This window comes from Zea mays, chromosome 5 (genome assembly GCF_902167145.1).
Source record: "Zea mays cultivar B73 chromosome 5, Zm-B73-REFERENCE-NAM-5.0, whole genome shotgun sequence".
Taxonomy (NCBI): Eukaryota; Viridiplantae; Streptophyta; class Magnoliopsida; order Poales; family Poaceae; genus Zea; species Zea mays.
This window is the reverse complement of record NC_050100.1, coordinates 72036985-72107060: the sequence shown is the minus strand read 5'-3', so window position 1 is coordinate 72107060 and position 70076 is coordinate 72036985. Positions and strand designations below refer to the sequence as shown.

General features: G+C 44.0%; 7 protein-coding genes and 2 pseudogenes across 10 annotated transcripts; 4 read left to right on the top strand and 5 right to left on the bottom strand.

Moving 5' to 3' along the window:
- Positions 1-11463: 11463 nt before the first annotated feature.
- Positions 11464-15576, bottom strand: LOC100281330 (serine/threonine-protein kinase Cx32). 2 transcript variants are annotated; one of them, NM_001154248.3, is made up of 6 exons: positions 15376-15576; positions 14533-14915; positions 13556-13691; positions 12634-12770; positions 12426-12549; positions 11464-12268 (listed from the first exon to the last, which is right to left on the bottom strand). In NM_001154248.3, exons 1-6 carry the CDS (start codon positions 15440-15442, stop codon positions 11799-11801), a joined length of 1317 nt encoding a protein of 438 aa, NP_001147720.1. In that variant the 5' UTR covers positions 15443-15576; the 3' UTR covers positions 11464-11798. The 2 variants fall into 2 exon arrangements, with proteins under 2 accessions (NP_001147720.1, NP_001398511.1); NM_001411582.1 differs by having other exon boundaries at positions 12440-12549.
- A 1903-nt stretch (positions 15577-17479) lies between these two features.
- Positions 17480-29127, bottom strand: LOC100278523 (uncharacterized). The gene is given in 7 exon segments (NM_001151769.1): positions 17480-17607; positions 17610-17665; positions 17957-18015; positions 18366-18466; positions 28245-28522; positions 28594-28820; positions 28943-29127. Coding segments are annotated over 6 exon segments (711 nt in total). The 5' UTR covers positions 28740-28820; positions 28943-29127; the 3' UTR covers positions 17480-17536.
- On the bottom strand, positions 17583-19078 carry LOC115772136 (uncharacterized; annotated as a pseudogene). Its single transcript, NR_164174.1, has 3 exons — positions 18366-19078; positions 17957-18015; positions 17583-17665 (listed from the first exon to the last, which is right to left on the bottom strand). The product of NR_164174.1 is annotated as an uncharacterized protein (transcript).
- On the bottom strand, positions 27929-28765 carry LOC115772135 (uncharacterized; annotated as a pseudogene). The gene is made up of 2 exons (NR_164173.1): positions 28594-28765; positions 27929-28522 (listed from the first exon to the last, which is right to left on the bottom strand). The product of NR_164173.1 is annotated as an uncharacterized protein (transcript).
- A 5976-nt stretch (positions 29128-35103) lies between the features above and the next one.
- On the top strand, positions 35104-48196 carry LOC103626529 (protein trichome birefringence-like 12). Its single transcript, XM_008646950.4, has 4 exons — positions 35104-36329; positions 36455-36595; positions 36695-36944; positions 47831-48196. The coding sequence occupies exons 1-4, from the start codon at positions 35749-35751 to the stop codon at positions 48125-48127; spliced, it is 1269 nt and encodes a 422-aa protein (XP_008645172.3). The 5' UTR covers positions 35104-35748; the 3' UTR covers positions 48128-48196.
- On the top strand, positions 45812-46287 carry LOC100276233 (uncharacterized). Its single transcript, NM_001150071.2, has one exon. It carries the CDS (start codon positions 45875-45877, stop codon positions 46199-46201), a length of 327 nt encoding a protein of 108 aa, NP_001143543.1. The 5' UTR covers positions 45812-45874; the 3' UTR covers positions 46202-46287.
- A 1808-nt stretch (positions 48197-50004) lies between the features above and the next one.
- LOC732728 (autophagy protein 5) lies at positions 50005-53412 on the top strand. Its single transcript, NM_001112357.1, is given in 8 exon segments — positions 50005-50238; positions 51000-51124; positions 51247-51313; positions 51954-52043; positions 52118-52205; positions 52316-52459; positions 52666-52797; positions 52883-53412. Coding segments are annotated over 8 exon segments (1125 nt in total). The 5' UTR covers positions 50005-50103; the 3' UTR covers positions 53227-53412.
- A 500-nt stretch (positions 53413-53912) lies between these two features.
- LOC100382295 (uncharacterized) lies at positions 53913-58163 on the top strand. Its single transcript, NM_001361652.1, has 21 exons — positions 53913-54067; positions 54234-54281; positions 54387-54478; positions 54569-54659; positions 54795-54855; positions 54975-55052; positions 55140-55190; positions 55316-55389; positions 55488-55560; positions 55667-55724; positions 55821-55867; positions 55950-56015; positions 56201-56233; positions 56336-56388; positions 56466-56541; positions 56656-56712; positions 56796-56879; positions 56963-57061; positions 57165-57269; positions 57488-57559; positions 57953-58163. Exons 1-21 carry the CDS (start codon positions 54009-54011, stop codon positions 57977-57979), a joined length of 1404 nt encoding a protein of 467 aa, NP_001348581.1. The 5' UTR covers positions 53913-54008; the 3' UTR covers positions 57980-58163.
- An 846-nt stretch (positions 58164-59009) lies between these two features.
- LOC103626528 (glutamate receptor 3.1) lies at positions 59010-66905 on the bottom strand. The gene is given in 8 exon segments (XM_008646949.4): positions 59010-59495; positions 59498-59846; positions 60149-60555; positions 60652-60683; positions 61378-61655; positions 61732-63080; positions 63183-63520; positions 66725-66905. Coding segments are annotated over 7 exon segments (2778 nt in total). The 5' UTR covers positions 63448-63520; positions 66725-66905; the 3' UTR covers positions 59010-59397.
- Positions 66906-70076: the final 3171 nt, after the last annotated feature.

Sequence of the window (70076 nt, the reverse complement as noted above, 5' to 3'; positions counted from 1 at the left end):
TAATATGTTTGCTAGTGTTTATAATTATAGTTCACAGGATGCGAAGAGAATTGGACCAAGGCAATGAGGATGCAACACCTCAAAAGAAGACATAAAAAGATGCATAGGAGTCCAATACTCAAGAACAAAAGAAGCCCGAAGAAATCAGCGAAGAAATCCAAGAAGTGGGCTGTCAGCCAGCGCCTGGTGGCGCACCGGACTGTCCGGTGAGACACCGGACAGTCTGTGCAGAGAGGCCGCAGGCAGGCGCTCTCTGGCTGTAGCACCGGACTGTCCGGTGTGCACCGGACTGTCCGGTGTGCCAACGGGCAGACGGCAATGGTCGGATCCAACGGTCGACTGCTACAGGCGCCAACGGTCGGCTGACGTGGCGTGCACCGGACACTGCACAGTAGATGTCCGGTGGTGCACCGGACTGTCCGGTGCACCCGACGACAGAAAGCTGCTGCTTTCTGTCCAACGGCTAGTTTGGGGTGTGGAGGCTATAAATACCACCCCAACCGGCCATTCTCAAGTGTGAGAGCCCAAGCAACATACCAAGACACATAGTGCATATTTCCAAGAGCTCAAACACCCAAGTGCTTAATAGAATCACTCGGTGATTAGTGTAGGTGCTTTGCGAAGTGCTTAGGTTAGTTAGACCGCTTTAGCGCTTGCTCTAGGTAAACCCTAGTTAGTTGAGTGAGTTTTGTAAAACCACACAACCCCTCGGCTCTTGCGTGAGTCGTTGTAATTGTACCGAGTGGGGCGAGAGTCTTGCGAGACCGTGACAACCGCGTTTGTGTCACGGCCGCCACCGTGTACCGGAGGGAACAAGGCCCGCGGCGTTTCGACCGAAAGCTCGATAGTGGAGACGGCGGGGAGCGTCCGAGAGGAGCCGGAAGCGGAGCACCACTTGCGTGTGGAGAAGGCCCGCGGCTCTCTACGGAGTTACTCGACCAAGGTGCTTGGCCCTCGCGTGGGCTTCCCTTCGCGTAGGGGCACCAACGAGGATTAGTCGGGACCTTGCACGGTTCCGGATACCTCGGTAAAAATACCGGCGTCATCCACGAGAGTTTGCTTCTCTACTTTGCTCTTTAAGTTTCCGCATATATATTAAGCATTTAAGTTTCAATCTTGTATTCATACATATCTAGTGTAGATTGAAACTTAGCCTTTGCGGTAGAGATAGCAACACTTAGACAAAACCTAGTTTGCACATTCTAGTTTGACTATTTGCATAGGTTTTGCTCTAGGGATTTAATTGTGGCCTAGTTTAGCGAAAGTTTTAGAAGTCCTAATTCACCCCCCCTCTTAGGCGTCACCCGTTTCCTACAAGTGGTATCAGAGCCTAGTTTGGCTCATTTGAAACGTTTTAGCTTCACCGCTAAAAGAGCCGACGCTTTTTAGAGGAAGGGATGGATACCCATAGGCCACCACACTTCGACGGCACCAACTTCCCATATTATAGTGCTAGAATGGCTTGCTACCTAGAGGCCGTTGATCTAGGTGTTTGGAGAGTCACTCGTGACGGGATGAAACCTCTCAAGAATCCCGAGAAACCAACCACGAGTGAGGAAAAAGAAATTCACTTAAATGCTAGAGCCAAAAATTGCTTGTATGAATCTCTTAGCATGGATATTTTTAATCAAGTATTTACCTTGAAAACTGCTAATGAGATTTGGCTAAAATTGCATGAGCTCCATGACGGCACATCCAATGTCCGTGAGCAAAAACATTGCCTAGTCTTAAATGAGTATAATTCTTTTGCTATGAAAGATGATGAGCTTGTTAGAGACATGTATTCTCGTTTAAATCTAATTATCAATGAGCTCAATTCTATTGGCATTAATAAGCTAGGTGATGCGGACATTGTGAGGAAGATTATCTCCCTACTACCACAACGAAGATATGGGAGCATCATCACTATCCTTCACAACATGGAGGACTTGGGTAACATGACCCCAACCATTGTAATTGGAAAAATCGCGGCTTTTGAGATGTCGCGAAAAATGTGTCGGGGAGAGGAGCCAACTTCCTCAAGGCCATATGCTTTTGCATGTGATGAAAGGAAGGGCAAAAGGAAGGCTCCCACTCCAAGTTCCTCAAGTGAAGAAGAGGAAGAAGAAGAAAGTGATGATGATGAAGATAATCAACCATGCACATCATCCTCCGAGGACGAAGAAACAATCCGACGCGTCGGAAAGGTAATGAGGATGATCCGCAAGATTAATCTAATGGGTGTGCCCCTGCAGGTCGAGGATCTTCTCTTTAACATTGACAGGAAAAAGCAAAGAAAGAGAGGATGCTTCGCATGTGGGGAGAAGGGCCACTTCAGGGACAGCTGTCCAACTTTGGCCGAACCCAAAAAGGAGAGGAGCAAAGGCAAGGCGCTAACAAGTGTTAGAACTTGGGATGATTCTTCAAGTGAAGATGAACCTCCAAGGACGCGCATCCACCGATCCTCATCACGCTCATCACGGTCATCACACAAATGCCTTATGGCAAGAGGTAACAAAAGCATTCCATCCTCTAGTGATGAAAGTAGTAGCGATGATGAAGGTGAGGGAAAGCCCTCTGTAGATGAGCTTGCGGAAGCCGTAGAATTTTTCCAGGATGTTTGCACTAAGCAAAAAGCTCAACTTAAAACTTTGAAAAATAAGTTGGTTAGCTCTCAAAATGATTACAAAGGTTTGCTAGAAAAAATTGAATCTTTTGCAAACTTAAATAGTGAGCTATCAACTAAAATTGAGCTATTAGAATCTAGTGCTCCATCCACTGCTACCGATGATAGCCTTATTAAAAAGAATGAAAAACTGAAAGCTAAGTTAGCTAGCTCCCAAGAAGCTATTGAAAATTTGCTAGAGAAAATGGAAATTCTCAGCATTCACAATAATGAGCTAACTACTAAGCTAGAAAACATTGGTAGCACCCCAGCAGCATCTTTAGTTGAAATACCAGAAATAATTAAGAAAGATGCTTCTACTTCCTGCTTTGATTTAATTGATGATTCTAACCCCTGCAACCAAGTCGTTGTTAAGAATATTGTTGTAGAGACATGTTCGGATGAGGTTGCAAAGGAAAATGAACAATTAAAGCAAGAAGTGGCTCGCCTTGGCAAGGCTTTGTATGACAAGAAAGGCAAAGCCAAACAAATCCAACCTCCACAGGATAACACCACTACGGGAGTGAACAAGCCTATGGAGGGAGAAACTGTGATTTGTAGGCTATGCCACAAGGAAGGCCACAAGTCTTTCCAATGCAAGGCGATGACCGGGGATAAACAAAGGCAAAAGCTCAAGCAAAAGCCATCAAGCAAAATCTCCAACACCTACATCAAAAAGGTGGATAAAAAGACTGCTACACCATACTTAATCAAAAAGAAGAATAATGGAAAGGTGATAGCAATCAAGGCAAACAAGCAATCCAACAAAGGAAAGGGGGCCAAACGCATCTGGGTGCCAAAGGAAATAATTTCAACCATGAAGAGCACCAAGAAGGTTTGGATTCCGAAAGGGAAGTGAGTGGACCGAAGGTCGACGGGAAATTTGGAGACTTGGCTAAATTAAGGATGTATATCATGGGATACATCATACTGGATCAAGTTTATTGCCAAGTGAGTTAGTGAAAATTTTGGACCCAAATTTCCCACCCATGATTAAGGTAACTAGTTTTATTGTATTTCTCGTTTTTAGATATGCGTATCTATTTATCTTTTATCTAGTTTACCTTTCTTGCCTAGTATTACATTTGTTATGCACTTTTGTTTAAAATCATGCATACTAGGTAAATCATATGGTAGGATTGCTAGTTTTTAATTCATATACTTAAGCAAACCTACATGGCTTAAAATGTTTATTTAAGCACGGCACATAGCTTCTATATCACTCCATAGTAAATGATGCATAAATTGAAAATTTTGATTTCTACAAGTTGTATCATTTAACTTATATGTGCCAAAGTTAGGATTATAGATAAATTGCCCCTCTTGATATCAAATCAAAGTGCATGTCTCCTACAAGTATTCAAAACTTGTATGCACACCTTTAGGGGGAGGTTACTCTCTAATCTAACACTTTGAGACTAACACCTTTTCAAGTCTATTTCATGTGATAGTCTCATTGTAAGGAAAATGAAGTCCCCGGAGAAAGACAACAATCTTCCACTGCAAAATCTCCAAGAACTCTCATGTCTCTCAAGCTCACCATTGATCTTCAATTGGTATCTTTTGAGACTACATTCAGTATCATTTACATGTCTTCTCCAATATTTGATTAGACTATATTTCATATCATATGCTTCCATGTTGCTAAAAATGCATAAGTAGTTAACTCATATTCTGTTACCTGCATAAGGGAAGTCAGTCTTTTCAAATCATGTCTTGCACCTCTAATTTTTCACATGCTCTTTTCCTAAGTAGAGGATCTCTGTCAGGGGGAGTATTTCTTCATCTCTAAAGGGGGAGAAAAACTCTTTCTAAAGGAGAATACTTATTTAGGGGGAGTAATCTTTTAAAGGACTCCTACAAATGGTATCATTCACATGGCTTAATTTAATATCCTTCTAGTGATATCCCTTGTACAATCCTTGTTGAGGGCAAGCTTTTATTTACTTCCTACATGCTTTTAATGTCTTCCTTTTCGGTGGTTGATGCCAAAGGGGGAGAAGTTTAGGGACCAAAGCAATGAAAACTATATCAAACACCAAACACCACACTATATCAAACACCAAACACCACCAATTTAAAATTTTATATCTACAAATGGTTTATCAAGTGGTTTTGGTTATTTGGTCCAAAAATAGGAAGTAAGTGAATTATGGAGTTAGGGGGAGGCTTAAGTCCATAATATCACATTGTGGGGACAATCATGCATCTTAGCAAGTAGATTGCATATTTTAATTCAAAAACTTGTATTATTTGCTTGCTTTGGTTGTGTTGTCATCAATCACCAAAAAGGGGGAGATTGTAAGGAAAATGGACCCCGGGCCTTTTGGCTAATTGAGTTTTGGTGTTTGATGATTAACACAACTTGTGGACTAATATGTTTGCTAGTGTTTATAATTATAGTTCACAGGATGCGAAGAGAATTGGACCAAGGCAATGAGGATGCAACACCTCAAAAGAAGACATAAAAAGATGCATAGGAGTCCAATACTCAAGAACAAAAGAAGCCCGAAGAAATCAGCGAAGAAATCCAAGAAGTGGGATGTCAGCCAGCGCCTGGTGGCGCACCGGACATTGATGTCCGGTGTGCACCGGACTGTCCGGTGAGACACCGGACTGTCCGGTGAGACACCGGACAGTCTGCGCAGAGAGGCCGCAGGCAGGCGCTCTCTGGCTGTAGCACCGGACTGTCCGGTGTGCACCGGACTGTCCGGTGTGCACCGGACTGTCCGGTGTGCCAACGGGCAGACGGCAACGGTCGGATCCAACGGTCGACTGCTACAGGCGCCAACGGTCGGCTGACGTGGCGTGCACCGGACACTGCACAGTAGATGTCCGGTGGTGCACCGGACTGTCCGGTGCACCCGACGACAGAAAGCTGCTGCTTTCTGTCCAACGGCTAGTTTGGGGTGTGGAGGCTATAAATACCACCCCAACCGGCCATTCTCAAGTGTGAGAGCCCAAGCAACATACCAAGACACATAGTGCATATTTCCAAGAGCTCAAACACCCAAGTGCTTAATAGAATCACTCGGTGATTAGCGTAGGTGCTTTGCGAAGTGCTTAGGTTAGTTAGACCGCTTTAGCGCTTGCTCTAGGTAAACCCTAGTTAGTTGAGTGAGTTTCGTAAAACCACACAACCCCTCGGCTCTTGCGTGAGTCGTTGTAATTGTATCGAGTGGGGCGAGAGTCTTGCGAGACCGTGACAACCGCGTTTGTGTCACGGCCGCCACCGTGTACCGGAGGGAACGAGGCCCGCGGCGTTTCGGCCGGAAGCTCGATAGTGGAGACGGCGGGGAGCGTCCGAGAGGAGCCGGAAGCGGAGCACCACTTGCGTGTGGAGAAGGCCCGCGGCTCTCTATGGAGTTACTCGACCGAGGTGCTTGGCCCTCGCGTGGGCTTCCCTTCGCGTAGGGGCACCAACGAGGATTAGTCAGGACCTTGCACGGTTCCGGATACCTCGGTAAAAATACCGGCGTCATCCACGAGAGTTTGCTTCTCTACTTTGCTCTTTAATTTTCCGCATTTATATTAAGCATTTAAGTTTCAATCTTGTATTCATACATATCTAGTGTAGATTGAAACTTAGCCTTTGCGGTAGAGATAGCAACACTTAGACAAAACCTAGTTTGCACATTCTAGTTTGACTATTTGCATAGGTTTTGCTCTAGGGATTTAATTGTGGCCTAGTTTAGCGAAAGTTTTAGAAGTCCTAATTCACCCCCCCCCCCCTCTTAGGCGTCACCCGTTTCCTACAGGCGGGAGCCTGACAAACGAGGCCGCGGGGAGGTCGGGCCTGCTAGTCAGCGGTGGAGGGCACTTGCAGGCGCGATATCACGGGCGCGTGCTGACAGACGGGGCCCTCCAGGCAGTGACCAAGAGTGGGGAAAGAAAAGGGGAGGATGACGGGCGGGTCCTCCTTGTCAGGACCGCCGTCTACCTCGGCAGTACGCACAACGCGAGCACCATGGCCGGAGCCGGCGACTCCGCGCGGGCGAGCAGGGCACGGGGCGACTGCGGTTGGTCGGGCAGACTCGGTTCGACGGCGCGGGACCGGAACCAGCGATCACCGGTGACTAATTGACGGAATAGAGGAAATGGGGGAGAGAGAAGAGAAAGTCCGGCGAGGAAATTCACCTCGGGTGGAATAAGGATGAGGACGAGGCTGGGCGTAACGGTGGCGGAGCACGATCGCAGACGGCGGCCGAGCTCTACCGGCGATGAATTTGGGCGCAGGGGGCCTGGCGACGAGGAAGCTCCGGTGGGCTTGAAGAACCGGCGCGCGCAGCTCGGGTGGGTGGGCAGAGGTGAAATGAGCGAGGCAGGGGGAAGTGGGGTGTGCGGGGACTTGTAGAGGGGGTCAGGGTGCTGGTTTGGAGCTGGGTGGCGACGTGGGCGCGGCGATCTCGACGTGCATGCGCGTGGTCCGCGCAGGCGATCGGTTGAAGGAGGAGGGGGAGGGACTGGCGAGCGGGGCCTGCGGGACAGTGGCACAGACGCGCGAGCGCATAATAGGTCGAAGCGCTGATAGGGCGACCCCACCGAACATCGAGAGGGAGAAAGGGAAGAGGGGCACGGGTCGGCACCGATAGGCGGGGCCCACCTGTCAGAGACCGAAGGCGCGCGGGCGAAGCTGGGCTTAGTGGGCCGACTGGGCCGCTTTTTTTTCTTTTTCTCTGAATTTTCTAATTCCTTTTCTCTAGGGTTTTCAAATCCAAATTCAAACTAGGTTTCAATTTCAAATAAATTCAAACTTGTGAAACACTTCAAAGAATATTTTAAGCTCAGCATGATGCAACATGTCATGACTCATAATGTTTTGGCAAAAATAAATAATTAAATCCTCCTAACTTTAAGCTATTTCTACTCAAAAAGGGAAAAAGGGAGAGAGATTCTAGAGAGATAAAACCTAGAGTGAGAGATAGAAGAGTAACATATGAATTTGGGTGATAATTAGAAAGAAATTTTATACCCCAAATTCAGGGTGTTACAGAAGACGACCTCACATTCCTCTTCAAGGTCCTATCGGTGGCCAAGACGCACCCGGACAAGAAACTCGCCGAGGTGCTGCACGCGTTGCGGCCTTCCACCTACAAGGACAATAATCACAAGTTGAGGACGACCATCGCCATCACGGTGTTCCCAACGCTTTGCATCTTTGCCAGTATTAAGGAGCTCAAGGATGTCCTGAGGACATGTACTAAAATTGAAGGATTAGCTGGGCATGAAGATACTGGCAAGGTGATGAATATGAAGGAAGATGATGGGATTAGTGAAGTAAAATTTAGTTTGCAATCAGCTGTTGCTAAGCCAATGACAACAAGTAAAGACATGGTTTCTGAAGCGATTGCAAAACTAATTAGTCGCCTGAATACTAAGAGCAAGATTAGGACCTTAACAGACAAAGAGCAGCTGGTTTTGTCCCTGGAGCGACAATATCAAGATGATGCTGGTGTTATAGCAGCAAATGACATGTTGAAGAGCAAGGGTCACGCCATTCTAAACCAAGCGATGGGGTTGGTTAATCAGGAATCTTCGAAGTCTATTGTTCTTGCAGTTGATTATGTCTTAGAGGTAGCTGAGAAGGTTGTTGCACGCGAGTTAACTTCTGCTTTTGCTCTAATCAGACCTACAGGCCACCATGCAGAATATGATGAGCCAATGGAATTTTGCCTCTTCAACACTGTGGCAGTTGCAGCTAATTATCTCTTAAATGAGAGGCCTGATTTAGTTCACAGGTTTGATTATGGAAGTTTCTATCCTACTGAAGTGGATGATTCTCATTGTTTCATTAGGGAAGAAGCTAGTAAAGGGTATAACATCAATGTTTCCTAGGAGCATGGCAAGTGTGGTGATGCTGATTATATTGTTGCAGGGGACCATGTTGGTGTATACACTGAGATCTGCCATGAGGTTATAGAGAAGGCAGAGAGGTGGTTGAGCCACTCGCCAGACACATTTTTCACCATCTATGCAAACAAAGAGGATGGGTGTAGAGATTCAGTTGAATGGGTGTTCGTGGATCATCCCTAGTATCACAGACCTGGAAATTTATGCGGAGATAACATCAAAATTCCAGTCCTTCTTGCTGCAAAATATAGACCATATAGTGTTGTAGTTGAGTGGAAGCAACTAACGAATTGGACCAATGATTGTTCTGCTTTGTTTTGTTGGATCTGGAAGCCACCCGGGCCACTAGTAAATTTACCGGATCCAGATGATATTACACTGATATTCAAGCATATCCAGAAGTCTATTCTATTCATACACAAGAATTGGTCATCCCACGTGTTGTTTGAGAGAATGAAGAACCTTTCAAAAAGACGGAAGCTCAAAGATTTGACTAGTTGCCTTACTGCCACTATAGAAACTATGGAACTTGATCACTGCTTGTTTCATTTCATTTGGCTACTGCTCAAGTTTCTAGCAGACCAAGGTGCAGAACATTTATGTGTCATGGTTTGGGATCCCGGTGGAATTATGCCAGGTATCGGCTTGAGGGCAAGCCGAATTTTATGAAGGGAGGAGTTAGTAAATGTGAGCCCAAACGGCCCATGCCGGCCTAGGTGGCTTAAGGGAAACAATACAAAGAAGCAGGGAGGTGACGAGGAAGGCATCGAGGAATCATTTTGAAATCCTAAACTCTCTATCTTCCAACTACCGCTTATCTTCTTCCTCCCTTCTCTCATGTACCTAGATTCTCTTCCATTCTATTCACTTGCTGCTACTGGTTTGAGTTTGAGAGATTAGTGTTGCTAACAGTGAGCAGCCGAAAGGTCCTGAGCGTCTTGCAAGGATAGGGTAGCGAGGTCATCCTCGCCTCCTTGCGGCTTTAGACCTCGTAGGCATGGCAGATGGTGAACGTTGTGACAGGTGCTTGTACCGGTGCCCCTATCCTTCTCAATCAAATAACTACAATCTCGAATTGAACCTAACTAGTTCTAAATTTGCCAAATCAAAACGTATGTACCTCAATCGATGACCTGACATCTCTACTGTGCTGACACCTTGTAGGTTCCATGTATGCATGGCCCATTGTCTTGCTTGCACATTACCTGTCTATGTGGGTGCATCATTGGTGTATACACATCCAAATAGACCAAACATGTTAGGCGACTCATGACATGCATGGTCTAGCCTAGCTTGAGCACGGTATGGCCCGTTATCCACTGGACACATATGTTAGCCCAGCTCGATCACCATGTCATGCTTGGGCCTTGGTGCAGCACGGGGGCTAGGCACGTCATGGTTCGCTTTTATTTTTCTCTGTTTTCATGAAAATATCTATAATATGCTTGAGTATATAGTATATAACACAAAAAACATTAATTAGGTGAATGTAAATGTGTGTTTAGAGTTCAATAACCATGGTTCAAACCTCCACTTGTTTTACCATTCAAAGTATATGTTGTAATTAGTGCACGGGAGGGGTAAGAGAAACTCAGGCATACAATCTCAAACTAAATCTAACTAATTCTAAATTTATCAAATTGAAAACTCATGTATCTAAGTCGATGACCTGGTAACTCTGCTGCGCTAACACCTCGTAACCCCCTTTGCACAAGCATCATATTGCTTGCACCGACGTCTGCTTGTGTGGACGCATCACTGGTATACGGATATACATGTGTAAATGGGTTGGCCCTACTAGGAAGCCTATGTACTGACATGGTTTGGCTCGGCCCGAGCATGGCCGCGTCCATTGTCTACTAGAACTGTGCTAGCCAGACCCAATCACTCTGATATGCATGGGCATTTGGTGCATCATGGCAAGCTAGACTTGGCATGGCCCGGTTGTATTTTTCCCTTGTTTTTCATAAAAATATCTATATTATGATTGAATATAGAGCATAAAACACAAAAAACATGTGTGTTTTATTGGCTAAGTGGGTGTGTGGCAATAACCATGATTCAAACCCTCACTCGTACCATGTTACCATCTAATAAAGCACATCTTAGCTAAAAGAAAAATTATTTTTCGGCTACCATTTGCTTAACTATGTGATCATATGATTTGTTATATTTAAAGGTGAACGTTGTTTTTATATATTTGAGTGATTGCATTGGCATATTAGATGCATTGCCATATTAGATTTCGAGACTTTTTGTAGTGGATATGGGTTGGATAAAATTACTTGTGTTGTATGGATATGGTACCCACGAGTAGATATGGGTAATCTGGTAAGTAAAATCTTTTTAGATAAATATAGGTATATACATGTTGCTATCTCTACAGTGGGAGGCTCGTTATTCAATAAGTTTTTGTATGTTAGCCATTTTTTCTACATGTTCATTGTGTGTAGATGGCACGCGTACTTTTCTCACCAAACCATTTTTTTTGATTAAACAGTTTCTGAAAATGGCTAAGGTCTTGTTCGTTTCTGCTGGATTGGTGGATCGGAACGGTTCCTAACCGGATTGCTTCTCTAATTTATATAAACTTTGATTAGGTGGAACGATTCCGGGTACAATCCGACACAAACGAACAAGGCCTAAATGTTCCTTATATATGGTCTTGTTCGTGACAAATAAAGGTCCAGGAATCTAAAAAGATGAAAAGAATAACGGTTTACGCGTTGGAAACGTGACAAATCGAATCAGCACGCGTCTTGCTGCCGGCCGCGGCCAAGTCTTGGTTGGTTGGTTGTTCGGAGACAGGACCGCGGATTGTATGGGTTTGGACTGTTGGACCATTGCTTGGACGTCAAAATGGGCGGCCAGCTGGCCCAGTAAAGGTCCACACAGCCTGTCCCATTCCACTGTTTTTTTTTTCGTTCTTTGCTTGGTCAACCCAAGGACGTTCACGGGATCACAGGACCTTGGCTGGCGTATTGACCTTTTCTCATGTTCTTGTTTATCTCTGATAACTACTCCCTCTATTCCAAAATACAATTTGATTTAGAATAATTACAGATTCTGGATGATTGATCCTTTCTTCTACTATTGCATTGCACTACTGGCTACAACTTGCAACAACACCCATCCCTTCTCAAATTCACTGCTAATTAATCTTATAATAATAATACATCTCATCAATGATTGGGCAAGAACAACCTCGTGAGCCATGACAAACACCACAAGCAGAAGGAGAGGCACACAGATTAGGCAAAAAAAAAACGCCATTTACATGAAGAATCGTCATCGTCTGGACGCGTCACCGCGCGGCGGCCCTGGCGGCGTGGCCGTTGGCGGCGGCCCGGGACCCACCGCGGCCGCGCGGCTCGCCACCGGCGCGCGGCGACCGCTGGTGCGTCGCGCCGGCGCGGCCGTGGTGCCGGTCCCGCGACGAGCCGCCGCGCGCCTCCCGCGCCCTGCTCTTCACCGACTCGATCTGCTCCAGCGTCTCCACCACCTCCTTCATCGACGGCCGGCTGCGGGGCTCGCCGGCCAGGCAGTTGAGCGTCAGCTGCGCCGCCTGGAACGCCTGCTTCGAGTTGTACTGCCCCTCGAACCGCGGGTCCATGAGCCGGGCCAGCCTCCGGCGGTCGGCCAGGAACGGCTTCGCCCAGTCGGCCAGGCTCAGCTGCCCGTTCGGCCGGTTCGGGTCCAGCGCGCGCTGCCCGGACAGCATCTCCAGCATCACCACGCCGAAGCCGTACACGTCGCTCTTCACGTACAAATGGCCTGCACAGTGGACATGGCGGATTGGTTCACAGTCAGGCATCGTTTGTCAACATCACCACGCAGCTCAAGCGACCGAAATTAAGTGTCGGATTCTGTTTCTACATCCATTTACAAGGGAAGCAGACAGAGTATCAGAGGCAGGCAAGAGGACACACACCGGTTGCTACGTACTCTGGAGCTGCATAGCCATACGTTCCCATCACCCTGGTTGTGATATGTGACTTGCTACCAGTCGGCCCAAGTTTAGCAAGGCCAAAATCAGAGAGCTTAGCGTTATAGTTCTGCCAAAGAAGAAGAAAAAAAAGGCACTGTCAGCATCTGACCTTAACAGCGAATTGAGGTGCATTGCATAACATTGAGCTTACCGCATCTAAAAGTATGTTGGACGCCTTGAAGTCACGGTAGATCACTTGCTTTTCTGATGCATGCAAGAATGCGAGTCCTCGAGCTGCGCCGATGGCTATCTTCAGCCTCAGTTCCCAAGACAACGGGGCGCATCCTCCTGAAGGGAAATGCGATTGATTGGCTCCAATATCAGTATTTTTCAATCAGGTAGATGCCTCAAGAGATCCTAGTATAATGAGATGCATTTGTGTGTAGTATGCAGTTTCACATTTCAACCTCTACAAAGATATGCCACTACATGTATCCTGCATTCCTACTGCTACAAAACTATTGCATAGGTGAAAAATAAGTAGAGTGCATAAGCAATGCAGTTGGTGGAACCAGCAATTTTGATTAAGGTGGGCAGGCAAACGTGATGACACCTCTAAGCGTGATAAATACATACTTAGATCATGTTTGTTTCTCTCTTAGATTATATAAGCTGGATTATGGTAGAAGGGTAAAATATCACTTTGGAATTACAAATAAGCTGAAATAAGTCATTCAATACTACCTTATTTCAGCTTATTTATGGTCCTAAAGTGATATTTTACTTTTCTATCCTTCCATCATAACCCAACTTATATAATCTAGTAGCTAAACAAACATGCCCTTAAGTGCATGTCTCAATATCTTTTTAAATGTTTGTTTCTATGTAGTTAATATTAATAAAGAAAAAATCACAATACTATGATAAAAAACAGGTGAATTGATGCATTTGTTTGCTATGAATTGAAATATTTATAGGGTTATTATACATTTCCCACTGTGTGTGTGTTGGGGAGGGGGCAACGGGCCCTGCTAGCCCTCATTGTGAGCAAGGAAGGTGATTTCCAATACTTGTTTAGTGAGATGTGCATGGAACTTCATCGACAGCATTTTTAAAGAGCAATAAGAACTCACTCCTGAATAGATGGTTTTCCAAGCTCCCTTTGGCCATGAATTCATACACGAGAAGCAGTTCTCTGTCCTCCCAGCAGTAGCCCAAGAGCTTCACTAGGTTCGGATGGGAGAGCCTTCCTAGAAAATTTATCTCCGACTGCAGGTAGATTGAGCAGTGTAAATTAGCTATGCTAGTTAACATCTAGCAAAACAAAACAATGACATTTATTACACTAAACTAACAATTTGCACATGTGGCACGCTGATGAAATTGTTGGGTTTTCTTAAAATGGCATAGTTCGCCAAACAAACAAAAGATCTTCTCAAACAAACGTGAGGCACCAAACAAAAAGTAACTGCATTGTGATAAACATGTGGCTAGTTGTAATATTGTATAACACTTCCAACAATATGTTTGTGGTCAGCAGTGGACCATTGACACTACCGAGATAAGGCAGCTGGATTAAACAATCAACCATCACACACGAACAAAACTGGTCATCAACAGTAAAACAAAGCATAAAGAACCATAAAGCATCGGAGAATCTTCAAAATCGTTGTGCTTAAGTTTAAGCTCCATTAGTGCTGTATCACCAGACTCTGAACTGCATCTGTAGCTAACAAGGCAATTGTTTTGCTTGTACTGGTACCATGAACCATCATCAGATCAGGGCAAACAATACCAAGTCAAAGCCCAATTGTCACTATCTAGTACTAATGTTCATCAGTCTGGCATCCTCTACGAGTCTATTCCAATATTATTATTATCATTGTTGCTATTTAATAAGGTTATGTTTGGAATCAAACCAGTTTTTAAGAAACCAGTTTTTATTTTTTAGTTAGAAGAGGCTAGCTTCTTGGTTTTTAAGAAACTGTGAATCCAATTTCTATAAACTAAGGTATAAACTGGTATGTTTGGAATTAAAAACTAGGTGGTTCTAAATATGCCCTAAGTAAAATATATAGTAGCAAAAAAGGAGGGGCAAGATTTCGGTTACCTGCCATTCCTCGTACCCCTGCATGCTCTCCGAGTTGAGCTTCTTGACGGCAACAACCATGCCGGTGCCGTTCCTGGTCGGGGTCATGGTCTTCTCGTCCACCCACCCTTTGTAGACTGTCCCGAACCCGCCTTCGCCGAGGACGCTGTCGAGCCTGAAGTTCTTGGTGGCCGTCTTGAGCTCCATGAATGTGAAGGTACGGAGGTTGGGCGCCTCCAGGATCTGGCCTCCGTCGGGGTACTTGGCCCCCTCGTCGAATCCGCCGCTGGTGCTGCGGCTGCCGGCGGACGCCATGAAGCTGCTGCCCACGGAGGAGAGCTTCCCCGTGGTGCTCTGACTGGTGGTGGTTATGCTGCCGCTCGTCTTGGAGGTCATTGTCGTCCCTGCATCGCACGATTCGCAAGTGTGGTTACTGGTCACTGATTAGGGGGGATTCGTGAAGGACATGGAGAATTCGGAAAAAAAAGAAAAAGCTTAGCCTTTTCCCACCCTTCCAGAATAAAAACTGCGAATTTCTGATAAATAAGAGTGCCGTTTTATCACAAATCCCGTCTCTACTACCATGATTGACACAGGAACAAGAAATCTTAATCTAGGATCCTAAACAAAGCTTGTATCTTCACTTCAGCCAGGGGAGCTGCAGCTGCAGGATGAAGCTTCTAAGGAACAAATTGAGCAGAAGCCAGGATTTTTTTTCCCCGAACAGGATAGGCCGCCCCAGCCTCAGGATCCATGAATTGGATGGATCACATGAAAAACAGCTACAGGGGAAAGGAGAAGACGACGACGAACGGGAAAACAAAGCAAAGCAAAGCGGGTTCTTGATTGACGAAGGGCCCTCACCTGGGCTAGACGGCCTGAAATCCTCGGCGACCCTGTCCTTCCCGCAGCCGCCGCAGATGTTCCCCATCCCGGGTTCTCTCTAGGTTCTCTCTCTACAGGAGGAGGAAGTCGGGAAGAGCCCAGAACAAAGCGTAGGAGAGGGAGATGGCGAAGTCAAGGAGAGGGGGATATAAGTATGCGCGGAGACTGACTGACGAAGGGAGTGCAGCTGACCGAGAAAGGAGAGAAGAAACGGAGCGCCCCGTTTCAGTTGCCTTGCCTGCCTGCCTGCCTGCATGTGGCTGGCCTACCCTAGACCGGCGGGACCGCGGGACGGAGCCCAGTTTCAGCTGTCCTTTTTCTCTCCTCCTCCTCCTCCCTCACAAAGAGTCAGACTCACACAAACTGCAAACTACTCGGTTTGCTTTCCATGGATTCTTCGTCAATCTTCCCCTCCAGCTGCGGCAGCGTGTAAAAGCATGCCTCAAATATCCCTTTTTCTCAATCTGGGCACTTTATCTGCTGCATTTACCTCTTGAATGCCAATTTGGTTTCAGTTTAGCAGTAGAAAAAATGCGCTTTTTAACAAGTAAAGAGTGGTGCCGTAAGTTCAGGTTATGCTGTCAACTGTATGTTACTTCCTTCTTTCTGACAGAGAAAGCAAATGCCATGACTTCGTTGGGATGCATGTAGCACGTAGCTTAGACCGGGTCCAACCCACCCAACAAAGAGCCAGAGCCAGCCAATGGTGTGTTTGACCAGCCACGCTAAGATCCTGTGTGTATCCTCTTGATTAATTATTTGCTAGTAGCTAACAATTAGCCGACAAATAATCAACTAGCAACAATCTTTTTTTTCTTTATAGATCTATTACTAAGGTCAAATGGCTAATGAAGGAACAATTTGTCGGGTCTCTGGCTAACAATTAGTCAGTTTATTAGCCAGCATACTTAAAGGCCAAGGTGTTAAAAATAGCCGGTAAATTGTTTGAGGATCCAAACATGCCCTAAGTCTCTAACCTTTCACGAAATTGTAGTAGATGTTTTGGCAATCCCATCCAAAAGCAGACAGACTCTGAGGGCACGCACCGAGTCACGCATGAGATCTTCAGAGGTTTTGACAATATTGGCATGGCAAGTAGTACAGGTGCTGGACTGTGTCAAACAAAACCATCTCTGTACTGTACTTTTTGATGTTTTTTTTTTAATTTCTCTCGTGTCAGGCTATGGAGCATCGCCATTTCGATTGGTTCTTGAGTGCGAGTATAGACAGATCTAAAACCATGCATGTTTGCATCATGAACCGGCCCCAGCCCCAGCCCCGCCCCCAGGTGTCCATCCAGTCAATACCATCTCTCTTTTCCTTGGAGATGTGTTCACACGTTCTAGAAAAAAAGGGATGTGTCGTTGTAGACTTGTGTTGTGCGTACTGCATTTGACTTGATTTTAGTCTGAGGATTTCAGGGATTTTAAACTGCATTTGACTTTATTCAAATAAAACCATCTCTCTCTCTCTCTCTCTCTCTCTCTCTCTCTCTCTCTCTCTCTCTCTCTCTCTCTCTCTCTCTCTCTCTCTCTCTCTCTCTCTCTCTCTCTCTCTCTCTCTCTCTCTCTCTCTCTCTCTCTCTCTCTCTCTCTCTCTCTCTCTCTCTCTCTCTCTCTCTCTCTCTCTCTCTCTCTCTCTCTGTCTGTCTTACCCTTCTCTGTCTGAGGCAGATGTTGGCGGTAATTTTGGAATGGAATTTCCAAGGGAATTTATTTAAAAATAAAGAAAGAAAGAAAGATTCAGCTGCAAGTTAGTAGAAGTTGAGTGCATACATGACACAAAACGCAAGCGAGCATCGCTTCACCTGCTGCCTGCCTGAGACTTGCCGGTTGAAGTCAGATGTGTGACTTCAGACTCATGGTATAAACTACAAAATAATTACGCTTCGTTTTTTTCGTCAACTCATGGTATATTGTATGTACTAGTGTATGGCGCGCGGCCAGCCGCGCGTGACCACATCTGGTTGTTGTACCCAGGTATGAAAACAAATTTGAACAGAATATAAGTATAGAATGCGCAGGCACAGAACCAAATATAAGCATATAACATTGTTTTTCTCTAATAGTTGATATCAGTTGTAGAGTTAATTTAGACTACAATAAAAAATATATAGTAAGTAGCATTCAACCACCGTACATCAAGACCTAGCAACAGTGTGCTTGCAGGTGTTAAGTCCATATGTATAGATCCACAAATAGGCTAAAAGCTGAAGCATTCATGGTCCAAAAGTGATGGTGATCCTGATAGGTGCACAAAAAGCAAATACCTGTGTACAAGAGAGAGAAAAATATTAGATCTGTTGAAAGTCCCCCCATAGTTTGCTGATGTGTTTTGGGTAAAAGGGTGAGTGGAATATATTGTGTTGACTGTGTATAAAGATAGATATTTGTTGTGTATGACTAAGGATCGCACATGGTGTTATACCTTCATTGAGCTGATCTAGGAGCTTTTCTTTCTGGGATAATTGTTGTATTATCGTGGAAAATAATATCTACCATTTAAAATGAGGTTGTAGTTGTTATTGCTATTATGTCCAACAATCTTTTGTAATACATACCTTTTCGGTGGTGATGATAAATCTTGCTTGTTGAGTTCACTTGTACGTTGGTCATCACCCTATGGTTAAATGCATAAAATCTGTGAATCTAGTTTGCTATGACAAAGTGGAAGTCCATTTTGTCTTCATTTATTTATTTATTTATTTTATAAACTAAAAATTTGTTGCTAGTGAGTTTTGTCTGTATTAATTTATATTTGTGGTATTAGAATGCAATAGATACATAACTATGTGAGTGTATGGAAGTTTAGAATTTAGTAGTACTAAAGGTATCTTTATGTACTGTAGCATATCTAAATATGTTAGAACGCATAGCGCCAGTTGAATAGACTTTATCAAGTTATATGCATGAAAAAAATAAGATGTTTCTAATAGGTTGTACATGGCAAGAAAACAAGAAGTTTCGTACCTCGTTTCTTTCGTTGCTACAGGTAGATAGTTTCGCCAAAGATGTTGTTGGAGAGTTTTGTGTGACCGGAAGGCTAGGTACTTCATCTTGTGTATACAACTCTTCAGGATGGTTAGACATGTTAGATGGCATGAAGGCATGTCTTACATGATTTGTCAAAATAGACAGAATAGAGAAGACTGTTTGTGATAGAGTAGGCTGGCATATTGATGGCAACTGCAAGGGTAAATTTCAGTCACATAACATCGGCTAGGTCTGCTAGGGGACCTTGAGAAGTTGTAACTGCTGTAACAAGGTTGTTACAAGGTTTTCCTACTATTTTTCTGGCTATGCTATCAAAACAAAAGAACTCTGCTTCACATGTTCCATCAGTGACAATGAAACTAAGCTTGTACCTGTCATTTGGAATTGTCAGTGCTTTGAAGCATTAATTAAGTATGTAGCAAAGATAAGGCTTTGTCAAGCTGAAAGCAATGGTGATAAACCAAGTGTAACTGTAATCATTGCAACGAAGAACGTGTTGAATTAAGTAGCACCGTGAAGGAAGAACAAATTGGAGTAAGTGTTAATTGCCTCACCCATGGAAGCTGATTAGAGATATTAGCTCTGGTGCTTAGCTGAAATTCAGTTATTTGGGTCACATAAAGGACCTAACACGCGGGCATGTTCATTTTGCTTCTCACACATTTCGTCGAACAAGCGGCTTGCATCGCTTAGGGAGCTGCTGTCATGACGCCCTGTAGTCGGGCGCATTACAAATCCTTTGTGAAAGGGAAATAGGCTTTAAACCTTTTCCTAAATGATTTTCGTGGTTGAATGACCAACACAACTAATTGAACTAACTAGTTTGTTCTAGATCATATATTCTACAGGTGTCAAAGATTCAACATAAAACCAATAAAAAGAACAAGACAAGGGTCAAAAGAAAGGAGCAAAAAGAAACCGAAGTGCTCCCTGGTCGGGCGCACCGGACTGTCCGGTGTGCCACCGGACAGTGTCCGGTGCACCACCGGACAGTGTCCGGTGCACCAGGGAAGATTGCCTTCAAACTCTTCGCCTTCGGGTTTCTCAGGCGCAGCCCACTATAATTCACCGGACTGTCCGGTGTACACCGGACAGTGTCCGGTGCTCCAACGGAACACGGCAACTCGGCAGCCTCGGGATTTCACGAAGACTGCTCCGCTATAATTCACCGGACATGTCCGGTGTGCACCGGACTGTCCGGTGCAACCTCGGAGCAACGGCTACTTCGCGCCAACGGTCGACTCTGACAGTGAACAGTACACGCGGCAGAAGTCAGAGCAGAGGATCAGAGAGGCACCGGACTGTCCGGTGTGCACCGGACTGTCCGGTGCCAAATGAGGACAAAAGCCTACAACGGTCGACCAGCTCCAACCCCAACGGATAGGATGACGTGGCTGGGGCACCGGACATGTCCGGTGTGCACCGGACTGTCCGGTGCACCCATCGCCAGCAGACTTCATCAACGGCTAGTTTTTGGATGGTGGCTATAAATACCACCCCAACCGGCCACTTCAAAGTGTGGGAGTCCAAGCAACATTCCAAGTCATCTAGTTGACATACTCAAGCCCTCCCAACCACATATATTCATTGATCCATCCTATACACAAGATTTAGTCCACTACAACCAACACAAGTGCCACAAAAGAGAGAGCAAGCAATTGAGAGCTACTCGATTGAGTTTAGCCCTAGTGCCTTGTGAGTTTCATCGAGAGATAGTGTGTGCTTCATCTTTGTGTTCATTTGCGCGTGGAGTTTTGACTCCCATTCAAACTTCCTCCAAAGTGTTGGAGGCTTGTAAAAGCTAGCAAGAGACACCAAAGATTGTGGTGGTCCTTGTGGGATCAAGAGTGATCCTTGAGAAGAAGAAGAGCTCGCCGATCCTTGTGTGATCGGGAGAGAGGGAAAGGGTTGAAAAAGACCCGTCCTTAAGTGGACTCCTCAACGGGGACTAGGCCTTCGAGGGCCGAACCTCGGTAAAACAAATCACCCGTGTTCATTGTGCTTTTGCTTGTGATTTGTTTGCTTTCCCTTACTCTAAGTTTCTCTTGCACCATTCTTTGCTAATATCATTTGGTGTTGCTTCAAGTTAAATTCCCATTTAGTGAAGCAACACGTTGCAAGAAAGAACTTGTCCTAGTGCTCTTCTCATCTAAGGCTTCTTGCTTTGTTATTCTATAACTTACTAATTGTATTGATTTATCACCTCCGCATTATTTAGCAATACTCTTTTCAAGCAAGAACTTAGTTTCTATTCTACGATATTTATATATCTTGTTCTAACCACTAATCAAGGGATCTAGTTGGGGGATAAAGTTTTAATTTTCAGGTTCCGCCTATTCACCCCCCCCCCCCCCCTCTAGGCGACTTTCAATTGGTATCAGAGCTAGGCACTTCTTCTTGAGTCTAACAACTCGAAGTGATGGCTCGTAGAAGATCCCAAAAGAACAAGAAGACCCATGAGAACCCAACTCGGAAGGAGGTAACTCTTGAGATTTTATTTGACGATTGTTCTAACTATGATTCATGGTCATCTAGTGTGATAAATGCTTTTAGAACCATAGATCCTCGATTAGAACAAATTATAGACAAGAGTATTTTTCCCTCTAATTTCAATGGAGAAATTAATTCCGAGGAGGATCAAAGATGTTATCGCTTAAACTATCTAGCTTTTGACATCTTAACTAATTCTCTTAGCAAAGAAGATTATCATGCCTTCATATCAAACTATGACGAATCCGTCCATGATGCGCATGATATTTGGACTAGAATTAGAAGCAAATTTGATGAGTCCAAACATGATAGTTCATTTTGTGTCTCTACTTCCTTTGGTATTTGTGATACTAACCCTTGCAAGGAAGAAGAAGAGAATGAACGATGGAGACCAAACGATGAATCCACCTCTCCAAAAGGTTTGTCTTCCCATTTCGATTCCCACATGTGTTGTGTGGCTAATGAAAATGATAGCGGAAGCACAAATGAGGGTGAGGAGGAAGAAAGAAGCTTTGTGCATCTCTACGCTCGCCTAAGCCAAGAAGATAAGGCGGTCATGCTCAAACTTCTAGAAAGAGCGAGAGAGCAAAGCGAAGCTCGTCAAAGGCTAGAAGATATTCTCTCCATAAAGATGCAACACTTTGACGAGTTGACTAAAGAACATGAGGAGCTAAAGTGCTCTCATGTTGATTTGGTTCAAAGGTATGAAACTATTTCAATTGAGCAAGATAACGCTTTACATTGTATCGCTCAATTAGTAAATAGGAATACCTTGCTTAAGGACCAAGTAGAAAAGCTAAAAGTTGAAAATCTAGCTTTTCAAGATAAATATGATATGCTTCTATGTTCTCATGAAAATCTTATGGATGATCATATCATATTAAACATTGCTCATGAGGTTGTGATAGAGAACTTAAAATCCCAACAACCTCATTCATGCACATGTATTCAAATTGATACTATATTACCTTGTGCTAATGCTTGTTGTTTGTCAACAAGCAAATCTTCCTTTGAGCTAGAATTTGCAGGAACAAATGATGATTCATATCAAAAGCTCAAAGAAGAAAATGAGAGGCTAAAGAAGAGCTTGACACAACTAAAAGGGAAATGCATTGCCCAACCTTCTCAAGATAACTGTGATCACATGGTGAAGAAGCTTGAGACGGGAACAACTGTGGCATGTACTACATCCCTTGAAGAAAATGTCAAGGATTTGAGGATTGCCAAGAGACAAAAGATGAAATTCAACACCTCCTCCAAAAGCCTCAACCACGCCTCCACAAAAGGTAACATCCAAGGTAATGATCAAGCCACACTTCACATTAAGAGGTGTAGTGAATGCTTTGAAGAGGGGCACTTGATTAGGTCATGTCCCTACATTAAAAGTGGCTTGAGTATTAACAAGGATGATAGACTTTGTTTTAAATGCTTCAAGAAAGGACACTTGCTTAGATCTTGTCCTCATTTAAAACAAAAAGGCATAGGGTTAGAAAAGAAAGTTTTTACTAACCATGTAGCAGGCAACAAACAAGGAAAGAAGAAAACGCCAAACCTTGGAAAGCGCCTTTGCTACACATGCCGTAAGAAGGGACATCAATGCAAGGATTGTCCCATTGGTAACAATTTCACTCCTAACTTGTCAATTGATTCTCATGTAACTAGGCAACCCAAAATTGCAACTTGTGCTAGAAAGGTAACAAGTTTACCAAGCGCTAACACAAAGGACTTTTGGGTTCCTAGATCTTTGTTTACTAACCGTAACGGACCCATCAAGCGATGGGTACCAAAATGTGCTTGACAAGCTTTGTAGGAGGAGGAGATGGTATGAACCTTTGGGGTGCTTGAGGGAGTTAATTCAATTCTTATCAACTCAAGCTATCAATCTTCAAATGATCTACATATTCAAGATTGACCCAAGGTTATTTCAATATGTTATTCAAAACCCATATCATCTCGGGGAAGATATTGATGTTGTAGGAATTAAAGAATTATCATGTGCGGAATATCAAAGCCTACAACATGGAGGAAAGTCAAAGGATGGTAACATTTATATTCTTAAGTGCAATTATCTTAAATTGTCGTGTGTCTTGTGTAGTCACATAGAAATAGAAAGCACTTAAGCATGTTTTAAAACTATGTCATCATTCTTTAAAGAAATTCCTCTCATATGGTAGATTGTGTATTTATCAATTCTATATTATGACAATCTACATGCTCTAAATTATTGCAAATTCTCATGGCATGTTTTTACATTAATTATTATTGCCATGTTCTAGATATAGAGAGATATTTCATGTTCTTAAAAGAATAAGGTGTCATGTAAGGAATTCAAATACTTAGGACACTTATAAAAGGAAAAATTCTCTCTATAGCTAGAAAAGTGAGACTAATGTTTTTATCTAAATAATTTAAGTAGTCTCACTTGTAGAGATAATTTTCTCTATGGAAATGCGTAATCCATCATGACAAGGAAAATCAATCCAATAATTTATGTTGTATGTTTTATTGCTTAAATTGGATATGATTCTTCTACATTTATCGCTCTCCATGTTATGAATTAGATTTATTCTCTTAAGTCTCAAGAATTTACCATGCTTGTTTTATGAGTTAAAACTAGGCATACTTCATAGAATAATCTAGTTCATGTTATAAAGTTTCCATGCTTTAGTAAGTCACCTTTTCATTCTTTATCAAAAATGATTACAAAAAGGGAAACTAGTGCTTGTGTTGTTCTTAACATCTCTCTTGAGCTTACTTATGAAAATCTACAAGAGAGTAAGTGCAAGTTTAATGCCACAAGCCTCATGGGTTGTTCTTCACTCAAAAGAAGAAAGGTAGAAGCAAAGGTATGGGAATTCATCTTCTTAATTAAATTTAGTTCCCATCTCAATGACTATTTAATCTAAATTATCATATTCTACCCATGTGAGAAATAGATTCTTTATTAGACTCATTTCAACTAAATGTGCATTCAATCTCATTCTTCTAAAAGCTCATGTCCATTAGAATCTATTTAATGCCTTTGCGATATTTATATATATGTTATCATATTGATTTGCCTCCAAGTGATGATTAACTAACTTCAATATGATAAAGTAAAATCTCCAATGATTATTAAAATGCTTAAAAGGTGCTCACTCATTTTTCTCAAATGAAATGCACTAATGTTAAGGATTTTACTTCATGTCTGTATGACTTGTGGATGATGAATTATGTATGCTAATTATCTAAAGTAATCATCCTTCACCATATACTCCCTTGCGCTATTAACATGTCTCTTAAGTATTTTCAATAAGTTTGAAAGGAAAAAGAAATAACTACAAAGGGAGGACTCTCAAATAAAAAGGAGGACATCAAGAACAACAACACCTACTTGGACAATAAGGTCTTCACAACAATCAATGGTGGAGTTGTAAGCATTCTAAATCTTTTTCATTGTGAGAATACAAGGCTTAAGTTGTTTATTGCAAATTTTATAAGCCTTGATCAAGATGTATAATGGGTCTCCCTTTATGTCTTTAAAAGTGAATGCATCAAAATCAATTCTTTCAATACATGTCTTTAGGGGGGAGTCCATTCCTATATTTTGATTATGTTGAGACTATTGCTTTATCTTAGAAATTTCATATAGTCTCTTGCATGAGAATGGTGTTTCTCATGAAGTATGCTACTTCACATCAATCCATCTTGTTAAAATAATGTTGCTTTTATCAAGGATTGTTGCTCTCATTACTAAAGTAGCATGCTTATTGGATTCTCCTATTATTAAGCTTAATTCCTATTTCAATATGTTGTTCTCTTGATCGCATATTGGTTGATCATTGAACAACTTCAATTATCACTTATGCTTCTTAGTGCCTCTTGTAATTTCAATTGACATCTATCTTGATATGCACTAAGGAAAAAGGAGAATTCATGATTCATTTATGCAACTTGTGATCCATTTGATATATGCTAACAATAACTTGAAAAAGATCACTAGTTGAAGAACTCTCTCTTGTGCAAAGTATTTCCATATATTGTTGTTAAGTATAGGTCTTAAGCAACTAAGACTAAGGACAAAGCACAATGAAGAGAGCGTCTCTTTGTGAAGGTACAAAAGGGTAAAACCACTTCCTTTCATTCAAACTTGTACCTAAATCTTCCTTTTCTATACTTTCTTTACATATCTTGTATAAAAGGAAGAGAAAGCATGTCCATGCAATTTCCCTGCTTCATACCTAGTTTAACCTCTCAAACATTTCATTCTTGCATTTATGCATCTTTGTTAACTTGGATGAAGTAATCTTATTGTCAAAGAGCTTAAAGCTTGACCTTGTAACGAGGATAAGCTGCCTTTGTCTCAAAGGTGGATGGTCCTTAAGCCTCTTTGAAATCCTTAAGGGAAAATGTTTAAAATATTTGTAACATGCTTTCAGTAGTGCATAAACTGTCATGAGCATCACACTTATCCTATGAACAATGCACTTCACATTCTATATGATTTAGAGATGTTCTCAACAACCTAACTATGTGCAATTGGCATTTTAGGCCAAAATATGTGTTCTTCCTCTCAATGCACATATTTAGGGGGAGAAATCTATGTTGTATAGAACTATGATCATGCTTAATTTAATGTATCTTTTTGATCATATCTCTTTATGTCTACGACTAATGTGCTTTCAAGTGATCTCTATGATTAAGTCGTAGATTGAAAGGGAAATGGAATATTCGGCAAAGACGACGCTTCCACTCAACTCCATCGGTATTATCCACTCTTTGTCGGTACTCCGCATAGTTCTCCACTTTGGTATAATCTTCACTCATATCTCTATTTCAATTGGAATATTTCAATTGTTTGCCAAAGGGGGAGAGAAAGAAAAGGGCTCTAATGATTCCGTTTTTGGCGATTCATGCCAAAAAGGGGGAGAAATTAGCCCAAAGCAAAAGGACCGCACCACCACCAATTTCAAAAACTTAGTCTTTCAAAAAGAAATTTTCAATTGGTATCCTATTATGTTCAAGAAGAGGGAGAAAGTAGTATTTCAAAAATGATATATCAAAACCCTCTTGAACACTAAGAGGTGGATCTCATTTAGGGGGAGTTTTGTTAAGTCAAAGGAAAAGCATTTGAAACAGGGGGAGAAAATTTCAAATCTTGAAAATGCTTTGTAAACTCTTATTCATTTACCTTTGACTATTTGCAAAAAGAACTTTGAAAAGATTTACAAAAGATTTTGCAAAAACAAAACATGTGGTGCAAGCATGGTCCAAAATGTTAAAAACAAAGAAAACTATTCATGCATATCTTATGAAATCAATATTGGTTTAATTCCAAGTAATCTTTGCACTTACCTTAGGCAAACTAGTTCAATTATGCTCTTATATATTTGCTTTGGTTTGTGTTGGCATCAATCACCAAAAAGGGGGAGATTGAAAGGGAAATAGGCTTTAAACCTTTTCCTAAATGATTTTCGTGGTTGAATGACCAACACAACTAATTGAACTAACTAGTTTGTTCTAGATCATATATTCTACAGGTGTCAAAGATTCAACATAAAACCAATAAAAAGAACAAGACAAGGGTCAAAAGAAAGGAGCAAAAAGAAACCGAAGTGCTCCCTGGTCGGGCGCACCGGACTGTCCGGTGTGCCACCGGACAGTGTCCGGTGCACCACCGGACAGTGTCCGGTGCACCAGGGAAGATTGCCTTCAAACTCTTCGCCTTCGGGTTTCTCAGGCGCAGCCCACTATAATTCACCGGACTGTCCGGTGTACACCGGACAGTGTCCGGTGCTCCAACGGAACGCGGCAACTCGGCAGCCTCGGGATTTCACGAAGACTGCTCCGCTATAATTCACCAGACATGTCCGGTGTGCACCGGACTGTCCGGTGCAACCTCGGAGCAACGGCTACTTCGCGCCAACGGTCGACTCTGACAGTGAACAGTACACGCGGCAGAAGTCAGAGCAGAGGATCAGAGAGGCACCGGACTGTCCGGTGTGCACCGGACTGTCCGGTGCCAAATGAGGACAAAAGCCTACAACGGTCGACCAGCTCCAACCCCAACGGATAGGATGACGTGGCTGGGGCACCGGACATGTCCGGTGTGCACCGGACTGTCCGGTGCACCCATCGCCAGCAGACTTCATCAACGGCTAGTTTTTGGATGGTGGCTATAAATACCACCCCAACCGGCCACTTCAAAGTGTGGGAGTCCAAGCAACATTCCAAGTCATCTAGTTGACATACTCAAGCCCTCCCAACCACATATATTCATTGATCCATCCTATACACAAGATTTAGTCCACTACAACCAACACAAGTGCCACAAAAGAGAGAGCAAGCAATTGAGAGCTACTCGATTGAGTTTAGCCCTAGTGCCTTGTGAGTTTCATCGAGAGATAGTGTGTGCTTCATCTTTGTGTTCATTTGCGCGTGGAGTTTTGACTCCCATTCAAACTTCCTCCAAAGTGTTGGAGGCTTGTAAAAGCTAGCAAGAGACACCAAAGATTGTGGTGGTCCTTGTGGGATCAAGAGTGATCCTTGAGAAGAAGAAGAGCTCGCCGATCCTTGTGTGATCGGGAGAGAGGGAAAGGGTTGAAAAAGACCCGTCCTTAAGTGGACTCCTCAACGGGGACTAGGCCTTCGAGGGCCGAACCTCGGTAAAACAAATCACCCGTGTTCATTGTGCTTTTGCTTGTGATTTGTTTGCTTTCCCTTACTCTAAGTTTCTCTTGCACCATTCTTTGCTAATATCATTTGGTGTTGCTTCAAGTTAAATTCCCATTTAGTGAAGCAACACGTTGCAAGAAAGAACTTGTCCTAGTGCTCTTCTCATCTAAGGCTTCTTGCTTTGTTATTCTATAACTTACTAATTGTATTGATTTATCACCTCCGCATTATTTAGCAATACTCTTTTCAAGCAAGAACTTAGTTTCTATTCTACGATATTTATATATCTTGTTCTAACCACTAATCAAGGGATCTAGTTGGGGGATAAAGTTTTAATTTTCAGGTTCCGCCTATTCACCCCCCCTCCTCTAGGCGACTTTCACTTTGTTCCTGTCGAAAATGCTATCTGGCTATGTTTTAAAAAATAAATTTGTATTAGACACATGAAAACATCGTTGATGTCTCTATTTTGCTTCTCACACATTTCGTCGAACAGGCGGCTTGCATCGCTTGGGGAGCTGCTGTCATGACGCCCTGTAGCTGAGCGCCATGGTGGTTCGAGCAGTGGATGTTCGCCGGAGGAGGAGCACAAGAGACGGTGTGTGGCGGCAACATCGGCCGTGAGTACATGAAGTTGCCGAAGGAGGCAAGAACCGAGGAAGTTCACCGAAGGAGGCAAGAACAAGGAAAGTTCGACGGAAGTGGCCATACCAGCGTGAGCATCAGAGTTATCCCATCCCCACCATAACAGCGCCCTCGCCGCACATGCATTGCCGGTTGACCGAAGGTAGTGAAGCCCATGGTCAAGTGCGTTGCTAGCATCTGCGGTCTCTGCCATCTGCTCGATGGCCAACTCAAGGTACCCATAGCGGGTTGTGGCGTCAATACGCCCGTGGAGGAGACGGTCGTCGTGGACGGATCGTCGTCGTCTTCTTCGTCTTGGTCGCAATGAGCACAACTGGAAATCTCCGACCTGAGACAACCTTATGCTGGACAAACAAAATGCAACAAATTTAAATGCCATAAATCGAAGAAGGCAAAATTTGAACTTCATACATACCATTTGACACAAACGAGATCAGCTGTGCACCAAAACGAAACAATCGGCGAAGCAAGAATGGGAGCACAACTATGGAAATAAACGTGTCGACGACCAAGCTGGCAGCTAGATACGATCGAAGCACAAATTTGGAACCAGATGTGCATCTGCACTTCTTGCGAACCGGTTAACCAAAAGAAAATAGTTGTCGTTTAGATCTCAATCTCCACGCACCGAAGCAATAGGATCTCCACAAAGCAAGAGGATCTCAAGTAGAGGAGGCTGGATATGATCGACGAACGGATCTGGATCCAGGTATCGACCGAATCGAAAGGGACGACGAAAGACAAAGGAGAAAAACGTATCTAACCAAAGAGACGTAGCCGGTGAGCAAGCCAAGAGAAGGCGAAGTCTTCGGGCGGAAGCGGAGTACTTGACGCTGACGAAACCCAAGTGACGCGGAGAGGATGAAAGCGAGACAAAGCAACTGGTAGAAAGCGAGATGCGGCGTCCCGACAGATGGAGACTAGAGAGGTGTGCGATGGAAATCTCTAGAGAAAGCCGCTGGAGAGTTGTGCGATGGAAATATCTGGAGAAAGCTACAGCCCCCGTGTCTTTTTTTCTCACCCAACTCGGCGCTGCTGCAACCACACAGAGATAAACGTTGATTCCATATCCAACGACCCACGATTTGTTGTCGACGTGGATAGGCTTACAGGAGCCGTTTTGTACCAGCTTTAATAGAATAGAAATAACAAAAAGACAAGCCTAGAAATGCAAATCTATAGTGCTTCTCATCTCATCTGTTTGGTTCCTCGCCTAGGCAAAGCCTCGTTCAGAAGCTCATGCCGAGCCAAGGCTATATAAGTGGATGCAAGTAATATTTTGTATAGTTGTTTGGTTGACTGTACATAACCAGACAGGATTTGGTCATGTGTTTGGTTGAATCATCCATTTGAGTGTACAGGCGATATGTTTGTTGGGGGCGTGTTATTAGATCTTTGCCAGGATTTCACTAATGTACAAGAGACGATTTATACAAGTACAATAATTTATACAAGTCTGACAAATTTGTAACTACAATTTAGTAATTTACACAGGTCGCCTAGTTGTAACAACATAAAAAAATCCAATCTAAATTATATAGGAATATTATCAACTACTATCAGCTACTGAACCAGCTACTATCAAGTCTGACATAGATAGCAGTAACATACTATCAAGCTACTATCAACTACTATCAAGCTATTATCAAGTCTGACAATTTATACATAGAAGTAGTAACATCTACTATCAAGCTACTATCAAGTCTGACAACTAGGGAGACTTATATAGGAATATTATCAGCTACTATCAGCTTTGACATACTAAGCTACTATCAGCTACTATCAAGCTACTATCAAATTATGAAACCAAATTATACAAGTCTGAAAAATTCCAGTTTGACAGAGATAGTAGTAACAGCTACTATCAAGCTTAACAGTACTAAAAGTTTGACATAGATAGTAGTAAAAGCTACAGTGTACACAATTTACACTTGTTTCTTTGATCCAGCAAACAAGATTAGCCTCAGCTTTCATTGACCACTATCTTTGCATACCAGGTTAGCAACATAGGCACATACTAAACTCGTCAATTATTGTAAGAACAAGAGTATAATATCAGTTCTTAATCATCAATAGATATCAATTCTTAACCAGCAAATAGGTCTACAAATAGACCAATAAACAAGCCAACAGGGAAATGCATAGAACTCAAGAAACATCATTGTTCTATCCAAGTGTAGCATATCTCTTCTCAAACAGGGAAATGCATAGAACTCAGGTTAATCTAACTCAGGAAAACATCATTGTTCTATACAAGTGTAGCATATCTGCTCTTAAATAAGGAAATCCATAGAACTCAAGTTAATCCATAGAACTCAGGGAAACATCATTATTCTATGAAAATGTAGCATATCTGTTCTTAAGTACCATATAGGATATAGAGAATACAACAAGTGTAGCACATTTGTTCTTAAACAACATAAAAGGACAAACAGATCCAAGCAAGTGTAGCATATCTGTTCTTAAGCATTATATAGGAATAGGATAGACAAATCAGATCAGATGTGGTAGTGCTTGGCTAGGAAAGTCTTGAGCCATAGGTCACGATCATCAGGAGTCATGTCCAGGAACACTAGGGAGGTGGCCTTATGCTCCATCATGTGGTTAAAGGCATACATGAGGGCCTTGGCTAGCAAACTATACCAGATCTGAGAGGAGTGAAATGGGTGCATGCGAGAGGGAGAGCTCAAATCAGACGAAGAACAGATCTCAGCCAACAACTACCAAATCTCGGAGGAGAGAAATTAGCAAACTATACCAGATCTGAGAGGAGAGAAATTAGCAAACTATACCAGATCAGACGAAGAACAGATCTCAGCCAAGAGTTATTTTTATGCATAAATACTAGATCTCAGCCAAGAACTACCAATACCACTACAAATCAGAAGAACATATTACATGGAAGGAGTGTCACAACAGCGAGAGGGAGGAGACGCGAGATCTCGAACGCGAGGGAGAGGAGACGCGAGAGCTCGCACGCAGGGGAGAGGAGACGCGAGAGCTTGCTCGGGGTGATGGGGAGCTCGAGGGGGAGAGGAGACGTGAGAGGGAGAGATGGGAGGGGAGAGGAGACGACGGCGAAACCCTAGCGTGAGGAGAGCGTGACGGATGGAGGCGGTGGCCGAGCATAGCCTAGCTCGCGTGGAACGCGCCTTTTGGCCGTATCCCACGGGCCTGGCTGAGGCCAACATTTTGCACGAGTCTGGCCTAGCCCAGACTCACATTCAAGCAACCAAACATATGGAGTTGTCTGATTTTTGTATTTGTAGAGCTTTGCACGGGCGCACACATCCAACCAAACAGATGGTCTAACAGCATGCAGCTGAAGCCTACATAAAACGCAGCATGCTAGCTAGCTACCGATGGTTGACTTGGCGCAGCCAGTTTAATGCCGCTATTGGTAAGGCATTAGAAAATTTATTAGCATAGCTAGTTGCATATCTCCATCTCTGATGCTGATGCCTTGCATAACCCATAGAAAAATACCAGCATTGTCCCCCTTTTTCTCTCTCTTTTTGCTCTTTTTAAACTCTTTTGCACTTTTTTAACAGAAGCAGCACTTTGTGGTTTAGGGGTCCGGAATGAGATTATGGCTACACTACAGCCATCAAATAACTACAGCTTCAACGCCACGTACATGCCGTAGGCACGGGGGCCACTGCCAGCGTCTAGAAAAAAAAGTATACCCTCGCTGGTAGCATGGCGCGCACAAAGTCTTGACATAAAGGACACCTGCACATAAGGTGATAATCAATCACGATTCAAGTGTTTTTTTCACAATTCATTTGAGCCTTTAATTAATTTTAGTTCAACAATGAATAGAAATAAAGTCTGATCTTAATCCTATTTGATCCTTAAATTTTATAATACTAAATTTAGAGCTCATTATCAGCCCTATCTACACATCATAAAAAAAATTAGCAAGCTCGCTCTTAAAGTTCTATAAGATTCAGGTCCTAGGGCACCTGACAAGTAGGACCCACCTGGGCCCCACGCCCAGTAGCACTGGCCATCATAATCTTGGGGGCTCTTATATCCCGAGGAACTAGCGGGAAGGATTGTCAGGCCATCTCTAGTAGATCTCCTATCTCATCTCATATTTTAAACTTCACTCTGTAAACAATATCAAACAGTGTCATCTACAGGACCGTGCCGTCTATTTTACACGATTCACTTAAGACGGCCTCAGGGCCCCACGCGCCCCAAGACGCCTGATCGACCGACTTCCAAGTCCCCTCGCACCTCAAAGGAATAAGACCCCCCCAAAAAACTCATAATATCTCGGTGCACCCCACGAATATGACATATAGGCTCCTCGCGCCTCGGAGGACGAAGTCCGTGGGTTCCATGCACCCGATACGATTGGATAGATAAGGACCTAGGGCTCTATCGATCCACGATGCTTAGTGAAGATAGTCTATAGGGATCCGTGCATGCAAAACACAGCCGTACACCTATAGAGCCTATAAGGGTCATATGGATATTAGGCCCCCGCCGGGAACCATACAAAGCCAGAATACAAGTTCCCGCCTCAGGTGCACCATGAAGAGGTGTCAAAACACAGTATCGTGGTGGGAAGGTATATAGTGCAATGCATTTAAGACGCGGCGATAGATGTATTTGATCATGTGGGCGTGCACCCAAGAAAATTAGCAAGCTCGCTAGAAGAGAAGAGGAGTTACCCCAAGGTTGAACACTAGAGGTGCCCCAGGGACCGGGGTGATGGGGACTAGCGCACATGGTGCCCTAAGGCCCGATACAGGAGATGCCTCATGGGTTAGTATCCGAAAATTACCGTTTCCGTTTTCACCCCTAAAAACTTGGTTTTAGTTTACTCTAACACCTTTTTACCAAGTTTGTATTGTTTGAAGCATTTTTTTTCATGATCGCACCTATTCAACTCCTCCTCTAGATGCTACCAAGGGAGCTGGCCGAGGACCTTACCTACGGCCGAGCAAGAAGAAATATTCTTTTCTTCTTAGTTCTTGATTGATTAGATTGATATATCTTTTCCTCCTTAGGCTTGATTTGGTGATCCAGGATCCCGGGAGGATCGGAGGGGATTGAGGGGGAAATTAGTTCATTTCTCCCTCAATCCCCTCCAATCCTCCCGGGATCCCCTTGTCACCAAATCAACCCTTACAGGGAGAGGCTTACTTAGCCTTTAAGAAAATGTCTTGACCAAAATTAATGTAACTTATATTTTTTTTTCTATCCTAACTAACCAAATCAATTTGATTCGTTTATTTCTTTATCCTAAATAAATTAATCTAACTTATCTCTTTTTTTTTAAAAAAACACACTAATCTGTCCGGCATACTTGTCATAGCATGGTGCCTCCTAACTAACCTCCGTCACCGGAAACTCACAGGTCACAATCACACACTGTCAGGTTATTATGTTGTACTACCGTACTAGTAGTCATTAACATACACGTATATACTATATATATAGTAGCAAGAAGACTGACCGCAAATAATGATCAGCCGGAATCTAAGGAAGATTGCATAGGTGGGGACATGCGACTGCCTAACAACAGCATGTGGGTTTGAAGTCTGCTGAGAGCGCATGCCTTGGCGAGGAGGGCATCGCCCATGGCTGGGTTGACTTGACAGAAGTAAACGAACCCAAGGACAGAGAAGGGAGAGAGAGAGAGAGGTGCAGAACGGAACAGATGGGAACATGTGATTGGCTCTATGGCCACCACCACTACTACTGCTGCATCAGCAGGCTTGTCAGAACACAGCCCGGCCGGAGGAAAATGCCAACTCCTTCCTTTTTCTTCACCTGTGCTCAGACCTCAATGGAGATATTCAGAGAAGGCGGTATTTGTTGAAATTAGGTCTACATTAATAAGGAAGTCAAGATGTTGTGTAGAGATGACATGGAGCTTTATTCTCATATTGCTCATTTAGGTAAGAGAGAACCAAATTATATGTGAGAGTATTCCTTACACTTCACATGAAACATATAAAGGACTATGGAGGTTGTCACACGCGCGCTCGCTCGTGTTTCGTGTTATTTATCGTGTGAGTTGTGACGATGCGCGGTCACGTCGTGACGTGTTCTAAACAACAGTTTAATTTTTGTTCTTTTGTTTATTAGGTTATCAAATACCACACATAGACTGCAACGTCAACTGGGAGTAATGGGCACACACATTACATGCTAGATCTCCGGACGGTTGTACGTAGAGATATTCCAAGGGATGGTCTTTGGAATTTAGCAGACCGAACCATTGTTTAGTCGAGGCTAATCCTCTATTTAATGATGACGTCCGCTAGATCAGGGGCGTACGGAAAACAGAACCGCCTCGACTTCTCCATCTTAATTCTTTGCGTCGCCGCTTCTCTGTCCTGTCGTCCCTTCGTCTGCCATGTAGCAGATCAAGAGAGAGCGGTGTCTCCGAACCAACGCCGACGAATCAGGTTTCTGGGAAGTGTTTCGCGCACGCTCGCTCGGGTTCTTCACCATCACTCGTGGTAAATCTGCACTTTCAGTTTATTGCGATGACGGTCTTATGTTTAAATTCGTTGTCGATTCTTTATTTATGCGTTAATCTTGTTGAGTTATTTCAGATCTGTTCTGTTCTAATATCATGTGTACTATCTGCCAATAGATCTGAGTTTTACATTTTATGTCACATTATCAAATTAATCTTAGAGTCTGTTGATTTTTCAACTGTTTTGACATGAAGTTAATGCCAAATTTTAGTAGGCCAGAGAAGCTTTCGTTTCAGTGATTCCACTAACCATAGACAAAAGTCAGAGTGACAAAATATCAAAATAGTAGTAGTAGTAATAATAATAATAATAATAATAATAATAATAATAATAATAATAATAATAATAATAATAATAATAATAATAATAATAATAATAATAATAATAATAATAATAATAATAATAATAATAATAATTCAAGTGCAGCAACCGGAATAATAATAATTTTAAAATGATCAGAGAGGGAGAATTGGCTTGTAGTAGCTGTACTAGATATCAAGACTAGCAAATCGTCAGTTTAGGCAGCAAGCTGATGACTGACTGGTGGCGTGGTTTGTTGACCGACGACCGAGACGCCGGCAGCCAGCGGTGCTGCTCCGCCGACGGTTTCCTTTCACTCGGCTCATCAGATTCAGAGCCCGGATCGGTTCTCTGCACTGACATTGCCTCCTCGTACCCCCAGTAGTCAGTACATGTTCGGCCATTGCTGAGAAGAAAGCTCTAGTTTCAGACTCCACAGAAGAGGATCCCTGCCTGCCTGCCTGGCCCGTTCATTACTCATGCAAGCTCTCTAGATTTTTTTTCCTGACCTCATCTAAAACGTGATTCCAGATACTTCTTTATTTTTGTTTTATAGTACGTAGTAGAAGTATAATAATAAATGGAGATTTCTAAGCTTGTGCCGTAAAGCGTGATCGTCAATATATCTAACCACTCCCCTGAAACAAATCAGTTGCAAGTACAATGCATTAATTTCGGCAATATGCTACTACCATCCATTCCTTTTCTTTTAAGGAAAAAAAAAGACACCAAAAATATAGCCGGAGCATCGATCGAACCTCACTGCAATGAGGAGGAAGCGGGCAACGTCCGTATCGCCGACGGCGTCCGCGAGCGCAACGCGGCGGCTCCGCCTGCTGCGCCTCCCTCTCCTCGCCTTCGCCCTCCTGGCGATCGCCGCCGTGCTGCGCCGCCACGTCTCCGCTCCCGCGCGGCGCTCCGTCTCTGAGCCGGACCCGCTGCCCTGCGGCGCGGCGCCGTCGGACCTGACGGCGGGGCGGTGGGTGGCGACGCCGCGGCCCGTGCCGGCGCCGCTCTACTCCGCGACCTGCCCGTTCCACAGCGGCTCCTACAACTGCCTCCGCAACGGGCGGCCGCCGCTGGCGGCGCTGTCCTGGGCGCCGGCGCGCTGCGGCGTCGTCCCGCGGATCGACCCCTCCGCGTTCCTCGCCGCCGCCGCCGGCCGCCGCGTCGGCCTCGTCGGCGACTCGCTGTCCGAGAACCTCGCCATCGCGCTGCTCTGCGCGCTCCGCTCTGCCGACCCCAACGCGCGCCGGTGGAAGCGCCGCGGCGCCTGGCGCGGCGGCTACTTCCCCCGCCACGACGTCACCGTCGCCTTCCACCGCGCCGTGCTGCTCGCCAAGTACACGTGAGCAATATACTGCTCGCTTCGTCTTCCTGCCTCTGCTTATGGTTTGCATTGCAGCAATACACTGTACTGTCTCTTGGAAGCTTACACGCATGGTTTTGTATAAAAAATGAATGATACAAAAGGTGGCAGCCAGTGGAGGATCCGGAGCAGGTTCACAAGGATGGGATAAAGGGGATTTACAGAGTGGATGTTGACATCCCCGCTGACGATTGGATAAGCGTCACCAAGTTCTACGACGTGCTGATCTTCAACACAGGGCACTGGTGAGACTACTAGGCTGCTGCTCCCAAACTTTCTGAAGTGAAATTCTTGTTTAGTTGCAGACATACAAATTCCCGTACGTGTATATGTATGTGAATCAGGTGGGGGACATACAAATTCCCGAGAGAGACGCCCCTTGTGTTCTACGAAGGAGGAAGACCGATCGAGCCTCCGCTCAGCATTCCCGACGGCCTGAAACGAGTCATCAAATCCATGGCCGCCTACATCGACGCGGAGGCCCCGAGCACGACGCTGAAGCTCTGGCGCACGCAGTCGCCTCGCCACTTCCACGGCGGCGAGTGGGATCGCAACGGCAGCTGCGTGACTGACAAACTCCTTAAAGAGGATGAGGTACTACCATACCATCAGCTGAGCTGGGACGACATCACCTAGGTGCTGTCTCGCTTCAATGTTAGATTCTTTGGTTATTAGAATCGATTCCTAAGTCACTAGAGTAACCATCCGTATCTAAAATACCTCGATGATAAGTAGATCTATTTTACTGAGAGGTATAGGTATACATATTGTCGTTGTTGTTCCTAACCATCATTGCAGCGGCGTCTTGCAGCGAAGACTCGCCTCCTCCTCCTTCTCGATATCACTGCGTTTGGCGAGGAGATTGGTTCCCGTCGTTGATCGGCGGTGGAACAACTCCTCCAGTGTTGCCTGCAGGGGAATCTCATATCCCGATGGGACGATGGTGATCTAAAACATAGTCACAGCGATTCCAGTCACTCCGAGCACCTAGGGGATTGGTTCCTCTCAAAGTGTCGATTAGGGTTTTGTGGTCGAGCGATTAGCGTTGGCTAAACCCGTCGGCTCCCTTAATCTATTTATATGGCGTCGTGTGACCGGGGGCTACAACCAACGGTTAGGATAGCCCCCGTCGGGGGCGCGGTTAGACGGTTAGGATTAACCCAACCCCGGTTACTGTTAACTGGCTAGTGTGGATGACACATCCTAACAATCTCCCTTTTGTTCTCTACATACCTTACACTCAAACTTTTATTAATTCCATCCTTTACAAGTTTACATATAGAGACCAATGCGTGACAATCTCTACTACTATGAAGAATGTAAGGGGGTAGGTTGCCACCCCGTTCTGCCCCTCCCTCGTTCTGCCCCTCCCTCGTCCGTTATTGTCGCAGCAAAAAAAATTGCTAACAAGCTCAAGAATCGAACCCTGGATGCCTTAAGCGGAACACCTAAACTCCCACCCACTAGCCAACTCAACCCATGTTGGTTTATATTCAACCTCAACTACGATATTTAAGTGATGAATTCATGCTTAGTTTTTCATTTGGTGATCCTGGTATGTATAATTTTTTACCCACTCTGGTATTTTTAACAACAACTTACACACTTGCAGGTGATAGACTATTGCATAAATTTAATAAAATCTCAAAAATTACGCATCAGGGGGCATAGTTCACATGGAAAATTGAGCATTATAAAAAATAGTTCACATGACAAACTTGCGCGGCAGGAAAAAACGTGGATTATTTCACATGGAAATTTTACTCGAAAAGGTGGTTTAGTTCACATGAAAAAAACGCAGGAGGGAAAATGTGGATTAATTACATGGTAGTTTTATATGTTTAGGCTCCTTCGAAATGCAGAAATTTTAGAGAGAAAAAATCGATTTATGATAAAGCCAAAAGATACCCCATTGAAGCTTAATTTTTTGCATTTTACCAAAAATTGTCTGAAATCATCTACTTGGAGGACTGCGTCCTTTGTCATCTATAGTCAATAATGGAGGGCATGTTTTTTTCCTTGCCATTCACAACAGTCGAGGAAAAGCTTGAGTTGTATTGCAACATTAGGGTCGTAGTATATGATGTGATATCTGTCTCATAATTGTGATAGGTATTTTTAACAACAACTTACACACTTGCAGGTGATAGACTATTGCATAAATTTAATAAAATCTCAAGATCATCTAAAGTGCCAATCTGGAGGTCGTGTCCACATAGAAAATGCTTTTCAGTTCATCTTTCTAAAGCGAGACGGTGATGTTGAAACTAAAACAGACGAACTATATCCAATTAAAGACATGTCACAAATATGTAGTGTTGAATGAAGGGTTTTACTTTACCTAGACCATGACATGGTAAATATGAGTTTGAAATTTACACGGTTATTGTTTGCCAGTATTTTATTTTTTATGCAATATTTATAATTGTTTTGTAGGTGTATCCAATTAAAGACATGTCACAAATATGTAGTGCCTCCTTGTCTCCCTCTCCTCCTGCGGTGATAGCTTCCTCGAGGAGATGAGCGCATTGCCCCCACGATCGGCCTACCTCCACCGTCCCCGCGTGCACCACCACCATCAGGTGGGAGAGGTAGTAACGACTCGCCCGAGGCCAACCCTCTGTGGGAGGGGCAGTTATGACTTGCCCGAAGCAAAGCCAAAATAGGACAGGCAGTCACGACTCTTCCTAGACCACTCTCGGGCGGGAGACACAGTCACGACTCGTCCGAGGCCAAACCTAGGCGGGACAGGGACAGGCAGTAACGACTCGCCTGAGGTCATCCGCGGGCGGGACAGACAGTCACGACTCGCTCAATGCTAACCCCCGGGTGGGATACACAGTTACAGCTCGCCTGAGGCCAACCCCGGTGGGATACAAAGTTACAACTCGCCCGAGGCCAAGGCAAGACAGAACAGGCAGTCCGCCCGAGGCAACCCTCGGGTGGGAGAGGCAGTCACGACTCGCCCGAGGCCAAGCCCAGGCAGGATAGGCAGCCACGACTAGCCCGAGGCCATCCTCTGGCGAGACAGGCAGTCACGACTCGCTAGAAGCCAACCCCCGACAGGAGACACAGTCACGACTCACCCGAGACCAAGCCCTGGCTGGACAGTTAGCCACGACTCACCTGAGGCCATCCTCGGGTGGGATAGGCAGTCACGACTCGCCCGAGGACAACCCGGGGTGGGAGAAGTAGTCACGACTCGCCTGTGGCCATCATCAGGTGGGACAGGTAGTCACCACTCGCCCGAGGCCAACCCCCGGCAGGATACGTAGTCACGACTCGCTCGAGGCCATTCTCGGGCGGGAGAGGCTGTCAAGAATCGCCCAAGGCCAAGCTCGAATGGGAGATGCAGTCACGACTCGCCCGAGGCCAACCTCGGGCGGGAGACACAATCATGACTCATCCGAGGCCAAGCCCGGGCAGGAGACGCAGTCACGACTCGCCCGAGGCCACCTTTGGGCGTGAGACGCAATCATGATTCGCTCAAGGCCATGCCTAGATGGGATAGGCAGTCACGAGTCGCCCGAGACCAAGCCCAGGCGAGAGACACAATCACGACTTGGCCGAGGCCACTCTCGGGTGGGAGAGGCAGTGACAACTCGCTTGAGGCCAAGCCTACACGGTACAAACAGTCACGACTTGTCCTAGAACACTCTTGGGCAGGAGACATAGGCACGAGTCACCCGAGGCCATGCCCAGGTGGGACAAGCAGCCACGACTCTCTCGTGGCCACCCTCGGGCGGGACAAGCAGACACGACTCGCCCGAGGACAACCCCATGTGGTACTGGCAGTAATGACTCGCCCGAGGCAACCCCGGGCGAGAAAGGCAGTAATGATTCGCTCGAGGGCAACCCTGGGTGGGAGAGGCAGTCACGATTCACTCGAGGCCATCTTGGGGGGAGAGGCAGTCACGACTCGCCCGAGGCCACCCTCAGGCGGGAGACACAATCACGACTCGTTCGAGGCCAAGCCTGAGCGATACAGGCAACCACGACTCGCCTGAGGCCATTCTCGGGTGGGACAGATAGTCACAACTCGCCTGAGGCCATCCGCGGGCGGGACAGGCAGTAATGACTCGCTCGAGGCCATCTGCGAGTGGGATAGATAGTCACGACTGGCCCAAGGCCAACCTCCGGCAAGACAAGTAGTCACAACTCGCCCGAGGCCATCCTCCGGTGGGATACACAGTCATGACTCGCTCGAGACCACTCTCGGGCGGGAGAGGCTGTCAAGAATCGCCCAAGGCCAAGCCCGGCGGGAGACGCAGTCACGACTCGCCTGAGGACACCCTCGAGCGGGAGACATAATCACGACTCGTCTGAGGCCAAGCCCGGGCGGGACAGACAATCATGACTCATCCGAGGCCAAGCCCGGGCAGCAGACGCAGTCACGACTCATCCGAGGCCAAGCTCGGGTAGTAGACGCAGTCACGACTCGCCTAAGGCCACTTTGGCAGAACTGTCCGCACCCGGCCTCCTCCACCTCTTCCCAACTCTCGCTCTAACCGCGCCACGTTCCACATGTCGTAGCCTCCATCCACCTAACGCCCTCCAATCTTCCTCCCGATGCAATTCACGGTCCCACACACCCGACACCCCGCCCCCGAGCCTGCCTCCCAATGTCACCTCCCTCGCATGTCGACCCGACGCATGAAGTTTGGTTGATAACATCACTAAACAATGATCTATACATACACAAGTGTCACCCTGCCGGTTGATTACCTCACTAAACAATGACCTATGCTTGCATTAGTATTACCCGTTGCAACGCACGGGCATATACCTAGTGATTTATTAAGTATCATCGCACTCATTGACTACAACATGTTCCCGTGCTTCAAAACAAAAGATTTTACTATGTTGCAATCTATAGCCCCTGTGATTCAGGATCATAGGTACTCCCTTAATCCCATGTCGGCTGCGTGCTTACTAAACACGCTGGGTGGGAGACCTTCTGTGTGCGGATCCACAAGCATCTGATGGGTTCTTATATGCTCAACTTGAATGGTGTGATCCAGAATCTTCTCCTTAACAATATAACACTTAATGTCAATATACTTGGCAGAGCCACTTGACTTATTGTTATGGGAGAAAAATACCGCTGGCTCGTTGTCGCAGTAAATTCTCAGTGGTCGCTCTATGCTATCAACTAGTCTTAATCCGTGTACGAATTTCTTTATCGATATCACATGTCCAGTTGCCTCATACGTAGCTACAAACTCAGCGTGCATTGTCGACGATGCTCTCGCTGTCTGTTTGCAACTCTTCCAAGAAATATCTCCCCTAGAAAGCATAAAAATATACCCTGAAGTGGACTTCAGTGTATCTCTACACCCTCCCTAGTCGACATCTGCATAGCCATGTCTTTCATATCAAAGTTCGAGGAAAGAAACTTTTTGTTTCCGCCAGTAGATCCTTATCACTACTAGCTAAGAGTATGTCATCGACATACAGAACAAGGAAGATATACTTTTCTTTCCTAAATTTTGCATAAATGAAATTGTCTTCCTTGTTTTCCTCGAAACCGAAATTTCTAATAGTCTGATCAAACTTGATGTACCACTATCTGGAGGCTTGTTTTAATCCATAAATGAACCTCCTCAAGTGACATACCATGTGTTCTTTACCGTTCACAACAAAACCCTTTGGTTGTGCCATGAACACGTTTTCTACCAACTCTCCATTTAGGAATGTTGTCTTTACATCCATCTGATGGAGTTCTAGATCAAAATGAGCAACAAGTTCCATGATGATCCTGAATGAATCTTATGTTGAGACAGGTGAGAAGGTTTCATGGTAGTCGATGCCTTCTCTCTGTGTGAACCCGTTGGCCACAAGTCTAGCCTTGTATCTTTCTACATTCCCTTTGGAGTCACGCTTGGTCTTGTAGACCCATTTACAACCTACTATTTTGGCTCCTTGGGGAATGACTTCTAAGTCCCAAACTTTGTTCATTCTCATGGATTCTAATTCATCTTCCATGGCGGATAACCATTTGGATGAATTTGCGCTTCTCATAGCAGCTTCATATGTAGTGGGATCACCTTTTGTATCAATGTCCTCACTCATATAAATCTCATCACTTCCTATGTCTTCTGCAGCATAGACTTCATAGTCATCAGGAATCGCAGACTTTCTGAGCCTCTGTGACCTCCTGAGACTTGATTCTAGTTTAGGTTCTACCTGGGGCTCCTGCAATGGTGCGTCACTTGGTGCAACACTACCACTATCGTCTGAACTATCCTATGCAACTGTCTCAGGGCCAATATGCGCAGAAGGTGAAACTACTTGCTTTGTAGTAGTTGCACTAGGTGATGTCACATTTGCAGTAGTGGTTTCTCCCACAGTCGGTATGACTGTTGGTGGAACCACAGTGGGTATCGAGAAGTATGGTTCTTCAACCATCGGAAACGGGACATACATCCTCTTTTCCTGTAGGTCAACATCTCTGAGTACCTTACTCCCCTTAATCATGTCATCCTCTAAGAAAAATGGCATGTCTGGTTTCTATGAACTTGGTTTGTTTGTCTGGGTAGTAGAATCTATAACCCTTGATCTCTCAGGGTAGTCAATAAAATGGCAGCTAGTGGTTCTCTCATCTAGCTTTCCCTGTTCAGTCTATCTAAGAAAATATTCTAGCTTCTGCTGGACAACCCCATATGTGGAAGTAGTTGAGCGTGGGCTTTCTGCTAGTCCACAACTCATATGGAGTTCTAGCCACTGATTTACTAGAAACTCTATTGAGTATATGCATAGCGGTTTTTAAAACCTCCATCCATAGACCCAATGGTAGGTTAGAGTAACTAAACATACTCCTTACCATATCCATTAGCGTTCTGTTATGCCTTTCGGCAACCCCATTCTGTTGTGGTTCGCCATGTATTGAATACTGAGCCACAATATCGTTTTCTCTCAGGAACCTCGTGAAAGGTCCCAAGACCTGGCCATACTCGGTATGACGCCCATAGTACTCCCCCCACGATCTGATCTGACAATCTTTATCTTCGAATCATGTTAATTTTCTACTTCAGTCTTGAATTGTTTAAACTTCTATAATGCTTCTGGTCTTTTCTTAATGGGATAAATATAACCGTAGCGAGAGTAGTCATCTGTGAAGGTTATGAACGAGTTAAACCTATCTACTGTCCTAATTGGAAAAAGACCACAGATATCTGTATGAATAATTTCTAAAACTCTCGTACTATGCTCAACAATTTTCTTAATCTGCTTCACAAATTTACCATTAATGCAATCTCTGCATTGCTCTAAGTTTGTGAAGTCTAGGGGATGAAGAATCTGTTCCTTAACGAGACGTTCTATTCTTCCCCTCGAAATATGGTCTAAACGATAGTGCCATAATTTCGATGAGGTTTCTCCATCACTTCGTTTTTTATTGACACTGCTGGCTGGATCGTTTTCTGGTGTATCCAATACATTAACAACGTCACTGTGCGAAAGTAAATAAAGCATATCTCGTCGGATGACGAGACCAACATTTTTATTATCAAACTGAATGACACACGGTTTGTCGCCGAAATGGCAATGAATGTGCTGATCATCTAATCTAAAAACTGAAATAAGGTTCCTTTGCAAGGAAGGTACATAAAGTACGTCTCTCAACAACAGTACAAAACCATTAAGTAAATTAATATGTAGATTTTCAATAGCCTCGACTGCTGCTTCAACTCTATTTGCCACTCTAATTGTTCTTCGGCCCTTTGGGAGCCTTTGGCTTATACAGACTCCCTGTAGAGAGTTTGCAACATGAACAGTTGCACCTGAGTCAATCCACCAAGAATAACTGGGATATTCTAAGTATAAAGACTCATTTACAAAAGTAACTTGGTCCTTACCACTCTCTAGTAGAAACTACAGGAATTCATGGCACTTTCTCTTGTAATGGCCTGTCTTCTTGCAGTAGAGGCAGGTATCAGGGGAAACTAAAAAACTGTCTCCTTGTCTTGACTAATTATTATTGCTTGAAGAAGTCTGGTTATTCTGCTTACCCTGCTTTTTGAACTTTTTCTTTGAGTTCTTGTTTTGTCTAGGGATATTGTCTTTTACGAGGTTGACAGAGTCTCCAGTCCGTTTTAACCTCTCTTCCTTCTGGACACACTGTGCCAAGAGTTGGTCTATGTTCCACTTATCAGTAATACTGGTGTTATACTGTATGTGAAAAGTCTCAAACTCGTCGGGCAGAGATTTCATTACAATAAACACTACAAATTCCTCGTGTAGAGAAGACCCGAGGTACTTGTTTATCTTAGCAACGATGTATATCATTTTCTGAATAAATGGCCTGACACCATTTCCATCGTATTTTGCGTTGACAAACTCAGTCATTAGAGAGCAAGCATATGCCTTGGAGGACCCTTTATGATGATAGGCTACTCTCTCTAGGTACTCTTTGACAGTCTCACACTCTAGTATGGAACATTTAAGGGGCTTCTTGATGCTCTTCTTAAGAATAATCATAAACTTGTCATTTGACCTTTCCCACTTGACTTTGTCGATGCAGTATTGCATCTACCTGTGGTCATAGTTGGGAGTGCCCACTGTGAGCTCTATTGGTTTATCAAACCGCAGTGCGTAATCTATCTCACTCATTGTGGTTATCATGTCAATATCCTTTCGTCAAGAATGGCAATTACTACCATCTAGCGGTTTCATCTGTGCAATCTGGTTAATCAGCATAGCAGTATGAGCACCTTTGCAAAATTAAAACAGAAAATATTTAGGACATCTGGAATAAATATTGAATCATAGAACATGCATGAATTAAATATTCAACATTGGTTAAATAATAACTATGCCTTATCTATGAAAATTTCTGGTCATAAAATTCTAAACCATCGTTGGATGATCTAGAAAACATAAACTTGTATAAAATTGTGGTAACAATATCCAACGTTGGTTAAAATATTCAGTCACCATAATTTTTTTTGAATTCTATGCAATTCAAACAATAATTAATCCATGTTGGTTTCATAATCAACTGAAAATTGCATAAAATATAAGTAATAATACCAAAGTACGCAACAAAATAAATGGTCCATAAAATATCTCTGTAATTTTCCAAAAAAAACATTTCTAAATTTTCTACCCTATTTTCTGATTTCTTTATTATGTTTTTTCCTACTCAGGAAATAAAAAATAAAATTCGCTAGAATAAAAGCATAATTTGGTCGATCTCTGGCTCAGCCCAGCCTGGGCGGCCCACAAACGCCCCCACGACCGGTGGAAAGAGGGAGCGCACACAGGCCTAATACTGCTCAGCCGCTAGAGGAGGGCGCGCCCAGGCCACAACTTGGGCCTAGGCCACCAAAGTGGCCCATAAGGGCGCTCTCCCCCCCTCCCTGCCTGAATATGAGTCGTCCAGCCGGATCGACGATGTAGATCCACGCGTTTTCTGTAGTTAGGTTCTATTTAAAGCAGGAAAATCGGAGGGGGTGAACCCTAATCTCATTTCTTTTCCTTGCAGCACCAAACAGAACTGACCCGCCAGGGAGTATTGGCGCTGCATGGCCGACTCCCCTCACTCTTTGTTCATTTTTTCTGCCGCACAAGAAACACCGACCGCTAGAGAGCATCTGCTCCTAGCCGGCCGCGACCTTGGGCTTGCTCTGTGCTCTCTCTCTCTTTTCTTTACTTCTCTCTCTGCGAGCTCTCCTGTCTCCATGTTCGGCCGACACTGTGCACTGAACGGCCAAAACTCCATGAGCACGGTACTCCGCAGACCTTGCCGCCAGCGAGCTCATCCCTTCGGGCGGGTGAGCTGCTGTCGGCCGGGATCTGATGGTAGTCCGAGCACGACGGGTCGAGAGAAAAAAATTGAGTCGGCCTCATGACCGTGTTTAACTTTTGAACTCGGATCTAGTCCTCGTGTACTCGAATCCCTTACTGTGATGAATGAATGTATGATATGGATATTTTGTAACGGGAACGAGTTTTGGAGGTAGAGACTCGTAGATCCGGCCCCCGCGATATATCTGTTATTTTCTTTGATTCGGTCAGTGCATTTGTGCACTTTTGGGGATTTTTTCGGTTAGGGTTCAAAAACCCTAACCAGATCTGCGCGATTTCTATTTCTTATTGACTGTTTCTAGGCCGTGGATTGTTGGATCCCGAGGCTTGTGTGGTCTCTGTGACTCGATTTAAAAACCGAGTAGGGTTAGGTTTTTAAACCCTAACCCTAAAACGTCGATCTATTTTTACTATCTCGGATTCCATGGGTGTGGCCAAGACCAAGTCTCTCAGTGGCCGAAAACCCTAGATTTATGGTTAGGTAAACCCTAACCCAAGAGATTTAAAACTCTTTCTGTCTATTCTAATCTTTTTGTTCTCAGGTGATGAACGATGATAAAAAAATAAGTTCAATCACATTGATCCGAGACCTTTTTGTGATCTCATAAAACCGATGCGGATTAGGAGATATAGGGTTCTTAGGATGACTCCGATACCATGGTTACATTCTTTAGTGCTAGGATCGATTCCTAAGTCACTAGAATACCAATCCATGTCTAAAATACCTCGATGATGAGTAGATCTATTCTACTGAGGGGTATAGGTATACATATCGTCGTTGTTGTTCCTAGCCATAATTGCGGCGACGTCTTGCAGCGAAGACCCGCCTCCTCCTCCTTCTCGATCTCCCTGCGTGTGGCGAGGAGATTGGTTCCCGATCAGGGGCGCGGTTAGACGGTTAGGATTAACCCTACCCCGGTTACTGTTAACCGACTAGTGTAAAGGACACATCCTAACAATCTCCCCTTTGTTCTCTACATACCTCACACTCAAACTTTTATTAATTCCATCCTTTAACAAGTTTACACATAGAGACCAATGTGTGACAATGTTCTATTAAGTATCACCGCACTCATTAACTACAACATGCTCCCCTACTTCAGAACGAAAGATTTTACTATGTTGCAATTTGTAGCCCCTGTGATTCAGGATCATAGGTACTCCCTTAATCTCATGCCAGCTGCGTGCTTACTAAACACGTTGGGTGGGAGACCTTTTGTGAGCGGATCCACAAGCATCTGATGGGTTCTTATATGCTCAACTTGAATGGTGTGATCCAAAATCGTCTCCTTAACAATATAACACTTAATGTCAATATACTTGGCAGAGCCACTTGACTTATTGTTATGGGAGAAAAATACCGCTGGCTCGTCGTCGTAGTAAATTCTCAGTGGTCGCTTTATGCTATCAACCACTCTTAATCTGGTACGAATTTCTTTATCCATATCGCTTGTCCAGTTGCCTCATATGTAGCTACAAACTCAGCGTGCATTATCGACGATGCTCTCGCTGTCTGTTTGCAACTCTTTCAAGAAATAGCTCCCCGAGAAAGCATAAAGATATATTCTGAAGTGGACTTCATTGTATCTTAACAGTAATCGGGATAGGGTTAATCCTAACATTCAAGACTTCATTTCAAAATGTTGATTTTTGTTGTACTCATCTTTGTGCAGCTGGACGCTTGGTTCGATCCGCAATTCGGGGGTGTGAACAAGGACGCGAGGACGGTGAACGCGGTGACGGAGGAGGCGTTGGCAGGGTCGTCGGGCATCCGACTGGTGAACCTGACCTACATGAGCGAGTTCCGAGCCGACGCACACCCGGCGGCCTGGCTGGGGAAGAAGGGCGTGGTGGCCGCGTACGGGCAGGACTGCATGCACTGGTGCCTTCCCGGCGTGCCGGACACCTGGGTCGACGTCATGGCCGTGCAGATCCTGCATCACTTCAAGCGGCTAGAAAAAGGAAAATGATGACGATGACTGTTGCTTATTTTCCAGTGAAGTTGTGACCGACTGCCTTGCAAATGTGTCTTTTTTTAATACAGTATGTTAAGACCAAATGGTCGCTAAGCCGTCGCACTTCACCTCGTTTCGCGCCGCCGCCGTCGTCCATGCATCGGAGCGCTTCGGTCGTGTCGACTCTTCGCTTTGGTGTACCAGTACAATACAAGCACCAACAACTTAGACCACCAGACATGTGGACCGAGGCGCACAGAAACAATGACACCAGATTTAACGTGCAAAACCCCTAAAATCAGGATAAAAACTAACATAACCAAGCAAATCAAATCTTGTTTCCACTACCAGATTTAACGCGCGAACCCCCAAAATCAGCCCAAAACAAACACAGAACCAGGTAAGCCAGATCTTCTTCTTTTAGAGCATCTCCAAGAGTATCCAATATTTAATCTCCCAATATTTTTAAATCGGGATCTCCTCAAAAGTTTTTGGACCTAGCAAACAATGCATTCTCCAACAGTTCTCAATTGTTTTTGCTAAAATCCACTGATCCATATAGACAGTATAGTGCTATGCGTACATTAATTAGAAGTAAGAGAAGCAACAGAAGCGCAATGAACAGGTAAAGCGACGGACGGACGACGACGAGACCGAAGGCGGTAGCTAGCCGTTGGTGGTGGTGTGCATCAACAAGAACACAAGTCTCATTTCTGTTTCACAAAACACAAGCAATAAATTAGTGTTTTCTTCTCTCAATTTCATAAAACACAAACAACATGAAAAACGAGCACATTACTATTAATGTGATGCAGCTGTGGTTGCATGTTCCAAACCCGGAGAATACTGTGCCCAGTACTATTGCTACAGCATCCAGCTAAAAAACGAGCAGGCTGTCTGACGAAGCGCCTGCACCGGGTCGGAGCTGGGGATGAAGGGCAGCAGCCTCTGCCTCTTCTTCAGCACCACCAGCACACCGCAGGGCTTCCGCTTCTGCTGGAGCATCGTCCTCCCCGCATGTAGAGGAGACACTGCGGCCCGCAGCCGGCACCGCCGAAGGATGGGGCCGTAGCTGCCATGGCGGCCACGAGAGGAGAGGTGAGCGGTGGAGGCAAGAAGTGAGGAAAATGTTATGTATATATATATATACACACGTAGTCAATTTGTGAATCATTTTTCCATTTATAGAATGATTATATGTATACAATGATATTAGATGGTTTAGAAGCGATCTATATGTTTTTTGATTAAATTGAGCTGTTCTTTCTAAATTTTGGCCATTTTTTTTTGAGAAAAACGAAAAAATCGAGAAATTCGAGAAACACGTTTCTTGGTGAGCTCCGGTTTTTGGCTACCGGTAGAGTAAACCCTGACACGAACAAAATTGAGAATTGGGAGCTTGGCAAGCGGCGAAAATGTGAGCCGCGGAAGGCGAGATATTCGCCGGCGGGAAAGTAAGGAGACTATGTAGGTGACTGTTGGAGGCATTTTTTTCTTTTTTTCTTAAAATAAGAATTGGACCACGATTTTAAGGAGCTATTGGAGATGCTTTTAAGTGCCTAGTAAATACTAGGTATAACCATCTATACTTTATGACAGAAAACTGGTATTAAACTAGGTAGAATTGAAACGCGAAAGTTATAAAAGAATTCCATGTGATTCGATTTGTTTTCGAAAAAAGAAAAGAAAAAAAAGAATCAATGGTTAGCGTGCTGCGTGCGTGTTGGACTGTTGGTGTTGCGCTCCGGCCGGACCGGAAAGGCCTTGGACTCTCTCCCTCTCCCTGACTGGTGGACCAGACCCAGCGACCGAACCCGACTCGATTTCCCAACTCCAAACCTCCTTGCCCCTCCGTGACTCGCCTTCCTCTCCTGACTCCTCCGCCTTGGCCCGCCGTCTCTCGCCGCCCCGGCCCCAACCCCTCTCGGACTAGGTGAGGGGGCCGGCTGCCCAGCGTCGTCGCCGGCGAGATCTTCCCACCGCCGCTGGCAATGGCTGCCCCGCACGACGAGGCCGCGGCGTGGGCGGAGGAGGCGGCGCGCCGGGTCTGGGCCGGCGCCGTGCCGCTCCAGGTCCACCTCCACGACGCCGACGTCACCGCGCTACCCCCGCCGCCGCCCTTCCTGGTATGCATGGTCGCTTAGCTGTTAATTAAGACCACAGCTGCTCAATTTCTAGGGTGCTACAGCCTACAGCAGCGCACATTACCTACCGGCCGCCCGTGGGAGATTCAGTTGCTGGCTTGCTGCTGTAGGATTTGCCTGTCTTTTGTGGCTGATACCCAACTACGGGTCCAATTAATATTTTGAAGTTGAATATCATTGGGTCGTCATGACTCCTGAGCCAATTTCTCGGGGCTTACAAGGTCCTTTCTGCTCTATATCTAGAACTAGAACCTACCCCCTTCCATTTATATGAGGAACTGGATTTTTTTCCTTCCGATCCCTGCAAAGTTTTATGCAGTGCCCAGTGGTAGGTTTAGTACACAAGGCTAGCTCCGTTGCTGCTACAATTATAACGCAGGAGAATCCGTGGTGCCTGTCTCGTTAACTTCTGACTGAGCGTGATTTTCAGTCTTATAATCATGTGTGCGCTCTAATTTGTATTTTCTTGGCTTGTTTAGTTTGCATCTTATGTGCACTCAGATGGAGTATACTTTATACCAGTGTTTCTACGGAATTCATTGAAAATTCATATATTTATCCTTTCCTACCCTCAAGTACAACAAGAGTGCAAAGCTACTATTCATCTTTTGTTTCTGTGCAAAGGCCTATCTTTCCCTTTACAGGATTGTTGCTCGTTGAGAAAACTTGGGAGTTTTGGCGTATGCTTTTAGTCCTCCATGATCTTATCTGTTTCATTTGGACCATCCTTTTGTCTTGAACAGACTTTGGGACCAAGAATTGGGTATTTGCCCCTCTTGATACCTGTTATAAGGGCTCATTTCAGCAATGCACTCCCACCTGGTGTTGACACTGTTTGGTTTGAATATAAAGGGCTGCCTTTGAAATGGTAACATATGTTACTTTCTCCATATAGTTTTGATGGTCATTTACTCGAGTTAAATAATGCTATTGTTCAACACTCTTTAAAATTGCTGACTGCCTTTTCTATTCTCGTTTTTGAACTCTCAGGTATGTACCAATTGGTGTTCTTTTTGATCTTCTATGTGCAGATCCAGAAAGACCATGGAATCTAATAGTAAGGCTGCATTTTTCACTTCTACTTCTATCTTTGGATGTACTTTTATTTATGTACCTGATTGGTTTGTAATATGTTTTCTGTCATTTGTGGTTTGTTGATACACTTATACAAAGATGGATCGATATAACTGCTTTCATATACCATTTACATTGCGTCTCATATTTTTGTTAGCTTGAATTATTGCTATATACCAACTCTACCCCCTTCTAAAGTTTTATCAGTTTTGACTTAATTTTGGACCTTACTCCTAGAACTCTAGTTACTAGGTTAGCAATCTAGCTAAGTGAAGGGGCAGTTAGATCAATCTGAAATAATGGAAACATTTTTGCTGCAAGATATTCACTTTGTATCCCTTGCTTTATAGCAGTCATACAGACATCAACATTTCAAAGATCGCATAGGTTGCTAAAAAGAGCAGCATCGGGTGTTTATAACACTTCACTTAACTGGGGCAATATGAAAAAAAAAACCAAGGATTTTTTAATATATGGGAGTTTTAAGTTGGAGTCTGGAATTTTGAGTATATATATATATATATTTGCATTAGCTTGATGTTTCTGTTACCATGTGTCAATTTCTCTTACTTGTTCAGATCTTATATAGTTGTGTATTAACTCAACTTATGTATCAACTACAGGTCCATTTTAGGGGATATCCCTCAGAAATCTTGTCACCATGCGAGGGTGAAGATAGTGTGAAGTGGAGCTACATGAATTCCCTGAAAGAGGTTTGTTTTGAGAATCAAAATTACTACCATGTTCTATCACAAAGGAACCTATAGCATTCTCTCTCTCTATTCAGGCCACCTTCATCATTACTGGGAACAGTAAGAGTGTGATGAATATGTCGCATGCTGATCAAGTCGCTCTGTGGGAATCTGTAATGAAAGGTACCCTCTAGAAACATCATCTCACTTCGACGAACCTATCTCTGGCTGGTCAAATGTTCAGAAATGCATTTACGCCACATTCTAACCATTATTGTGTTATTTGTTATTAGGTAACTTAGATGGGTATAAAAATATCTCCACCAGGCTTAAGCTTGGACCATTTGAAGATGATGTGTTAGTACGGACAGCCTCCGTGGAGCGGCAACGTCAACAAAATTCTGATGAACCTGAATCTCCTGGATCTAGCAAACCGTGTATGCTCTTTTGCTCTGGGACTTTTATATTGTCATCCATGTTAAAAGTTCATGTGCTTACAAGAGTTCAATACGGTAATCCGTATTTATTAAGTTTTCGTAGGGTCAGTGTACTTTCTAAGTGATATAACATTAAGTGATGCCATGTTACGCTATACCCGCAGGCCGCAGACCTTGCTGGCTCTGATCAATTAATCTATGGTTAGGCAGGGTCCCTGTTCGATTATACGTACGCAATGTTCAAGAAGACCTTGAGTACATAGAACATGCAGTTCCTGTCAGTGACTGGGAAAACGTGTCCTACATAAATCGGCCATTTGAGACTCGCAAGGCTGAAGGTACGTGGTACCACAACTTCTATGCTTTTATGTGGCTGTATGAGCTAGCTGTTTCCCTTAGCGTGTAGTTCACTCTACGGCGCAGGTAGAAGCTACATCACCCTGGAACATGCGTTGCAAACATTGCTTCCGGAGTTCTTCAGCTCAAAGCCCCCAGGCAGCGCTGACGGCTCCCAACACGCAGGCGCAATGGACGCAGCCGCAGACAGTTCAGATGCCACCAACTCTTCAAGTCGTTCTCAGGAGGCAGAGCAAGCCCTGGCAAGTCCAGCAGAGGCGGGTTCTGCCAAGAGAGCGAAAGTGAAGCTGGTGAGGGTGCAAGGTGTTGAGCTCGACATGGACATCCCGTTCCTGTGGGTCGCCGACCACCTCAAGAACCCCGAATACTACGTCCACATCTGTGTATACGTCGGCACTAGAAAACAATAGAGATAAGAGTACATGGGGAAATTGTTAGATACTGCGTTAGGAGTGTGTCCCAGAAATCATTTTCTTTGTTCTTTGGTTATTACATGTGCTATCCTGTGTGCAGATACAGACGCTGAAATTTGTAACCCTTTTGGATGCACAGTCATGGAAGGATGGAATTGGATGGTGAACCATTTTGTGTGTGTGTGTGTGTGTGTATCCGATCGACGTATTGCAATATATATCCTGCCTGGAGCATAGCAGAATTCTTTCGTTGTAGAACAAACACATGAGCTCTGAACCTGACCATTCTGATGGTCGCTGTCGCTGACATGAATGACTGAATGCCATCTCTTCCAGATCTAAACCTGATAAATATATTGAACAAGCTAAAGGTTCCAAGATCAAATCCATTTCGTTTACTCCAGAATGGCTCCTCTGGAACGGTATTAACATTGATTACCTTGAATAGATCCTAGCCTCAATCCATGCTGAACGAACGGGGCCTGAGGGAAAACTAAACCATTCGCTCGCTATCTTATCTTAAGGCTATCTGTTCGTATGATAAAAAAAAGTATTCCTTTTGAAACAAAAAAGAAGACAAAATGAATGGATCAAATAAAAGGAGAAAAAATAAATAAAAATAGCGGTTCCTCCGCGGGTAACGGGCATCCCGCCATCGCTCTGCACTTCTGCAGTCTGCTCTGGCTTATAATAACCGGCACCTTCTCCTTCCTCCGATCTCCTCGCCTCCCTCCTCTCTCCCAGATCCGTCTCCCGGCGTCAGACGCGCATCTCCAGCAATGGCGGACGAGAAGCTTGCCAAGCTGCGCGAAGCCACCGCCGGCCTCACGCAGATCAGGTCTGCTGCACCCTTCCGCCTTTGGATCACGTACTCGCAGCCCCATGAGCGAGATCGCGATTCCTTCGTCTCTAGGCTCTAGCCTCAGCCGATCCGACTCTTACTGATGTTTTTTTCTTCTTCATGGTCACACTGGTTTGGTTGGTTGGGTTCTTGGTGTCTCCAGCGAGAACGAGAAGTCCGGCTTCCTCAGCCTCGTCGGCCGCTACCTCAGGTACGTACCATCATCGCAACTCATGCTGAAGAATTCCTCGGACGAGAAATGGCGATCGATGTCTGACCGGAAGCGTCTCATCTCATCGTGCCGGCGAACTTGAAGCGGCGACGAGGAGCACATCGAGTGGGCCAAGATCCACACGCCCACCGACGAGGTGGTGGTGCCGTACGACACCCTGGAGTCCCCGCCAGAAGGTGCGCCTGCTCTACAGCACGCGAGTGTGAATGTGAATGCCAAGGCTGATTTGCCTAAGGGATGATATAACAACAAATAAATAAATGCAGGCACTGAGGCGACCAAGAAGCTGCTCGACAAGCTCGCCGTGCTCAAGCTCAACGGCGGCCTGGGGACCACCATGGGATGCACCGGACCCAAGTAAGCCGGATCTGTCGGATTCAGTTCTTACTTTCGGTCTAGTTTCAGTTCAATGCCATACATGTGTGTCTGGAATCGTATCTGAATATGAGCATCAAGTCCATGAGCTCTCTCAACAATGCTGACTGCATGCAGATCGGTCATCGAAGTGCGCAACGGATTTACTTTCCTCGACCTGATTGTCATCCAGATCGAGGTGGGTCAGCTTAAAACATCATCACGACTGACTAATGCATCGTCGTTCCTCACTCGATCTTTCTTTCTATCTTGTATATACGGTGACGCTTGGTGGCATGGCATCGTTTCTCTTAACAGTCACTCAACAAGAAGTACGGCAGCAATGTGCCGCTGCTTCTGATGAACTCCTTCAACACCCATGACGACACCTTGAAAGTAAATTGTCTCTTCATCACGATCCAGTTCTTCCTCTTCATATTCTTGGGGACTGAAAGCTAGCTAACAGTTATGCTTGTCCTGCAGATTGTTGAGAAATACACGAATTCGAGCATTGAAATCCACACATTCAACCAGGTATGCTGGGCCAAACTTCCTTTAGTTGGTGGAGATTTGTTTTTTTTTCAAAAGAAAAACTTAGTTTACCAATTTGACTCCGAAAATATGCTATGCTGGCAATAAAACAATCGTTATCATTACAGAGCCAGTACCCTCGTGTGGTAGCTGACGAGTTCTTGCCATGGCCGTCCAAGGGAAAGACTGATAAGGATGGCTGGTAAGCCATCTCTATATGTAGTTCAGCTTCACCCAGAATATTCATGGCATCAACACTAGTATCAAGTTTGAACATCTTTGCATTATATAAAATTTCAGGTACCCTCCTGGCCATGGTGATATCTTCCCATCATTGATGAACAGTGGAAAGCTCGATTTACTACTCTCACAGGTCTGCATCAATCTGGATGTACCCTTAGCTCCTATTGTTCTTGATCCAGAGTTTTCATGCACTATTAAGATAATAACGTTATTTTCTTTGCTGACCCTGTTGTCAGGGAAAAGAGTATGTGTTCATTGCAAACTCGGATAACTTGGGTGCTATTGTTGACATGAGTATCCTTATGTAAATTAACATTACCATTTACTTTTACAAGTTTTCTGGTTAATGAAGAGCACATGCTACTTTCAATGTACTTAACCGTTGAATAGAGATACTGAACCATTTGATCCACAAGCAGAATGAATATTGCATGGAGGTATGTAGTAGCTATCTGATGAAGCAAAATCACTTGGAATAGAACAGTTGGCTGATACGGAAGTTCTACGACCTCTTTTCAGGTCACCCCAAAAACTTTGGCTGATGTAAAAGGTGGCACACTGATCTCCTACGAAGGAAGGGTTCAGGTTAACTTTTCTGCTTCCTTGCGCTACCAGACCAATGATTTTTCTTTCTATGATTTCCAGTCTGCAATGTAGTTTCATGTATCATTATTGGAAAGTGTTTATACGGCTGTTTTCATGCCTTAACCTTTTTTTTCATTGGCGCCTGATTACTGTTTAAATAACAATAACCTTTTCTTTGTATTCAGCTTCTGGAGATTGCACAAGTGCCTGATGCACATGTAAGCTCTAAGATAGCACTGCATATGCATTGATATAAGTATCACGGCTAAAGTAATTCTATGGCCTTTTCTAATATCGTTGCGAAAAAATTCTTAACATAGGTGAATGAGTTCAAATCAATTGAGAAATTCAAGATATTCAACACCAACAATCTGTAAGGATCACATTTTTAAATTTCATTCTTCTAAAGAAAATTGCTGATGTTACTTAATGCTACTACTGGTTTTTCAGGTGGGTGAACTTGAAGGCCATCAAACGCCTTGTTGAAGCTGATGCACTCAAGATGGAGATCATTCCGAATCCTAAGGTAAGAGTTAAACGTTACGAAAATCTGTTTCCATCTGAGCCACTTCATGAACTTAATAACCTCTATGATTTTTAAGAGAAAAATATAGTTGTAACGGATAACTTATAATTTCAGGAAGTCGATGGTGTGAAAGTTCTTCAGCTGGAAACAGCAGCTGGTGCAGCAATTAGGGTACAGCCAAAGTACTATGTACATCACCATGCTTTTATGTGACTATATATATAAATATAACAAATAAAGTTTTATTGGACCAGTTCTTTGACCATGCCATTGGTATCAACGTTCCAAGGTCCCGCTTCCTACCAGTTAAGGCGACATCAGATTTGCAGCTAGTACAGGTTTGTATGCTATGCTGAATAAAATTGAGTATGTGATGTGCTCTCTATGCGTCTAAATGAAAACTTCTATTTTTGCTTTGTAGTCTGATCTATATACCTTGGTTGATGGCTTCGTTACACGTAATTCAGCCAGAACAAATCCATCAAATCCATCAATTGAACTTGGTCCTGAGTTCAAGAAGGTCAGATTCTAGCATTTATATTTTTATTAAAAAAGAGGTTCAAACATTAACTTGTGAGGTCCAAATGCGGTTAGGATGACCGTGTTTCTTCACATATTGGCAGGTTGGGAGCTTCCTTGGTCGCTTCAAGTCGATACCTAGCATTGTTGAGCTTGACAGCTTGAAGGTTTCCGGTGATGTTTGGTTCGGTTCTGGAATTGTACTGAAGGTACATCTTCCTAAGTTACAGAACAGCTATAACATTCCTAAGTTGCAGAACAACTTCCTAAGTTCAAACAAGTATCATGCTAAAAAGCTGTAGAGAAACTTAATGGGAACAATTTGCAGCTTCTTTTCCCATGTTGTTTGTTATGACTCCTTTATGAAGACACATATCTTACAGTGCTTAAGTCATGGAGTAATGACACTTCTTCTCTGTAACTTTAGGGGAAAGTGACCATCACTGCAAAACCTGGCGTCAAGCTAGAAATCCCAGACGGAGCAGTGATTGGGAATAAGGTATGTTTTCTCAAGAGGCAGTACTGTTGATGCATCAAGAATTTTGCATTTTTAAAGCAAACGGATACCTTAATTTTGTTCCGTTTGATGTTTGTCACATCTATGTTATCTTCAGGATAATTTTGGAAAAGGAAAGAGAACAATACCATAACAGTTACATGCTCACACTAGTTAGAAGTCCTAGACAAATCATTAAATTTTAGCATTCCTCTTATGAATAGGAAAAGGAATGTAAGGACAATTTTGATAAAAGAAAGAGAACGATACTAGAAATGTTACATGCTCACACTAGTTAGAATTCCTAGAAATGTAAGGTTATCATAACTTGATGAGAAGACAATCTGGTAGCACAATTGATGTTTCTAACAACTGGGTATTTATTATTTTATTCAGGATATCAGTGGCCCTGAGGACCTTTAGATAAGAATCAGCGAATCAGCAAGGAGGCTCACTTCGCCAAGTGGCGGATCATTTTTCGTGTTTTTTTCCTGTATATTCAAACAGGTTCCATGATATTATGGAGAATATTAATTGCCAGTATAATCCAGAAATTTTACATGTATTTTACTTTGAGGGAAATGTTTTACACACTCCAGTTCTGCTTATTGTCCAAAAGGAAATTTCTGTGTCTTGAACAGAAAAATATCTTGCCCCAGCAACTACCATCTCAGCATGCATCTAATCATAGATTATTACAACTTCATATTGCCAGCGTCCGAAGAAGTCATACCTGCGATACTGGCAAAACGTCCTCCAGGACTACTCCATCAACAAAAGACAGGCCCACAGTGGACCTAACTTACAGGCAACAATGAAGCATGGCATCAAACAAAAGAACTTGAGTACATGAATGTGCTAATTTCAATCTGCTTGACCAATGAAAATTTTAATAAAATCAAAACATGACTCATTCATTCCCTTTTGCCATATCCCAGCTCTGGAGGGACAATTACTCTCCTCTGCATGACCAACAGCATGTATATACTAATATCAGAGATGAAGTTAATAATACACTAGAGGCGGAAAGGCTGAATTATTTGCCTTCCACTTTGCACTAGTTGTCCTTCTCCATATATTTCCCCCTACTTTCATCCCCTCAGTTACCGTGTAATGGCAGCTGGAGGCTTCGATGCCACTTGTGCTGATTATAGCCCACTGGCATTGTCTGCAGAATCCCGCTTCTGTTCTTTCCCAGGCAGCAACCCAACAGCGAACCCATAAAGCTACACAGAAACATCTTATCTTAATTCTCATGGTTCTACAGGAGGAATATCAGAATTAACACACAGGAATCAGGTACAATTTGCCGCATCACCTTGGCAATAATATATAGTAAGTTAAACTTACCTTGTGAAACCAATGTGTTTGAGAAAAAAATTAACATGTGAAATAGTTCATGGTGGCCAGAAGATACATCGCAAGCATGACGAGAGAAATCTGAAAGAACAAATCAATTGAAACAAACATATATTCCATTCATAAGACCATCATTATTCGTGGACAAGGGTTGACTTTACAATTTGACAGTTTTGCCAAACTCGGATTCCTTGGGCGGTCGGGGCGCAAAAAACGACTATTACAATCCACTACACAGACTTTTGGCTCTAATTTCCTATATATAAGGACGCATAGATTGGCCCTTACAAACCGGGAACGTGTCCACGTTCCTCATTCCGGAAACATTTGTTCCGTTCCGAAAACGCAGGAACAATCTCGTCCCCGTAGTGTTACAATCTTTTTCAAGTACTGTACCACGTTCCCATTCCTCAACCCCATCAATCCGGGAACCTGGCTACTAAGGATCATTGGCCCATAGATGATGTATTCCAGGTCAAGCACTAGCTTTCTATATCAATACCAGTACCAGGACGGTTACTCATCGGCGTTGTTGGCATTGAACTCCTTGAGAGGCTCATGGTCCGTTTTTCTTTGGTGATCGTTGCCTTTCATCGACGAACGAAATGAATTTTCTGAGACTGCGCTTCGATGTCGATGATCCTGAGTCCGCGGAGATTGCTGATCCCGGCTGCTCATGTCTCAGGTACTGGCGCAGCGTGATGCCAAAGTAAATGAGCAGGGCGAGGACACATGCTGCGCCACAAATGAGGAACAGGCCCATGAAGCTCTCAAGGCGGAGCTGGTTCGAGTCCACAAACTCAGTGTTGTCAGATGAACAATCGCCTGTCTTGAGCCACTTGTCATGGATCCGCTGCAGTTCCCCATCCTCCGACAGTGTTAGGATCGCGGTGGACAGGTCTACTTGCAGAGGGGAATCCCTTGGAAATGCCTGATAGGGTGAATTCTGTAAGAGCTATGTTTGAATTACTGAAACAAAGTTGCTACATTCTAGATATTAGACTTCTTATGCAGTTAAGTGCAAGGAAAGCTCCATAATCTTAGAGAATGTTTCGCTTAAGACAAACTAATCTTAGAGTGTACCACAAGTTATGTGGGCGGTAGATGTAAGGCTTGTAGTTAATGCTGCAACACTACTTTGATAATCTTGAAGGAATTATAAGATGTGTTTCTGTTTATATTTCTACTGGAATAAAATGTATTTAAAGACAACTTAAAGTTCAGTGCACTTACAAAGCCCCATCCGCCACTGGTGAAATCTTGACCAGCAACAGCAATCTTGCAGTAAGTTGACAAAAACAGCTCAACATAGGGGCGCTCATCAACAATGGCCATAACACCTCCTTTCTTGGGGCCTAGCTTGAGGTTTTCAGCATATTCTTCAGGAGAACCAAGAGCTTTTAGCCTTGACTGTGAGATGTTCAGTTCCTTGATCATGTATTCTTTGACAAAAGAACCAACTTGGAAACCAATAGGATAATCACTATGTTTCAGGTCATCAAGTCCTCTAATAGAAGTATCAAGTTGTTGCACGGTTAGGATGGAAGTAAGACTTGCAGTGTAGCTTGATTGAATTATCAATACAACAAATAGCCATATGATCAAAACGCCACGTCCTAAGGTACTCATAGTCTTTTCTCCTGGAAATATAAAATAAGAGTAGAGGTGCACATCAGGCATCAGCACAGAGGGTCAGTTATACTGAAGGACTGAACAGGAAAGGCTAGTTTACTCACTATGTGCAAAAAATAGAGTCGAAAAACTGAACCTGCAGAAAATAAACCATATCATAAGAATTAGTTTCATAGGAAAGAATCAAGCCATCAGACAAGCATTTAACAATATGTGTGAAATACTTTGGCAGGCAAAATTAAGAAAATAGAGGCTAATATACCATAATATCAAGTGAAATAGATTATGAGAGTGCAGATCTCTCTTCTTCAACCAATCTATATTACAAGATTTAAGTTGCTTGTTCATTGTTAGATGTTCCATTGCGAAAGGGCCTCTAGCGTAATGGTTAAGGCTTCCGAGTAGCACCTCTAGGTCCCGGGTTCGATCCCCTCGGTGGCAAAATTCGGGCTTGGTTAAAAAATCCCTTCGTTGTGCCCCGCACGCTCTTGGAGATCGATATCCTACGCGCCACCCTCCGGCTGGGCCGTTGCAGAGTGGACAGTTGGTTCGGCCCGTTAGTGATGGGGGGCTAGGGTTCTGAGGTTTTCTCGGTCGGGACCATGTTTCGGTCTCTTCTTAATATAATACCGGGAGGGCGGTCTTTCTCTCCCTGGCTGGGTTTTTTTGTTAGATGTTCCATTTGGACAAAATGTCAATGTTGAAAAACATAATTTAAGGCTGCCAATCAAGTGAAACATGTTGCACGGAAACAATGGGAAAAATAACATTTGTAAGTGAAAACAAGATGTGTGTATATTAAGTGCAAAAGATACGATTCAGATTCTTACCAAACAATAGTTATTAATTGTTGCCACGGCGAGCCACGAAAATCATCATTTATTCGATGCTCAAGAATCCAAATAACCACACCCACAACAAGAAAAGACAACCCTGTAACACACCACATCCCCAATGTAAATGGCTGCAAGAATGCCCAAGAATTTGTTATGTGCTTTTTGATTGGAGCCAAGATAACCAGGCCTGACTCAATGAAGGGCTGGGTGAAATCAACAATTTTAGTTCGGCTCATTGTAATTTCGATATCCCCTATCGCTGCATCAAAATCCTGCAGGATAAAGTAACTCTGATCACTACACATGATGAAATGTGGAGGAGGAAAAAAATTGCATGTCCACACTTACGTTGTCCGCAACCATCTGTGCAAGTTGGTCAAAGTGAGGGTTTTCAGTACCATTGCCAAAAGGTATAAACCTGTATGTAACTGGATAAGGAAGCAGTGTCAATGCTTGGGTGAAGACATCGATGCAATAGCCCTTCATTGACCCAGTACCATTATCTTTGCTAACAAACTCTTTAAAGCTAAATCTGTTAGGGACACCAATTTTTAACTCCTTGGCATTGTAAGGAAAGGCCCAACCTCGAGGCTTTTGTGCAGTCTCACCAGGCCAAATGACATCATAGAGCTGTTGATTGGCAAGAGAAGTATTAGGAGGCTTCGAATATAGGTCTTCTGGAGGGGTGGTTGATAGCAATCTTGTATAGTTTGACCAAAAACCAATGGTCCGCATGCCATTCCCAATTATGCTTATGATATCATAGGCAGGATGAATGAGTTCAAACTGAGCATTAAATTGCACTTGGCCAGACACCCCAGCGAAGTTCACATTTCTGATCTTATCCAATAATTTGTTTCCCATGTCAAAAACACTCATGGCTTCAAGGTGAAGAGTTCCCCCGGTTACGTCACGCAACCTTGAGTCATTTGTAAAGGAAATCCTCCCACCATCATCAAAGAAGGCATCCAGGGCCCGAGCTACAGTCCACACACTATCATAAACATAAAAACCATAAGCACTGGTGCGAAGATCACTGTGGTTGTATTTCTTGCTTAAGCTGCTCCACTTGGACACCAGATTTCTCTTCATATTTGACTTAGGGGTGTGTGGACGTACAGTCAGAACACCTTGCATGCCATTTACAGTTTCAGCAGAGACCGATGAATTAGCATCGAGATAAGCAGAAAGCCAATCAGTCGCAATCCATACATAGCCATTGCCCATCATGTTTAGTCCATTAGCAAGTGACAGAAGCTTGAGTCCAGGTTCCGAACCAGTATGAAGAATAATAACACGAGACTCCATATTACTAACAGTAACCAATAGACTTAGAAGCTCACTTTTTTTAGCATTGGAACGGAACCCAGTCTTGTACGAAATTTTGCAGCGCCTTGCAGTAAGTTCATCATCCAAAGCAGCAATGCCGTTTCGACCATAATCATCATCAACGTATATGGCAGTCACTATCTTCCATTGATAGTAATCAACAACTGCAGCCACAGCTGCCATTTGGTAGAGATCGCTGGGCATAGTCCGCACGAAGAATGGGAACTGAATTGATGATAGAGTTGCATCTGATGCAAAGGACATCAAAGGAACTTGGAGCTCATTTGCGACATATGAAATGATATGTGCAATAGCAGAGCATTGTGGCCCAATGATTGCAATAACATCAGTCTCCATGAACTGCAAAGCTGAAGAAAGGAATACTGTATCATCATCACAAGTATAAAGTGAAAGCATGCAGTATTGAACAGTGCAAAAAAAGTGGAGGAGTGGTATTAACAATGGTCTACCTTGAACCATGCCAAGAAAACCGTCATTACAGTTTGTATCTCTCGTTTCAACATGTAACGTTGTTCCATTTAGAACTGTTGGATCTGAGTTGATATCCTCCACTGCTGCACGGATGGCAACATCTGAAACACCTCCAATGGTGGAGTTCAACCGAAGTATAGACCCAATATTCACGACCGAAGGCCTTGCAACTAAGCTTTTGCAGATCCCATTAGGGAGGAGAAACAGGGACAGAACCAACGACATGAGAAAAGCTATCTTCATTTTGGTTGAAATGTTTCAGAGGCTGCTACAAACTTATGCAGAAGTTAGCAAATTTTCAATGAGTGTGTGAACCCTGTTGAAAAAGAAAAACATAGACCCGCCTTATTAGGATAAGCATGTGCAAGAGAATAAAGACATATGGCGTTTACTTGTAATTTGAAAGGAAAACAATAGAAAGAAGCAGATCAACAAATATAGACAACAAGAAGCAAATATAGGAATAACATGAACATAATGGACTGAACGTTTGAAAGAAAAGCAGCTTGGTGATTGCACTAGATATTTCATGAATGAACGGAACAAAAAAATCATTTATAATATGGTACAAAATGTTTTGGTAGGCGACAATCATGATATCCACTTCCCATATTTCCAGAAGGAAGAGAAAGAGAAACCAGAAAACGAAATCCCAGCATTGATCAACCCTCACCACCTGAAGCTTAAATGGATCATGGATTATTCTGGTAATCATCATTGATAACCTAACTTTGCTCATAATGGCCCTATCCCATAACCGAGATGCAATGTGTGGTCTCCATGAGTGCCAGCGACGGATAAAACAAGTGGCTGTCTTAATCAACATATTCCATTTGTCGCATCCTTTTGCTACGAACAGAAAAGAACAAAAGCTGGATATTCATACCTTGGCATTGTGCATAGGCATAAGAACCAATCCAGGTATCAATTATATTCCTTGTGTGCGATTAGACAAGAAGAATTTCAGCGTTCAGAAAGGGCATATCCTTGACAGTCATGAAGACGCGTTCAAGGAGATACAAGAGGCTCTCACGGGGTCCACTATGTTGGGACCACAACACCTAGGGCACCAATGCCTCGAGGACCTACCTTGCCTCGGCCAGAGGAGGAGGTTGATGCCAAGAGACTTAACATTAGAGCACGCTAAATGGATAAGTACGCACTAGGACTTGTAAAATCACAGAGAGACCTAGGACCCACCGGACCTTAGGGTGATCTAAGCACCTAGGACACATAGTGCCTCGAGAAAGCCCAAAGGGATAACATATATTAGGGAGCCTTGAGCCACAGGGCAATTTAAAGCCCCTAGGCCCCGGAGGGCCCTCGTGCCCCATTGCGCTCATGAGAATAAGCCTCCGGGGCCCTCGTGCGGTCGTGCCCCGGGGCACTCATGAGAGAAAAATTTTAGGGCCCCTCATGCCTTGGAGCGCTCATGAAAATAAGCTTCCAGGGCCCCTCATGCCCCGAGGCACTCATGTGAATAATCCCTCAAGGCCCTCGTGCCTCAGAGTGCTTACAAGAATAAACCTAAACCCCTATAGTCCCTCGCGCCCCGAGGCATTATGAATTATGTGTTTTGGGGCAGTATGGGCCCTGAAACACACGACGACACTTAGACGTTGGGGACTCTCTGCTAGACCCAAGGTCCTTGAAGCTCACTGGTGTCGCCTCATAAAAGCGATCAGGACTTTAGCTTATCGGGGCCCTGTGCACCAAGAGGACAAGGGATCTGTCGTGCCCAAGTGTAAACATGTCACAAGACAGAAGGATATGAGTATATGACGAGGCCCGCCATGGATAGTATGGCCTGAGGGACTGGACCCCACATCTAAGGACTTGAGGATAAGTCCATAGTGAAAGCTTAATGGATAAATTTCAGGTACAACACATTAAGTATGTGATGGACGATATTACAGGCCTGACAAGTATTATTGCCACGACTTAGGTTGCAGGACACTTAAGATCACAATGTTGTCGAGCATCGATCCTATAGCTACGTGTACGCATGTGAAGTGTACCATAAAGCATTATAAAGTACAAAAGACTACACCGGCAACCAGCTACATCGCACCATGCGGCACGAGCCCTGATGCCTGTAGACATAACATATCATACCTGCCTCTACAACAGGTATGGAAACCTCTTGTAGAAAGGACACCTCTGACATTGTTCCATGACCGAGGACATGAGCCCCAATATGGCTCCAAGAATAGGGTAGGAACTGGATAGTTTGGTCTTATCCAGTGAAATCCAAGGTTCATGTAACCTCACTCCTCCCTTGCACTATAAAAGAGAGGGGTTGAGCAACATTTAGGGGGATTCAATTTGATTCCATTTGGGTCGGTTCAGATACGCTGACTAGACTAGACTCCGAACACTTGCAATAGAGTTCATTTAGCAAGCAGACATAAAGGTGGATTAGTATCATTAAGATAAAGAAGAAAACATTTCATATACGTTTGCTTTCCCTTCTAGCTCTTCTCTTTCTCATACGTGTTGTTACACATCGATAAAGAAGAAAACACACACATTCCACCAAGCTAGTATAGTGATGAGATTGGCTATTGTAAAGCACGCTTGCCACGCATGGGCTGAGCTACGTGTTCTTATTGGGGTCACCTAAGCCTATAGATGTCCAAATGGGCTAGGCGGGTCGGCCCGACCCGTGCCAGACCATGGGCCACGAGCGAGGCCCAGGCATGGCCCAGTATGTTAATAATCGTGCTGGGCCGGCCCACGGTTCGATGGGCCTAACGGGTCTATAAATGTTTATGTCATTTAAATGGTAAGAATATGCATATATGAGGGTTTAAACCATAGTTTTTAGCTCTAAACACATTTACAACCACATAATCAACAAAACATACATGTTTTTTTATACTCTATATTTAAGTATAACATAGGTATTTGTATGACAAAATTTGGAAAAAAAATTTGGGACGTGTTGGGCCTAGCCTGCCATGCCGCCCTTAGGCCCAGGCACGGCCCCATGACCGGGCCAAGCTGACACGGGCCCGCTTTGCTGCGTGCCGTGTTGTGTTTGGGTCGGGCCAGACCCGTGTTGTGCTTCGGGCCGCCCGGCTAGCCAGACCCGGCTGGACATGTATACCTGAGCCCTATAAAACTTGACAAATCCAATATCAACCTACGCCACGCAGGGGCCGATGAGCAGGATGGGCCTAATAAATCGCAGCTCTTCTGGCGAATTCCTCGCTCCAATCAAAACCCCAACAGCGTCAGGCACTAACAAATGTTACTAGTAGGAGCAGGAGATGGAGAAGTACTGCTATCGGGCGGGAGTCAGACCGAGGACCAACAGGGATGTGCAGGAACTAGTCCGAGAAGACAGCTTTTGCTCCGAATCAACTGCTAAGAGCCCGAGAAACAGCCGGGGACGGCCGCCATTGGCAGCTGGAGGCGCGGGGATTCGCTCGGCCGGCTCCACGAACACAATGGTGGACAGAGGAGGAGGTGTGCTAGCTCAGAAACAGCAAGAGTGAGCAGGAGAAAGGTGACTTACGTATCGGTTGGCGATGGTGCTCGTGCTCCCGTCCCAGAAAGAGGAAATCTTGGTCGTCTCCGGAGGGTCTGGGAGCGTGCCGCGGCTTGACTCCCCCGTCAAGACCCCAGGATGCGGCGGCGCATGTTTTGTTTCTCAGGTCATTCAGGATTATTAATAGGAAAGGCCATAGCCCAGAGGAGGGAGATGGAGTTTGTAGACTGTGTAGTATATAGTACATGGCAGCAGGTGGGTCCCACACAGGAGGGCAAGAGTAATGATGCCCGTCGGGAGTGGAGACATAACGGATGTTTGATTTGCTGTCTAACTTATCACGCTTTGTCTAACTTTTATATCTAAGGTTAGTTGTTCAATTCGGATGACTAACCTTAGATAAAGTGTGGCACAGTTAGCTACGAACCAAACAGGTCTTTAGTACGACACATTTAGACTAAGGTTAGTCGTTTGAATTGAAGAATTAATCTTTTACAAAAAAAATTATATAAAATATGGTAAGTTAAATAGCGATCAAAATAGATCCTTACTCTGCCGTTGTTGTAGATTAGATGTGATTTCATTATAGAGGTGTAAGCGTGTAATTAAACCATCTAGAACATCTAATTAATTATATCCATCGATTTCATACGAAAATAGTTAAATGTAAGACATGCATTAGATTTCAGGCGAAAGAGGTTAAATATAAAATAATAGTCATCATGTATAAGATTTAGATTAGATGTGTCAGATCGTTTAATTGCACGCTTATAATACAATAACATAATTTATCGACCACAGGCTCTATGCATTAAACTCGGTTGACGGTGTAATGATAGTTTGTTTTAAACTTTTTTACGATACAGCTTCTAAGACGTGATTTTTTTTTAGAAAAATACGCTCTAGCTAATAATTTAGATCTCAGTATTTTATAGTCTCAAGGCTACTCAATTTTTTTATGTTAATATAAAGCCTTTGTGATGAGACAAATGGATTCTCGATGAGAGTAAGATATCTCGATTTAGATATTTTGTTGCTCTTGTCGTGCACAAAAAAAAACAAGCTCAACCCTGTAAGCAAATTGAATAACAAGATTGTGTGGATAAGCAAACAACGCACAAACCTTGCCCAAAGGATCAATCTCACAATCACGAAGTTGGGGTTTAGAAATGAGTAAAGACGGGTGCTCAAGCCGAATCATGAGATTACGAAGAAGTAGCGGTGGGTAAACTTCAGCAATAACAAAAAAAAAACTTTTCAATGTCGGTTGCATCTAAGTATAAGAATAATGCTAGGTGAGTGTCTATACGTTGCGACGGAAACATATAATACCACGATAACTTATATACAAAATGTGTGTTATTATGTTATGATAAAAGTTTCATAATTCATTTGTGATCATGTCCATACATAAATTTTGTTATTTTAATCTAGTTGTTTTACCAATACATTTCAACCATCAGTATTATGTAGACTTTAATATATGTCACGATTTGTATGGTCTCGTTGTTAGGGCCGTTCCTGACTTTTTAGGGGCCCGGTGCGAAATCCGAAATAAAGGCCTCATCCACACACAATATATATATTATGCACTATTTTCAAGTTTATAAGATGACAAATATAAAATATAGCAAAAACACATACTTGTTATCCGATGTCATTAAAAATATCTTCTAACATTTTGTGATACAAATCATCGCTTATACTATTAAGATCAATCTCATCCAACAACTTCTTTTAGATACATATAATCGACAAACCATTTAACCTCTCTTAAGTCATTGCTGACCTTAAATAGTTCAAAAAATATTTCAATTTTAAAAATCTTCTCTCCGTCGATGCAACCATCATGTGTATAGTAAATAATACTCTCCCTGTATCAAAATAGAATTTATTTTGCTTCTCTAGTGGATTCCTCATCATCTAGTTGAATATAGACATAAAAATCAAGAGTTAAAACAAATACTATTTTAGAACGAAGTGAATATTAGATAAGTAATTGAGACATTAGTTTAACAATCTAAACGAAACTGATCGATAGCGCATCGCTCTTGTGTATTTATGTCTAGGGTAGATATCCTTAGCGGGGAAAAAGTGCTAACGTCGAGTGGCCAGAGGGGCCCTCTGTTTTTGGGGGGCCCAGTGCGGCCGCACCCTCGGCATCCCCTCAGGGCCGGTCGTGCTCGTCGTTGGAGAACATGTCTCACACCTGACGGAAGAAGTTCCCTCGTACATCGTCAGACATCAGGCGTGCATCACCATACGCGCTTGCTTAAACAAAAAGACAAGTGTGTGTTTGCGAAAAGAATTAAAAGCAGGACGACACAAAAGCTACTCCAACGGTGGCGAGGATGACGAACTGGTCATTATTGTCGGTCCTCCTCTGCGTCACCTCCGGTGCCGAGATGACACCATAGTTCTTGATATAGTAATCGTCGAACGTGCGCGACATGACGAGCCCCGACGACTATTGGCTGTGCACCTCGGGCAGCGAGGTAGTATATACCATAGAAGAATTTAGTAGCGGTTCTAAATTTAGCGTATCGTCGGCCCCTGCGTTTTAGGGACCAGGTGTACTAAATTCTTCTATGGTGTATACGCTAAAGACTTAATTAGTACCGGTACTGAAGCCTTTTATCATATTTTTGTACCGGTTTGTAGTAACCACCCTCATTCTTAGAGAACACTCACCTTCAAGAACACAAAAACGCAAGATTGTAACAAAGATTCACATTTGAACCGAAGATTCACAGAGTTGAACACAAAGATTTTGGCATTTTGCTCGGTTATCCATCAGGGTCATTTTGGCATGCATGGTCCATTGCTCCCTGTGCCTGCAACCTATCGGGCCTTGGAGTGCATGGTTGGGCAAAGGAAAGGAATACATGCATGCAATTAGTAAACGTCACTATCACTCTCCTGATGATCTCGTCTCGTCTCATATGTGTCCACAGCAGCAATAATTGACCCTGTGTTGTGAGTCGTCCTAGCACCCGGATTAGCTAGCCACCAGCAGCCTGCATCTGATGCTGCCTGCCTAACTCAGAATTCTCCGTCTCGCTCTACGCTACGCTACGTGGTGGCCGGCCGGCTTTACAGCCACCACCACCGATCAGACCAGCCTATACCAGATGTATGGATAACGTACGTGTGTGACAAGAATATGAGGCCTGAACCAGTTAGGGTGTGTTTGCTACTTTCTTGCCCAGTTTAGCAATGGAGCCATGCATGGAAATGGAGTGGAAACGCTCGCGTCGTGCTAGCTGCTTCTTCCGGTTCCAGCCATGGAATGGAATTGCATGCATGCACTGCGCAGCATCCGAACAATTTTTGACGTATACGGACACACGGCAGAATGCAGTTCCGGTTCCTGCCTTGG

Bases quoted from the DNA above. Each gene is read 5' to 3' on its own strand.
- LOC100281330 (NM_001411582.1), bottom strand. From the start codon at position 15,442: ATGGGGAACATCTGCGGCGGCTGCGGGAAGGACAGGGTCGCCGAGGAT. The intron at 14,916-15,375 runs GTGAGGGCCCTT...CGTGCGATGCAG, and splicing joins TTTCAGGCCGTCTAGCCCAG to GGACGACAATGACCTCCAAG. The intron at 12,771-13,555 runs GTGAGTTCTTAT...ATTTCCCTTCAG, and splicing joins GGAAAACCATCTATTCAGGA to GAGGATGCGCCCCGTTGTCT.
- LOC103626529 (XM_008646950.4), top strand. From the start codon at position 35,749: ATGAGGAGGAAGCGGGCAACGTCCGTATCGCCGACGGCGTCCGCGAGC. The intron at 36,596-36,694 runs GTGAGACTACTA...TATGTGAATCAG, and splicing joins ATCTTCAACACAGGGCACTG to GTGGGGGACATACAAATTCC. The intron at 36,945-47,830 runs GTACTACCATAC...ATCTTTGTGCAG, and splicing joins AACTCCTTAAAGAGGATGAG to CTGGACGCTTGGTTCGATCC.
- LOC100276233 (NM_001150071.2), top strand. From the start codon at position 45,875: ATGGCCGACTCCCCTCACTCTTTGTTCATTTTTTCTGCCGCACAAGAA.
- LOC100382295 (NM_001361652.1), top strand. From the start codon at position 54,009: ATGGCGGACGAGAAGCTTGCCAAGCTGCGCGAAGCCACCGCCGGCCTC. The intron at 54,660-54,794 runs GTAAGCCGGATC...GACTGCATGCAG, and splicing joins ATGGGATGCACCGGACCCAA to ATCGGTCATCGAAGTGCGCA. The intron at 55,390-55,487 runs GTAAGCCATCTC...ATAAAATTTCAG, and splicing joins AAGACTGATAAGGATGGCTG to GTACCCTCCTGGCCATGGTG.